We start from the raw sequence: 72,089 nt of genomic DNA, 5'->3' as shown, positions 1-72,089 counted from the left end.
ACCTGAGGGGGCTTTATCAGCGGTGAGTGAGAAGGTATCATATAATTATATCATTTCACAAGATGAATATGCATATTAGGAGTGGATTTGTCGACCAATTGCGGGATGCCAGCAGCATCTTATTTTCCCAAATGGGATGCAGAGCTTTATCACTAATTATGAAATATGCTAATGAAGTCAGGCTCAATGACAAATGTGTTGAAAATTAGACTCCCTGAGGCCTTAATTGATTATATCACACAGGAGAGTGTTTCTGTAGAGAAAGAAACTGCAGAAAAATCCCACCCTGATATCTTTTCGTGTCGAGTTTTTTATGTATATTGTGCAAATGAAACAAGTTTAGATTGCAATTTTGCAAGGAGCAAGTCATAAACTATCATTGTTGTGTCATACGTAAGGTTGCTTGAATCTGTTGTATGCACACTTTAATATTTTCAGATCATTGACTGTCATCACAATGGCGTTTGTTTGCCTGTTCAGCTTCACTTTCTGCCTAAACAGACTGTCTGGAATTAGTTTCTTGAACCATGTTGATAATATGCCAAGTTATAGACGGTGAAGATGTAAAATGTGTCAGATGTGTGTGTTTGTGAGCTCTGATAGTTCCCCTACAGCTCTATTTGACAGAACAGCTGTGTGAAACGCAGAGAGAGAGACGGTGAGAGTCTCACAGGAGCAGATGTCCCACGAGATGCAGAGACTACACAGACCTCATGAAGCGGCTTGACAAGTGCAGTTTTACTTTCCTGAGTTGACATTTCCCCCTATTGACACAGGAAGTTGGCACAGGACATATGGAAGAGCTTGTCCTTTTATTAATCGAAAGAATGCAAAAAGCTATACTTTGAATGCAGTGTAAATGCACTTAAATATGAGTCCATAATATCGCTTCCTCCAGTGAAAAATTCATTTCATTTGAATCAGGAGAAAATATGCACAGATCAAGCACCGTTTACAAACCAAAATAGCTCTAAACAAATATGTGGCTGGATTTCGATGTAAAAGAACAACAGGGGATGGACTTTATCACTGGAGGAATCGTTATGGATTATGGACTCATATTTTAGCCGGAAGCAACGGTTTGAATTTAAAAACGCATTATTGATGGATTTGTTTCTTACAAACACACAGATTTTGTGTTCTTGAGATGTTAACTGATGGACTGGAGTGGTGTGGATTACTTGTGGTCTATTCTGATGTTTATTTAAAAGCCCTTGCTCTGTGTACTGCGTTAAGCTAACTGAGACTTGTTATAGCACTTGTGTATCATTGCTCTTTTGTTGATTTTGATTGCTTCCATTGTCTTCATTTGTAAGTCACTTTGGATAAAAGCGTCTGCTAAATGACTAAATACAAATGTTTTTATCAGCTGTTTGGACTCTCATTCTGACGGCACCCATTCACTGCAGAGGATCCATTTCTGAGCAAGTGATTCAGTGCTACATTTCTCCAAATCTGATGAAGAAACAAACTCATCTACATCTAGGATAGCTTGAGGGTGAGGACATTTTCAGCACATTTTCATTTTTGGGTTTACTGTTCCCTTAAATAATTAATTCTGACCTAGTTTACATTTGCATTCAAAAGCATGTCTTATTGTGCCTGGCAATGAAGCTTTTGGTTTGCAAATAGTCAAAAAGCAGGTCAGCATGTGGCTTCACATGGTAAACGTGTGAATTTGAGCTGAAGATCCTCTGGGTTCAAGCACAGCAGGCGTGTGAGCCTCGTCATGCATGCTCCAACAGCTAATGGTCAATTAGAGCCCAGGATGCATGTGCAGTGGGTTAGTGTGCATGAGGGGAAAGACTCCAATCTAACCAGGTGCAAAATGAAAATGCTGTGTGACACACTGAAAACCAGTCAGCACGTATATATCATGTGCATTTATGTGGAGCGCGGTTTTGGTTCAGTGTTGTTGGAACAATGTGGCAGGAATATAATCTAAACAATTGTTAAAATCTCCTGCTGAAGTCTCTTCAGCTAACCCACGCTGAAAAAACCCCCACAGTAAAATCAGTAATATTGTGAAATATTATTACAATTTAAAATAAGTGCTTTCACTGTGAATATATTGTAAAATGTAACTGAGTGCTGTGATCGAAGCATCATTACTCCAGTCTTCAGTGTCACATGATCTTTCAGACACTCAACTCACTATTGTTTCCAGTTCCAGTAGAAACTAACATTAGTGTGTTATGTTAACAATACAATACCATTATATATATATAAAATGGTTGTCGTAATGCATTCTGGGATTGCTTTCTCTGTGAGGGTACATAAACCTCAAAAGAAGGCAGCATGTTCATGAGCATTTACACTTATGATGCCTTAAATGCTGTCTATGTAGGCAGCTCACTAGGGTTTGTAACAGTGATGAAGTGAAGCTGGAGTCATAGTCCTGTCACTAAATAAATAAGAAATCACAGTATTTTTAAAATAAAGTCTGCACATATCAAACTGCCTTTAGTCTCTTTGTTTCGCTGTCTTTCATCAGACTTGTTGAAGAAAAAATGGGAAAAGAAAGTTTGACTGTTGGGCCACAAATACTATTTTTTTTTTATTATTAAGGTGAGTAAGCCACATATCATTTCTGTTATGACCAACATTTCATATTGCAGTATGATGAATTTTAAATCAAAGTACATGCAAAAAAAAAAAAAAAAAAAAAAAAGTACAATTTTAAAAATAACAATTTTTTTTTAATAAATATATATATCTGCATTAGAGTTTTGACAAACAAACTAAGAAAATTAATGTTGCTTGTTCCATAGATGTCTTTATTTAACTATTTTCATAATTTTTAACTAAATGTAATTTTTTTCACAATGAACACATTTATGCGGATTTCTAAGCTATTTGAATAAATCCATCTTAAAAATATTATTTCGATAAAATCAAATAGATGCAAATAGTTTTAATTTTTTTTTTTGAGTGCAATAATTACATATATGTGCAGCTGACAAATATGCATCAAAATTAAGTTTATTAGTTTGTGATTAAAACATTGGAAACTTTGTATGCAGTTCAGATATTCTAAATATATTTTTTGAGTTTTAAGGCTTTTAGTATAATATAGCTTGATCCCAAAATGTTTTATATTTTAAATAACTATGTAATGCATATTATTTGATAATCCAGTCAATTAAATATCGATTCAGTGATTTAATATTTTTTTATTTTCTTTGAAATAAAAACACCTGGTGACATACAACAAGTTAAATGAATGAAGCGATGGACTTGCTCAGTTTCTGGATATTTATTAAATATATTTCAATCAAAGCAACTGCCGTACTCTTCTGCAATAACTTGTAAGTGAGGCTCTCTCAGACCGTTGGGTCTCCAGCTCGCTCATCAGCATGAGGAAGCCAGTGTCAGCGACTGCTGATGTGCTGGTAACTTAGCAACAGCAGGTTGAATAACATTAGACGTATATGACATCTCGGCATCAAAGTGGCATCTGCAACATGGCAAAGTTTTTGAATATCAATAGAGAAATGAAGATTTATGCGCTGACATTTGTGAAGAGCATTAACGAGGCCGACTGCCCTCTGTGGCCGCACTGCAATAATAAATCGTCCGTCTGGATGAAACCGCAGTGCACAGTGGCACATCTGAAGTGTTTCTGCATTTTAATTTACAGAGCCATGCAGATTGTGCAACAATTCACTCTGCATTATTAGAAATAACCAGAAAGTTTTATAGGCAGGAAAAACTTTAAGTTCTACAAATAACTTTTTATTCACAGTGACTTTTGTTCCAGTGTTATTTTAGTATCGAGATACTATTATAGTTTATACTAATATTTTGAATAATTTGTTTCATTTTAGTTTTAGTTGAAGTTTTAGTAATTGTTCTGTCTATACATTAATTGTTCAGTTTTAATTAATTTAAAACATCAAGCTAAGCTAAATTAAAATGGGAAGTGTTGCCTTAGCAACTATTTGAAATAAAAATAGGTTTTTATATTTTATTTATTTTAGGTTCCTAATTTGAGTTGCCTTTTTAGTTAACTATAATAACCTTGTGTTGTACTCCATGCACAAATCTATTTCTCAATAAGTTTTTCTCTAGAACTGAAATTTTTACATTAGTTCCAACACGTTTGTGGTTTAATATACTTTCTTTAAACTTGCTTTGATTTGTTCATAAAGGCACAGTACACAAGAAGTCAATGTTTTATCAGATTAGAATATTGCTATTTGTTATTGGTTTCAGTACTTTCAGTACTATCTGAAAGTATTATAATATCATCATTACATTTCAAATGTTATTATTTTATAAATAAATGATTAAATTTACTTGCATTCTGTTTTACTGTAATTAGTTTCGCTCATGTTTTTTGTCACACAACACATCCATGTTGGCATCTAATTTAACTAGGTTCAACCAAGTGACAGAACGAATTTGAGGCACAACACAGCAGATTTTGATTGGTGGTCAATTTATTCTCTAACTGTGCATGATTGTGGTTATTTGCATTTAATTGTTGGCATTAGCATTGTTTTCAGAACAGACCTGAGGCTCATTTTTGGGTCGTGACCCACCAGTTGAGATGAGCTGCTTTAAATACAGGTAGGCTACAGACTCTGAATGCATCAGAAAGTACAACACTAATCCTTTTTCCTGTGACCTCCGCTGGTTTTCCTCCTCCGTGTGCACGCTGATCTCTGCACCTCCCCCTCTTTCCCTGCAGCAGCGCGACCTGAGGGATGAAAAACAGTGAAGAACAGATCAAAGCCTCCCTCAGGGCCACAGATCCCGAACCTGAAGACAGACACACGATCATATATATCTCTCAAAACAGAGAAGCAAATATCTACTAACTGCAAAAAAAAGCCCTTCATGAGTGTTCATTTTAATATATGGTGACTTTAAAACCTTTGATAGATTTTGTCTAAACATCAATATTTCATGCTGTGTATTTATTCCTTTAAGTAGCCGTGTAATAGGAAGGATTGTTGAAGAACTGTTTATGATCTCAACCTGCAGTGGACTTTGCTGACCATTTCAATTCCTCACACATGCACTCATGCTCATGGCAAGCTTGTTGAATAGTATGTATGTATTTGTAATATTTGGGGTTTGTGTCTGACAAAATGTGTATATTGTTTGAAAACATGCTGTAAGAAACACCATTTTTATTTGTGCATGAATTTATTTTTTGGTAGAACTCTTTCACATCAGATCAATTCTGGTATTTCCAAAGAAGGTGATCCCACCTTTTATTTCTTGTAGCCCAACCAGTGCAAAAGATATAGATTGGCACCCAACGTGGGGCCATTTTTGCAAATTGAGTGTGAAAAGTCTGTTGTTTTTGAATAATTGTATCCTGATTAATGTGTGAATTGTGTTGTAGAAATGTCGATATCATCACATGGTGCAGAGGATGAGTATGAACTCCCAGCTGATTTCACTGCTGGTCCTTTTGAACATTAAAACATCTCATAAATACTTTCAGTGAAGTTTGCCTCAACTCAGATGATGACAACGAACCCGATGTGCCACCTGACATTCCTCTTCCTCCTCCCCCTCCTCCTCCAGATGACATGATTCCTGATTCCCGTCCTGCCGAGCAAGTGAGTCAAGACCTGACTGAGCGAGTCACAACTCTAGAAGGTGATGTACGTACAAACTCGCCTACAACAGTCTAACTGAAAGTCAGTGCTGTTCACAAACTGAGTTTACCAAGCAGTGTAGGTTGCTAGAAGAAAAAATGCATTACAAAATAGAATGAGAATGTGAACGAGTTAAGAAAAGCCTTGAGTTAAGCATTCAAGATTTGGGAAAGTCAATGGTGGACTGTCTGAAGAGGAGGGATGCACAAATTGAAGCTTAAAAGTCTTGCCCCTGTCATGTCCACTCCGGTGTTTACTTCAGCATACCCTGCAAGATCTCATCAAATTCCTATCTCACCAGTGCGAATGATGTTGCATATCGCCCACCCGTAAAAGTTGAATTCCCCCAATTTGATTCTGATGACAACAATGATCCTGTCTCTTTTGTAGAACGATGTGAAGAGTATTTTGCAATTAGACCTCTCACTAGCATCCCTTACTTCTCTTCTAAAGGGTACTGCTAAAGATTGGAGGTTGGCTGAAAGAAGACATGTGCTTACCTGGAAACAGTTTAAACAAGATTTTTTGAATGCTTTCCTTACTGATGACTACGAAGCCGAAGCAGATAAACATCTTTTGGAAAGGAAACAAGGTTCTAGAGAATCCATTTGTGACTTTGATTTCCTTGTAACAACTGGAATTAATTTGAATTTTTGCAACGCTCAATATATTTTACCTGCCACTTCTATCTACCAAAAAGAAACATTTTCATTCTTGTCCTCTCCTGCTACAGATGCGCGGTTGTCTCTCTTCATTGCTTTACCCATTCCAGAAGAGTCACAAGAAACACAGCAAGCTTTTTATCAACTGGTTACAAATGCTGACCCCCCCCCCCCCCATATACCAGTCACAACTTCATCAATTACTCAGATTGGCCTACTGTCTGCACAAGTGAAATAAGACACACCAGTGTAGTCAAGCATTGTATCATCACCACAAATGAGGTACCTGTCCGTAAGAAAGCCTACCGTGTATCTCAAGAGAAACAAGACTTCATTGACCAAGAGATCAAGACAATGCTGGATAAGCAAATTATCTGACCTTCATTTTCTTCTTTGGCTGCACCAGTGGTCCTAGTGCCAAAGAAGGGAGGTGGACAGAGATTTTGTATTGATTTCAGAGGTCTAAATGCAAAGACGTATCTGGATGGATATCCCATGCCACAGATACATGATATCCTCGAGTCTGTGCATGGTGCTGCAGTCTTCAGTACCCTCGACCTCAAGAGTGGTTATTGGCAAGTTGAGATAGAACCCGAAAGCATCCATAAAACTGCTTTTGTAACACAGTCAGGGCTATATGAATTCATTTGTCTACCTTTCGGCCTCAAAAACAATGCAGCCTTATTTCAATGTGTGTGTGTGTGTGTGTATATATATATATATATATATATATATATATATATATATATATATATATATAATATATAATATACATTATTTTGTGGAAGAAATAAACTGAATTGTAAGAATGAAACTCAGAATTGCGAGATAATTTTTTTCTCAGAATTTTTCTCTTAGTTCTTGCAATTGTTTTTTTTTTATGTTATTATTAATTTATTTATTACCATGGAATAAAAAAAGGTAACTGTAACTTATCTTGCAATTCTGTTGTTTTCATCTCACAATCCTGTTTTTATAAAAAAATAAATAAAAATAAGGTAATTTCTTCTGTAGTTTTCAATGATTATCTTTGTTTACAAATCAGTTTAATTGTCCCCTGATGTAGTTTAAATCTAATTCTCCAATGTGTTTTCTTATTGTAGCTTGCCTGTAGTTTAAAGGTGAAGTGTGTCATTTTTGTGACACTAATGTCATCAAACAGTAGTGGTTCAATGGATTACAAAACTCATGGTTCGGATTATGGTTTTTGAGTTCAATATAACTTTGCTTTCCATTTATTACTTAAAGCTAAGTACTTCTTCGATACCACAGCAAAAACTACTAGCCTCACTAAGAAAGATCAAACATGATTAAAGACAAGTGAACAGAAAAATTAAGAACAACTACACAAATTACAAGCATGGATAAATACAATAGAACAAAGTTACAAGATCGGTAGTATTCAGGTACAGAAGTGTAATTGTAATAACACTGCATAGTGTTCACTGTATAAATTAAATACAGATTAATCTTTGTTAAAGCTGTGTTTTGTTGTTTGATTGGCATTGATGATGGCAGCAGGTATTAATTTCTCGTATGCGTAAACATACCTGGCAATAAAACTCTTTCTTTTCTGACTCTGATTATAGGCTGCTGTCACTTTAAGACCTGATGCATGAGTACCAAATCGAGTTCTCTTTCACCTCATCTTGCGCTGGAATGAGTTAAAATCTCTTGAGTGTGTAAACACATACAAATGATAAACTTTCACGCTACTATGGTTAATTTTTGCAATTAATTTACAGTTCATGCGTGTCTAACCACGGGGCCTGATCCATGCGGATCACGGATCAACTATGATTCGTTCAACCCCTACCAAATAGATTGCAAAATTAAAGACTATGTTAAAACAAGTTTCTTGGACAGTCCTGCATTAAGATCCATTTCAGTGTTTCAGGTGAACTGACCCATAAATTGATTACTTATAATTGTCTATGTGTATTAAATTGGGATATAAGGAATTAGTTGAAAATTAAAGGGTTAGTTCACCCAAAAATTTTAAATTAGCCCATGAATTAATAATAATAATACATTTTATTTGTAATGCGCTTTTCTTAAACCCAAAGCGCAATTACTCACCCTCAAGGCATCCTAGGTGTATATGACTTTCTTCTTTCAGACGAATCCAGTCGGAGTTATATTAAAAATTGTCTTTAATGGTTTAATGGCAGTCAGCAGGTGTTGCAGTGCATCAGTCCAAAAGAAGTGAAATAAAGTGCATCCATCCATAATAAAAAAGTGCCTCACATGGCTCCAGGGGTGAACAAAGGCCTCCTGTAGCAAATCGATGCATTTTTGTAAGAAAAATTAAAAAAATTTAAACATAATAATCAATTTAATCTAGCTTGGGCTCATTGCTGTACATGGAAGCAGTTCCGGGGGAATTACGTATGAGGTCAGCTTTGCACACGCGCTGCTCAGAAGTGACGAACGTGGAAACGCAGCAGAGAGATCAAAACAAAACAACCATCATGAATTAGAAGTACAAATTGAGGATTTGTAAAGAAGAATGTCAGAGGATTTCAATATAAGCCAAGAGGAGATTGCTTTTCCTTTGCTAAAGTAAGGAAACTTTGCTTCCTTTGATCCTGTACACAAACGTTGGTTTTCACGAGACTCACCGGCGCATGCGCAGCGCTGACCTCCATACGTCATGCTCCCGGAACTGCTTCTGTGTACGACAGTTAGTATTACTATTTGAATATGGATATTTTTTCTTACAAAAATGCATCGATTCGCTACAGGAGGCCTTTGTTCACCCCCCGGAGCCATGTGAGGCACTTTTTATTATGGATTGATGCGCTTTATTTCACTCGTTTTGGACTGATGAACTGCAACACCCATTGAGTGCCATTAAACCGCTTGGAAGATCAAAGTCAATTTTTAACATAACTTTGATTGGATTCATCTGAAAGAAGGAAGTCATATACGCCTAGGATGGCTTGAGGGTGAGTAAATAATGGGCTAATTTTAATTTTTGGGTGAACTATCCCTTTAAAAACCATTAGATTGCTATAGCTGCTTTAAATTATGCAGCTAGTAGTTCTGCAAGATTCAGTTTCAAAGTGTATTCCCCAACACTGCGAATATTTTAAAGCATACCCTTAAGCATAACTCTGGTTAAAATGTTAAACTCCTATTATGGCTCTAGGTGTTTCACCTCTAGACTGCTTTAAACCGACCTTATTTTGATGCAGGATGTATCAATGTATGCTAATGAATGCTAATGTTCATGAATATGCATTCTTTTATTCATGCAGCACCTGCTGTGCATTAAAGGCTTTGGCTCGTCTCATCGGCTCCTTCAAGGTATTCACAGCACAATTACATCGTCTTGATATGTTTTGAGTTTCATGATGTCATAATGACAGTGGGTGGAGCTGTTAGAATGTTCATATGTTCATATGTTGAGAATAGCACACTATTTTATAGTATTTCTACAGTATGTATACTATGTACATTTTGAATGCAAAATGGCGGTACATATATTTTCATATATATATATATATATATATGTGTGTGTGTATATATATATATACACACACACACACACACACACACACATATATGATATTTCAAATAAATGCTGTTCAACAATTTCAACATTGATAGTAATGATGCTCAAAATTCAGCTTTGATCAGAAATAAATTACATTTTAACATATATTCACATAGAAAACAGTTATTTGAAATTGTAATATTTCACAATATTAATGTTTTTATTGAATTTTTCAATCAGATAAATGCATCCTTAAGAAGCTTCTTTTTAAAAATGAAACATTCCTAACAAAACTGTTGAAAGGTGCAAATATTGCAAATATTTATTCTTTATTCACACACATTCATTACTCTCAAAACATGCATTGATTTTAAACAATTTTTGTACTGTATTTAATGTACTTTAATGTACTTCTTACATTAGTTATTTTTAATATACTTTACAACAACAAGCATTTTGTTTTTTAAAAACACCTTATTTCAGAGCAAATACAAATAAAAGAGGAATATATATATATATATATATATATTATATATATATATATATATATATATTATATATATATATATATATTATTATAATATTCTTCTTTTTTTTTAACTATATCACTGTTTTACTGTGCTGTATGCACTTACAAATGCACTAGTATTTCATTCAGTGCTAGAATTCGCCATAGTTCAACAGGGACTCAATGCTGTGTAATTTTACTTTCATTTGTCATGTGTGTATGATATATATCGCTTTTAATAATGACATTGATCAAGTTGCAGTGACATGACAAGGTCAGGTGACCTATGAGAAAATGGGAGTCGGTTGACATTTGCACTGGAAAATCAGAGCTGATTGCATGAAAGAACGAGTGCAACATTTCAGCTGGTTTCAGAGCGTCGACCATATGTCAAAGCATCCAAATAAAAAACACAATTTATGTTCTTTGAATACAAATCTCTTGTTTAGTTTAAGTCACCCGATTGACATATTACGACATGTACATCTGTCTTCCCCAGCGTTAGTAAAGCCATCTGGTTGAGCCATTAGCCTTTGTGCCTCTGTACAGATGTTGGAGAGAGATTTCATCCAGCCTACAGGACTCGTTTCTAAAGACTCAGGGGAGAGAAATGTTTAGATAAGCATGTTAAATTGGAGCACGTCAGACGTGGCATTTGTCTGCGTTGTTGAATCAATGTGACCAACATCACATTCCAACTTCAAATGCATTGCAAAATATAAAACAAATCTCAATTTCATGCCTTAACTGTTTTTATTAATACGTAGATGTGTGTTCATAAAATAACTGATTATGGGAAAAAAATCTGTCCTTTTTTTAATGCCATGCTTTGTCCTTCTCCTGAGTTGACAACAAACCCATCAGAGCCATTTGTGTCTCCATAATGGAACCGAACATGCTGGAAAACATCTACGCCGTGGGTCTCCAACCTTATTATGAAGGACCAGCATAATCTGGTGGGCTACATGTTTGATACACTTGAATAATGTGCAGTAGCTGCTTTTTTGACTGGTGCTTCAGGCAATAACACACTCATGCCTTTTGCACTTTTAATCACTGTCACTGTTCTTTTGAACTTTCTATTCTTCAAAAAATCCTGAAAATTAAAATATATATATATACATAACGGTTTCCACAAAAGAATTAAGCAGCACAACTGTTTTCAACACTGATAATAATCAGAAATGTTTCTTGAGCAGCAAATCAGTATATTAGAATGATTTCTGAAGGATCATGTGACACTGAAGACTGGAGTATTAATATGAAAATTTGATCAGCTTTGATCTCAAGATAAATGATATTTTACAATATATTCACATGGAAAACAATTATTTTAAATCGTGGTCATATTTCATAATTTTACTGTTTATACCATGATTCTGATCAAATAAATGCAGCCTTGGTGAGCAGAAGATTAAACATTTTAATGAACCCTTACATAACTTTTGAATGGTGTGGTGTAAATATAACAAATACATATTTTTGATTTAAACACTTTTTCATTACTTTAAAATATGCCTTTATCATTCATATTTAACACATTTAATGTATTTCTTGCATTAGATATTTGAATCTATTTTGTTTAAAAGAAAATCACAATTTCAGAGTGAATGCATAAATAAAACCTGAATAATATAGTTTATTAAAGCTATTTACTCTGCTGTATATTAATATTTCATTCGATGCTAGAATTTGCCATAGTTCAGCAGAGACTGAATGCTGTGTCATCTGTTATGTGTGTATGATATATATCGCCTTTAATAACAACATTGATCAAATTCAAGGGATTGTCACAAGCATTATTAATTTTTTATACCACAGCATTGTTGAAATCTGATTGGTCAAGAGTGTTCATTTATTTCTTTAGAAATGTTCCTCAGACTGTTTTAAGTTAACATGACTTCATATAGCTGTACAGCAAACCAACCAGAAAAAGACACTGGGCAACAAAATCAGATTAAAAGGACAGTTTCTGGATTTCTGACTCTGTACCCGTGGGTGTCGTTTTGTCCTTTAATCTGCATTATTCCAGGATCAGCTTTTTTTGGGGTTGTGTTTCTTTCTTCATCCACAGCTCTCTTCCCCCCCCCTCTATTTCCTTCTGTAAATCCCTCTCTTCAGTTGGCCCTCCTCTGCTGTGCCTGATCAGAAGCGACACTTTCTGCAGCAGTTAGAGGCTCTATTAATCACACACACACACAAAAACACACACACGCGTGTGCATTAGTAAGTCAACTGGTGATTATGTAGTAACAGCAGTAGTTTATCCCCCTGGGATCTGAGGGGGTTTTGGGGCCCTGGAGAAGTTTTGACATGCCCAAATCATCTGAAAGCTGAATAAACAAGCTTTCCATTGATGTATGGTTTGTTATGATAGGACAATATTTGGTTGAGATAGAACTATTTGAAAATCTGGAATCTGAGGGTGCAAAAAAAATCTAAATACTTCAAAAATCACCTTTAAAGTTGTCCAAATGAAGTTCTTAGCAATGCATATTACTAATCAAAAATTACGTTTTAATATATTTACGGTAGGAAATTTACAAAATATCTTCATGGAACATGATCTTTACTTAATAACCTAATGATTTTTGACATAAAATAAAGATCTGTTATTCTGACCTATTAAATGTATTTTTAGCTATTGCTACAAATATACCCCAGAGACTTAAGACTGCTTTTGTGCTCCAGGGTCACATTTGTGCTTTTTCAGTATCTTAAAAACATATTAATAGCTAAAGTCTGATTACACCGTATTCAGCACAAACTGTGCTACAATAACATGTAAGCAACATGAATGTACATGTTTGTCTTTTTGAAAAAAACAATGTTAATGTGTTGTTAGTGAAAAACTAAAAGTCACCTTTGAACATACTACAATGTAATACATAGCTAACAGAGGTTGCTAGAATGATCAGAGCGGTTGCTAGGGTGATGCAAGGTGGTTCCTGTTGATCCATCAGTTGATCCCACTCCTAAATCTCACTATTTTCGTTGGCAGTGCAAAAACACCCAAACTGAACCTTATTGTGTCTCAGATGTCAGTCTGAACCTTTTCTGCTTCTTGCTTGACTGCTGAATCACTGACAGAATTCACACCTGTCTGAGATGCTGTAAGTCAGCGTTTTCATGATGTGACCATTAGATAGAGTGTATTGTAGCGTGTGCAGTGTGAGGGGAAAGCCTGTCTCCCGGCGCTGCAGCTCCATGTGATTGATTGGAGGAGATGTGCAGGTCCACCGCCAGCAGCTGCAAGCATCAACACAACGCGTGTGAACTCAAAGCGCTGTGAATGTTGCATAACATCAGTCATGATGCCTGATTCTGTGCAGCACACACAAAATAATTTAAATATTATTTTTTAAATATATTACTTTTATTTAAATGTATTTAATTATTTATATTTAAACAATAATACATTTGTATAGTTTTATGTAATTAATTTAAATAAATTTATCATTTAAATGTATTGGTTTAATTTCAATTAATTGTTGATTTAAATAATAAAATTTTATTTGAATGAATAATTATATATATAAATATTAAAATAGTACATATATATAATAAATTTAATAATTTATTCATTTATATTTAAATAATTATAAATTGTGTACTTTATATTTAAAAAATTACAGTTTAATAATATATAATATCTATATATTAAATTGCATATTATATATAACAAAATAATTTAACTAATGTATTTACATTTATTTATATTTTAAAAATACCCAAAACATATATTATATTATATTATATTATATTATATTATATTATATTATATTATATTATATTATATTATAAAACAAAACATAATAAATTATATTATATTATATTATATTATAAAACAAAACATAATAAAACAGTCGAGGTTTTGCCTTTATTTTACATCGCATGTGACCAAATATTCCCACAAGGACAGTAGAACCTGAAATGAGCTGCACTGTGTTGAGCAGCCAACGTTTCCCATGAGAAAACATCGTAATAAACATATAAATAATGCAGAAAGGTGTTAGGGCTAGATGATAAGACATATTAAAATATCATTAAATTACTATCATTAAAATACCATCAATTTAAAAACCATATCCAAGTCTCAATCATAATTGAAAAGTGTGTGTGTGTGTGTGTAAATAGGAGAAGGGAAGTGCACGCTGATGTATGTACTGTATCATTAAGATTTGCTGGAAAAATTATATTCCTTCCTGCCAATATTTACTTCATTCAAATGACTGCCTGTTTAAACAGCCACTTTTCATGAGCCACGTAAATATTTGTCCAGGTCGTCCCGACAGAAAGCCCTTATTTTCGAATATTCTGCATGCTATTTACATAATTCATGCTGGTTTTTAGCATTGCTAATGCTGCTTTTGAGTGAGGCAAATTGAAATGGATGGTAATAACAGAACTGATGTGAATCATTCTCGTTCTCTTATTTTTCCACCTTTAGAACTGATTAAATAATTAGTGTCCAGACCCAGTTCTGTCTCCACCACTCTCACTGTTTTCATAAACTGGGTCATGTAAAATAAGATTAGTGCTCTCTTTGGGTTCCCTCAACTAGTGATTCCCTATTTTTAAAGGCAGATGCTCTGGTTTGTAGTATGCAGTATGCCTACTGTGGAAAAATTTAGTATGCATGGGCTTAAGCATGTTAAGAATGTAATAGCTTAGTACTTAAGGAATACTGTGCGGTTTAGGCATTGAAAGAAATATTTCAGACAGTACAGTAGTGATGTTTTGTAGTATTTTACTCATGGTGTATGTGAATGGCATTGGGTTATCATCTCAGAAATAACAGTTTTCCAGATTTGATTCAGTATATACTGCACCATAAGCAGTACAATAGGATTCCATTTATGAATGCATCCCTGTATCAGACAATAGTTAAGGCTTAACACGAGCATGTTTACAGTAATCAATTTGTGAGTGTAATATTGCTTTTATATAATGGTGACTTTTGTTTTAGACATTGTTGAGAGTTGTGTCATGTTTTTTTTTTTTCTTTTGCTTTGATAACAAAATTAGTTCTAAATAAAGCTAAATCAGAATCAAGCCCCAAGCATACTAAGTATATAAATCAGGCTTTGAATGTGGCTAATTTAATCCTATCCACATTTGATTATTCTGTGACGATCATTTATGTAATCTGAACTGCATGTTGGGTGTATTTATCACTTTGAAACCCATTTTTGTGCTTGTGGATGAAGATATCACCAAATAGTGACACATCGTCAATTTCCCCTAATAAGACGTCACCTGCAATGTGAAGACTTGAGTTTGTTATTTCCAGGAGAGGATCTCAAACACACTGAAGGTTGACTGAATGATTTAGATCCAAGTATAAACATTGATTAAAAGTGCTGAAAAACTCCGGTGTCTTTCCCCACAGGCTATCAGAAACCCAGTCTCATTTGACTATACTTCATATCACTCCTCAAACAGGATCTGCAAATCTGCAAATCTGCAGTATCCAGTTTGTGTGCATATTATGCAAATTTTCTGTTTGATTAGGAAAATATTGTAAATATTTACTGTTTTTATTTCCTCCAGGAACATATTTGGGGAACATTGTTCTACTGAGCCAGGATGAGTCAAAAGATAAAGATTTACAGAGCAAATATATGTTTTCAAGTCATATGCATTCATCAAATAATATTGTCAGTCTACCTAGAGCATGATGGTAAACACTTGAGTTGTGCACTCTTATAAAATTGTATTTATTTTTACTTTTACTTATTTTGTTTTATTTTTTATAATATAAGGGACCATAGTGGCACGTCTGACTCAAATGGTGTCCTATGCAAGATAAAATATGAACAACAACAAAAACACGCTCCATTTAGTGGGAAATGTGTAATATGTAAATCTGCAATATATTATCTGCTTGTTAATGTCTAAGATAATTGCTCCATGATAATATAATATATATTTTTTTTAATTATCTACAAAAAAAGCACTTCTATAGAGGATCATATTGGTAAAATTTAAAATAAATGTTACATTTTTATATACAGCAATAATTTAACCCTTTTAAATAACTCAAAATGGATTAAAAACTCTATTTTTTTAATTTAGTGCATAAAATTTAAAATGTACTTCCAGGTCAAAGAAACTCAAAATAATGTAGAGAGTCATAATCATAAAATTTGTAAGTTTGCTACAAGTGTGCACTCTACATTTTCTTAAAAAGGTTACTATTTTATGATTAGTAGTGGATGCTGCAAGCCTACTTTACATTTTGAAAATGTACTTTAAATGTATATTTTATGCTAAAATTTATTATATTGAAAGTTACTTACTATATTGTAAACTTTGTTTCTCTTTCAACTTCAACTTTTTTATGTTTACACAAGCTTTAGCTTGGTTTTTAAAGCCAATTTATTATCATTTAAATAGAAATAAACCATTAAGACAATCGAGTAAATAAACACAACGTTCATAAACTTCCGGTAAAGCGTCATTATGTTGTGGTATATATAGGTAGAGACTTTTGAGACCCTCGTGGAAACCTCTCCTATACCTAGTTCTTTTCAGAAACTGAGAAACAAAACTAATTGCAACACGGTAAATGATGAAAGCGGCATTAACATACAGTTTCATGTTGTTTAACAACATGTGATTTTATATGCTGAGCCTGTAATCCCAGGAGAGCACCCCGACATGTGATTGTACATTTAAATGCTTACAACTAGCTAGCGATGCTATCTCGTAAATGACATCATAACAGTATTCTTGATAGTCGTTAACTAACCTTCATAGTCATGAATATAACTGAATATGTACACAGGTCTGGAGTGAGATTAGTTACAGTTGTTCAGTAAAATTCACTTTATAGATTCACTTTTCATTCATGAAGATGTACTTTTACTGTACTGAAGTAAAGTATAGCAACTGCAGGAAGTCACAAAGTCTCATGTTATTTGAAAATTAAATAACTAATTAAACCCAGACACCAACAGCCTAGAAGGGTTAATTATTTAAATACTTAACTAGTTAATTAATGGTATAACAATTAAATAATAATGCATTAACTATTTTTAGATTTAATTTAAAAGCAAAAAAATGTAACATTTTGTGTAGAAGCTTAGAATTAGAATTTAGTCTGAATCACTGAATGCACAGGTTTATTTTTGACATCGGCTTGTCGGATAGTTTATTCCATCCATTGCTACAGTTTTCACTGTCAGTCATAGCAATGACTAGCGGAACAATTTAGTGAATTCACTCGTGCAATTTTTTACACTCATGGATTATGTATAGTCAGGTCGTTTCTCTTATAGCACAGCTGATTTTGCAGGAAGTAACCGTGCATAGTTAGTCCCTTTAATTGTACTTAAATTTTAAGGCACCAATGGAACCTAAATTCTGAATTTGAATTGGATGGACTTTTTTATTGTGTGCTGATGAAATGAATCAGTCATGGGATGTTTGATTAAGAAAATATTGTAAATATGTACTGTTGTAGTTCCTCCAGAAACAGGTTTGGGGAACATGGCTCTACTGAATCATGATGAGTCAAAAGACAAGGGTTTACAGAGAGTTAAATTCATTCATTACCCATCTGATAATATCAGTCTTAACTAGATGATGACGGTAAAAACTTGAGTGCTGCTCTCTTATAACTGTTTATTTTTATTTAATTATTTATTGTAATGTGAGGGACCATAGTGGCACGTCTGACTCACTTGGTGTCCAATGCAAGATAAAATATGAACAACAACAAAAACACTCTCCATTTAGTGTGAAATTTGTAATATGTAAATATGCTTGTCAATGTTTAAGATAATTGCTTTTTGCTAATGGCCTTCAGTGGTTTCAAGTGTGGTGTTTTTTTCTTTTATGTGGACACATTTATATGGAAGAAAAAAAGGTTTAAAAAGCTGGCAATTGCAAGTTATAAAGTCAGAATTGCAAGAAAAAAGAACTTAAAAAGAACTTATATTTATATGTATAAACTTATATCTTGAGTTTATATCTTGCAATTCAGACTTTTTCTCGCAGTTTCAAGTTTTTTTCTCTGAATTGTGAGATATAAACTTGCAATAGTGAGTTATCAAGTCCAGTTCTTGTCTGACATTTTCAAGTCTCAAAATTCTGACTTTATGAAAAAAAAAGTATTGAAGCATAAAAATAAAAAATAAAAAAATCTCATAATTTGGAGAAAAAAAGGCAGAACTGTAAGATAAGAGAATGCAATTATCTTTAATCATCAAATATTTTTTTCCCTTTTTATTGCATGGTGGAAACAATCTTCCATAAATTTATGCACAATTTCCATTATGAGAGAATTTCTTTTCTTTTTTTTTTTTTAGAGTTTGGTTAGCTAGCCAGTCCTAATCCTCATTATATAACATATTTATTTTCTCAAAACGTAATAAAATCTTGAGCTCATAATGATATTTCAATGATAACTTTTCTCATAATGGCACTATATGAGAAATGTATTCTATTATGAACACACTGCAGCAATTTATAATGGTATCACAATTCATAAGGTAATACCAGTACATAATGTATAATGTTGACACACAGAGATGCAAATTCATGAGGTGAGACAATTACACATCAGTAGGAATTAATTGTGAAATAATCAATTATATATAATTTTATGATTTAAAGGTGTACTCAGCAAGTTTCATTTGGCTTTAAAAAAAAACTAAACTTAACTAACCCTAACTATTAGAGAAAGGTCTTTGAATAAAGAAATGTATACAATTGTATTTCAGGGTGTTTTCAAGTAAATCATAAACTGATAACACCATATAAAAATATGCAAAATAACATGAAATCACATGACACAAGATACATATTTAGATTTCACTGGTCTGTGAAGTTTTCCTGTTTTGACTGAGACTCCTGATTGGCCACTGCTGGATTTAGTCATGTTGATAAAGCATTTAAAAGAAAGCACTCAGGACGAGCACTGGTCAAAAGTGTTTGCGCAGCAACAGCTTAGATAAACACCACAAATTGCAATTGCATCCCTGAACACTATGAAGACAGTTACTCTGTTTCTGCTGCTGATTGGACTGGTGGGTCGTGCACAAGGTGAGTGACTTCACTCAGCAGCACTTGAACAGCAGCTACGCTAATTATGTCTCTATTTGCTTCTCTGTTTTGCCACGGGATTCACACAAGCTCCAGTCTGGATCCAGAACTCCTGAGAAGAGATGATGCCAACCCCTCAGAGGACCTCAGATGATGCTAACCCTAAAAAAACACACAGAACTACCAAATTTTGCTATAAGTTTCATTGCATCATATAATAATTGCTGTTAATAGTGCTCATTGTCTGTCTTTTTAATTACGTCTTTAATTGATTTTTCCGTACATTTCTGCCATATGCACATAAACTGACAGTCACCACTGATAAGCTACCACTAAATATTGTAGAAACTTAATTTTCTGTAAAGTTGCTTTGCAAACTTCACTAGAATTTCCTATTGATCTTTTTGAACTGCCTCACCTGCAGCATTTCTTTTTGTGTATGCATTTAAATATACTGTATTACAAGCTGAATTTGGGTTGATATCTCTCTCTACACAGGCTGGCGGAACAGTTATGATGGGGTTCTAAATTTTCAATGTCCTGCTGGCCAGTCAATATCCTCCATAACCAGGTGAGTACCGCTTATTATTGAGCGATTATAAACATATAATAAACTATCAGACTTTTTAAGACAAAATTGTTAAATTATTGTAAACATTATATTGAATTGACTGAGTGATGAAAATTGAATTGTTTTTGCCATGAATATGACCATTGTGGCTGACATAGCATTAAATAAAAAATAAATAATTATAATAAACTATCAAGGTTTCCTTGAAACATGCTGCATTAGCTGGTTTGAATTCACATTCAGTTTTCATATGAATTACCGCAAAAGTGATTTAGTGTGACAAATTACGAACAGTAGCTGTCAAAGGGGAAGCATTCAAAACACATGTATATCAACTTCTAACGGAATGACCAATAATGCTGTTTAATACTCTATAAACAGGGCTTTCCTCCCACCTTGCTCGATTTCCAGAGTATTTTATATAATTTGCAGGCATCTGTCAGTATGAGGAGATTTGGTATCTCTAAAAATCACATTTATATCTTAAATGGAAGAAACATAACAACATAATAAATTTTTCATAAAAACTCCTTATGATTTCAAATTTAAATGTAAATATCAATGCAATTTTGCATTTAAAAAAAAAAAGAAAAATATAATAATGATAAATGAAAATTTCTCCTTCCCAACTTATGTTAAAGCGAAAACAACAATAACTATGAGGACCGGGTTTGGGACTTTGGCTGTCAAGCCACCAAGAGTGAAAGCTGTTTCTGGACAAGTTACGTCAATGACTTCGACCAAGTGATCTTATTTGAGTGTCCAGCACAACACGTGATTGCAGGAATGAGCAGCTACCACAGCAACAGCCATGAGGACAGACGGTGAGCTCTGATGTTTGACCTATTCTCATCTTTAAACTTTGACTCTCTTTAACTCCTCTGAGCTGATGCCAATACCATGTTTTCACACAGCTGGAAGTTTCTTTGCTGTAGAAGTAGTTGTGTTTCTGCAAACTGTCATTGGACCTCGTACGTGAACTCCTTTGATGAGTACTTCCACTGGATTGTGCCTTCCCAGAACTTTCTGGTGGGCACTGGAAGCTACCATCAAAATCGTGAAGAGTGGGTAGAATTTATGTTATTTCTAATGACTATAATAGCAAAGCTATTTTAAGTCGAACATGTCAGATTGTGGGCTCTGTTGTTCACTAATGTATTGTACTTCTTTCAGAGATCGACGATTTAGGTTCAAGGTCTGTTCCCAGCGCAGATGTTGATTCCAAGATTCAATATTCTCTCACAATTCATGATGAATGTTCTCTCATGATCCTCTGAAATAAATGCAAGTTGAAAACAAACACTGCGACTGATCTCGTGTTTAATTTAAAAAGATAGGCTTATGTGTGTGTGTGTGTGTGTGTGTGTGTGTGTGTGTGTGTGCATGTCTCAATAGGCTGAAATCATTGGTTTAAATAATAAATCAGGAATAAAATCATAATTAAACTCTAAACATGTGCCAAATCCAGACAATGTCCAAAGAAAAAAAAAAAAAAAATGTTTTTCACAATATTGACACTCATTCCAGCACACTGGGGGTGTAAAAATGATTGTGTGGTGAAATAAATACTACTACTACTACTACTACAAAAAAAAAAAAAAAAAAAAAAAAAAAAAAAACAAAAAAAAAAAAAAAATATATATATAATATATAATAATAATATATAGTAAAATATAATATATAATATAGATAATAATTAATTACATGTACAAATAAATTATATGTTAGTAAAAAAAAAAAAAAAAAAAAAAAAAAAAAAGAAATATATGTTAGTACTCCATTTAAGCTTGTAGAAATTAAAACGTTAAAATACTCAACTACTTAACTTTCTGATCATGCACTGGGGCATGAATAAATCATTTAGTTTTTCCAGCTGTATGAACACTGTTTTATCATTGCTTTTCTTGTTAGGTTTAGTAACTTGCTGTTTTGTGACATCTGGAGTTCATTTTCTACTCAAAAGGACACATTCATACTCCGAAATGATCCATCGAATGTTAGTGTAATTGTGTATTTTGTACCAAGTATTGAGTATTTGTTGTCTACACAATATCTACAGTTTATTATTTACATAGAGGTTTCTAAGTAAAGCATACACTTTAAAAGCTTGGCTTAATTTAGTGTCATGTTGTTTGAATAAAATGTACTTGAAACAGAGTATTTAAAGTAGAAATACTCAACATACTTTAACTGGCCATGTACTTATTTTCTTTGTTAATTTCACTTAACTAAGACAAGTATATTATACCTTATTCCATATGTGACATTTACTTAAAACATCTGTGCTCAAAAAACTTGCAAAAGAAAAATGAAGTAAATTTAACTTACTGTTTTTGTTATTAATGTATCAGCTCATAATGTCAAAACTACACATAATGTAATAAGTATTAACATTAATGTAATAAAATCTTCATAATGTAACAACAATTTTTAATAAAAACCATTGGTATTCCCTTACAGTACATTTTTAAAAATCTAAATCTAGTCTTAAAATGCCTGTAATTTAAATTAATGCAATTATTATTATTATTTTAAACATAATGTAGTTTATTTTTTGTTGTTTACACCATTTATACAGTTGTTGTTTTTTTCTGTGAAATGTGTCACTTTTGTTTTCAGTGACATTGCATAGCCCAATAATGTCTTTAGTTTGTTATTTTTATTTAGTTAATTATCTACAAAAATGGAAAGCACCTCTATAGAGGATCATTATCTCCGCTAACATTTTAAAATAAATTTCAACAGTTTTATAGGCTCAAAGTGACTAAAAATAATTAAAAAATTAAAATCTCACTAAAATCAAAAAAAAATTAAAAATTTTTAATTTGTATTTTTTTTTTTTTAGTGCATAAAACTTTAAAATGTACTTCTGGGTCAAAGTGACTCAAAATAATGGAAAATGTCATAATCATAAAATTAGTAAGTTTAGATTGTAGCAAGCCTACTTTAGATTTTTAAAATGCGCTCTATATTTACATATTTGGTAAACTTTGTTTCACTTATTACTTATAACTTAATTCTTTTTGTCATAATGACACTAGTCATGATTTGTTGACACATTACTGTGACTAATTGCAACACCTGGACACGATATGTGTTTTTAGCCCTTTACATTTAAATTAGTAATATTTTGACAGTATCTCTACAAAACTTGTTTGGACACGATATGTGTTTTTAGCCCTTTACATTTAAATTAGTAATATTTTGACAGTATCTCTACCGTTACTGAAGTACAGTCTGCGTTCACCTCACCTTTTTTAGATATAGGGTATGACTGTCCCCTGAGGGGCACTTAAAATCTAGAGGCTCATCGTAGGTGTTCTCCCAGCGTAACTCTGTCAGATTTGATTCAGATTGAACACTTAACCAGCACATCTACTGATTAATAAAAGGAAACAGTCTGTTAATTAACAAGTGGGTTTTAGTCAGGTGGGACTGATTTCAAGGCCATTTGCTGTGCTTAAAAAAAAAAAAACATTTAGTGGAAATGTAGTTGCCAACAATTGACATCCTTGAGAGGAAGTATAAAAAGACTTTTACATATATAAAGCACAAACATCTCTGGCATTTCTGCCTGAAATATCTTATTGTCTGTGCCAGGTCAAATTAAACTTGTTTTATTGATGCTTTTGGAGAATCTTTCACACAGTCCAGCCAGTCTGACCTGCTTTACTGTGTAGCTATGTTCATTTTTATCAGGGAATCATGGATTTTTGTCTGTGGGAAAACAGTATGTGTACCTTTAACAGTAAACATAGATAAGCAGTGCTGTAAATTAAATAAAAAACTATGTTAGTTCGACGTGATCTCATGAGAATTCGTATGTATTTTACGTAAAATGTGATTCTAGAAAACGTATATTTATTTAAGTTCTTACAGACTAAAACATATAATATAGCAGACATTTTTACACCATTTAAACGTACAGTACTGACGTATTGATAAAAAGTGAAGTGACATGACCCATACTCAGAATTCATGTTCTGCATTTAACCCATCCAAAGTGCACACACACACCGTGAACACACACCCGGAGCACTGGGAAGCCATTTATAATGCGGCTCCGGGGAGCAGTTGGGGGTTTGGTGCCTTGCTCAAGGGCACCTCAGTCGTGGTATTGCCGGCCCCAAACTCAAACCCACAACCTTAGGGTTAGGAGTCAAACTCTCTAACCACTAGGCCACGACTTCCCCCCACTATTGTTATATTGATGACACCCAAAATGTAAATTATTTATGTATGAACAACTTTACAGACTTACAAATGAATCCTTATGAATAGTGAAATCATGGCATTAACATGTTGTATTGTAGTCAGTTGTCTTATCAATGGCATTATGTTCATTATTATCCATTGCAAATCCTTTGTGAAAAAAATTTAAATCTTGCACAGATGTCAGATGTCATATTAAAAAGTCGTCTGAGAGTTTTTGTATCTACAGTCTCTAACTGAAAAAAGATATGGTTCAAACACTAATTATTTTATGTATTGGAAAAAGTTATTATTTATTCAGAGCACCTCAAACCCAGTTTTATTGATAAGTGCAAAAATGACTTTACAGACATTCATATACATTTACAGTCTTAGACCTATCAGCATTTTTTTTTCTTAAAATCTTAGGTCAATAATGACAATATGTTTCCATCTTGTCTTTTTTTTTTTTTTGAATTTGGATTTGAATTTGAGTGTTTTTGTCTCAGCATTGCACTTTGGTACAATACTTGTACTTCCAGCGCCGGTCTCTGAAAAAGATGTAAAAAGACATCATATTAGTATGCTGTTATGATTCCAGTATCATATTTGCGCCATCCGTTTTCACTGTCTCATGAAAACGTTTATCACTATTCAAATGAACCAAATAAATCAAGACAGGAAAAAACAGATACATTTTTTCCCCTGAAAATACTACAAATATGCTATTGCTATATAAACTATTCATCTTAATTATGCAGCTCTCTGTAATACTTAATTCTGATTGGTTATTTGTGGCATTCTGCACTCAGATATTACTGAATAATTGACCATGTCTGTATATTTTTTTCCTAAGCAGCCTTGTAATAAGCAAGCAGCCAATCGCTATCTCAAAACAATCCCTTCAGGCTCATATGAAGCCTGTTTACGAGTATGTTGAATTATTGTGAGGAGCTGTACTTACTCGTGTTTGTTTTCATGGTAGCTTTCAGCACCCACCAGGTAGTTATGGTTTGGCACTGTCCAGTGGAAATACTCATCAAAGTAGTTCACATAAGTAGTCCACTCACAGTCAGTAGTACAGTGGTCATTACTTCTACAGCAGTAAAACTGCCACCTGTGTGAAAACACAGTAATGACATCGGCTCGGGCAAACTCGTGCAAAATCAGTGCAAAATAAGAGCTCACCGTCGGTCCTCGTGCTTGTTGTTGTGGTAGCTGCTCATTCCGGTAATGATGTGGTGTGGCGGACACTCAAAGGTGAATTTTTGGTCAAAATCATTGGCATTAGGTGACAAGAAACAGTCTGAACTAGAGTCAAAGGTGTCTTTACAGCCGAACTCCCACATTCGGTCCTCGTGATGATTGTGATGTTGGCTTTGGTTTCATTAGGCAGGGAAACAGTGTAATAATTCAGCTGAATTATCATAACATGACATTCTGATTATATGTACGTACTTATGTATCATTAATAATTCAAAAGCATTGTTTTTTAGAATTCATACTTTACTCAAGTATATCGAAATGGAATTTTTGCTAATTTCCAAACCAAATATGATACTTTTCCTCCTTACAGTTGAATTTTTTGCTCACTTTTCAAGGGTTGCAAGCTAAATTTATTATATTTTATGACAAATGACGTGCATTTCAGTGTAAATTTGTCTGGACAAGATATGTGTTTTTGGCCCTTTACATTTCAATTAGTAATATTTTGACAGTATCGCTACCGTTACTGAAGTACAGTCTGCGTTCAACTCACCTTTTTATATAGGATATTGACTGTCCTGAGGGGCACTTAAAATCTAGAGGCTCATCGTAGGTGTTCTCCCAGCGTAACTCTGTTAGATTTGATTCAGATTGAACACTTAACATGCACATCTACTGATTAATAAAAGGAAACAGTTTTTTCATAAAGTGTCCCACCTTGTCCATTGGCCAAGAGACCCGTCAGCAGTAGAAATGAAGCAGCTCTCCTCATTGTGTGCTGGAGTGAAGATACAAGACAACTTGAGACAACACTTCTGCTTTTATAAGGACTTCAGGACTTAAGGTCACCTATATGTAACGTAAGGTCAGTCTGTTAATTAACAATTGGCTTCTAGTCATGTTTGAACAGGTGGGACTGATTTCAAGGCCATTTACTGTGCTTCTCTGGCATTTCTCCCTGAAATATCTTATTGTCTGTGCAAGGTCAAATTAAACTTGTTTTATTGATGCTTTTGGAGAATCTTTCACACAGTCCAGCCAGTCTGACCTGCTTTACTGTGTAGCTATGTTCATTTTTATCAGGGAATCATGGATTTTTGTCTGTGGGAAAACAGTATGTGTACCTTTAACAGTAAACATAGATAAGCAGTGCTGTAAATTAAACAAAAATCTATGTTAGTTCAACGTAATCTCATGAAGATAACAAGGCTACACTTCAAATCCTTAAAAATGAATAACATATCTGCAATCGCTTAACCATTACTTATCATGTAATAGTTACTTTGTTTGCCATGGGACAGAAAAGGCATTTTCTCTGACATGCTGTGACTGACAATCGAACCATAAAAAGAATACACCAAAAATATGCAACATAATTACAAAAGGAATCAATTCTATATCCAAACCTTAAACCAAATATTCAAAATTAACAAAACCCAAACCAACACAACCAAAACCAAAAATTTCAGCCTTTATTCTAAATTTTATCTTTATCTCCATCCTCAGCAGTGACCACTGTACTTCTGTCAATGGAAAGAAGCTAAAGCCCGCTTGAAAAGTTGATAGATGACGTCATACGCAAATTTTGTTGCTTTTACATTGGTTTGCCTCTCTGTGCTGACATACTGTATTTTAATACAGCCAAATTCTCATTAAAACTGTTTTCATTTATATATTTTTCTGTTTCTGTCATCAGACAATAGGATGAATATGAAATAATGACTGTGGCCCATTAAGGCTACATTTACACTAGTGCATTTTCATTTTAAAGCACCAAACTGTTGCTGTGGTTACGCATGTCATTTACACTTCTCCAGCGTTTTTGACCCTCGAAAACAGAGACTTTCGAAAGTCTGGGCTTGCATTTCAGTGTAAACTGTCCAAAATGGAGTCTTTTAAAAAATGATGGTGTGGCTGCCTTGTTCTTGACGACCGTGTAAACAATAACATAGAGACTGAACTGCACTCTTTCCTGGCTTTGTTGTCATTTTTAGCAGCCATTGTGCAGCTAAATTCAGTATTTTATAATACAGCAGCTGCCTACATGCACAAGAGGCAAGCTGCGCTTAGTACAATCGGCAACAAAAACGTCCTTGCTTTTCCTTTTGTGTAGTGTGGACGGAGATCGTTTCTGAAATGCAGTAAAAACACCAGTGTAGATGAGGAAATTAACCATTTAAAAACGAACTTGTACCGTACAAACACACACAAAATAAATAAAATCATTAAAAAAGATTAATTAATGAACTTGTTAAGGAAGCTAAATCATTAAGTGCAATCAGATCCTGAATCATTAAAATCCTCACAATTAATAATTCAGAATTATCACACACCAGAAACCTGAAAGCACACATATTAATAACATAGAAAAAAACAACACAAAATAAGATAAAATAAAAAAACAAAAAACAAAACAACCACACACCACACGGCACACCTCTACTGACCTCACTCCTCACAGTGTGTGTGTGTGTGTGTGTGTGTGTGTGTGATCCAGTTTTGATTAATTACATGGGCTGGTGTGGTGCCTCTGCGGGAAACTCACTGCAATACAAACCACCAAAACTGCAGTACACACATAAGTGCCCTTTTGCTGCTCTCTCATACACGCACACACACACATGTTCATTATATAGAACAGCGTTTCTTCTCTGCTTGGCTCTCAATGTGCAAAAGAAGAGAGTAGATGTGGAACAGTGTGCAGTTATTACCTGGGGGCTTCACATTAGTGCTGCTGGAGCCTGACGCCTCATTATAGAGTGAACCGAGTCTCAAGAGCCCTGGCTCTATGACCATATCTTCTGTGTGTGTGGATTCACAGGAATCGACTGCTGTGTTAGGCCTCAAACATGCTCTGTGCTCATACTGTGTATGAATGCAGATGCAAATATCTAAGCAATCAAAAAATCTCTAAATTCCTCACTCATATTTGAAATACCTATGTATAGGCTGCATATATTTATCTTGGCACCATAAAAGTGTGCTGCAATATTTGTCTGTTTTCTTTTCTTATGCGTAGCTATCTGAATATCACATCTGGTTTAAAGGAATAGTTCACCCGAAAATTACAGTTTAATGAAAATTTACTCACCATCAGGCCATCCAAGATGTAGATGAGTTTGTCTCTTTATCAGAACAGAATTGGAGAAATTGAGCATCACATCAGTTGCTCAGCAATGGATGCTCTGCAGTGAATGGGTGCCGTCAGAATGAGAGTCCAAACAGCTGATAAAAACATCATGGAAATCCACACCACTCCAGTCCATCAGTTAATGTCTTGTGAAGAGAAAAGTTGCATATTTGTAAGAATTAAATCCATCATTAGACATTTTTAACTACAAACCGTTGCTTCTGAAAAAAAAAAAAAAAAAAAAAAAAACAAGTTCATAATCATAATATTGCTTTCTCCAGTGAAAAAGTCATCTTGTCTGAATCAGGAGAGAAATCTGCACAGATCAAGTACCGTTTACAAGCCAAAACAGCTCTAAACAAATATATGGCTGGATTTTGATATTAAAAAAAACTTTAAAAATACCAATATAATCATATAATATCATAAAAAATAATTACAATTCAAAATAGATCTTTTATATGTAAATAATATAAATATGATAAAAAAATAAAAAATAATTTCAAAAACATAAAAAAATATTAATTATTTCAAACTTTTGATCTGTATTGTAGCTTTATATGTAAACAATATAAATCTGAAGTACTCATTTAGATCACTAGAACACTATATATTGTTTATATGAACAAAATCATCCGCCTCCAGCAAAACCCATAGAAAATAAAAGAATCCAGACAAAAAACCCATCCTCCAGTAATAGAAATCAGTCCAGCAAAACCCATAGAAGGTCCCGGAATCCAAAGCAACCAATGTTGTGATGTTATGTTGGCTCATAAGAAAATCATATTCACACTTCCAATAAAACCACAGCATAAAATCCCCAGTGGAACGGCGCTCTGAAGGCTCCATTAAAGGCCTCGGTTTCAATGTGTTCGTTCTGCATGTGCCGCCTGAAGCTTTTATCTTCAGGACTAACTTGAGATGAGGATGTGGTGTACTTTTCATTTAGATGTGTTCTGGGGCTTCAGGGTTCTAGACATCTACCTTTGGCTGGAAAATTCCTTCTTCCAACCTGATCGCTTTGATGAACAGATAGAGCGGGTTTGGCATAGTTGATTCATTTACAGCTGCTTAACCAAAGCTTCAGATCCCTGGGTTTTGAATTATAAGTTGTATTAAAACTACATTGGTTAACTTCAACCTATAAGAAAAAACTTCTAAAAAAAAAAATGGTAAAAAATTGTAAATGTTGTTTTAAATGTTTAAATGTTGCTGTTTTTAAGGGTTTGTTCACCAAGAATTGAACATTTTCATCATTTACACCACCTCATATCATTTCTTTTTTTACTATAAAACATAAAAGGAGATACTTATAGTGAGATTTTCATGCTAGCGACCAGGTGGTATTTAGTGATTAAGTGATAAAAAGCATCATAAAAGACCCTGAAAGTAGCTTTATTTCTACATTTTCAACAACCAAAAGTTGACATTCACAACACTGAAAAAAAAAAAAAAAAATCAATGTTGTAAATCATACATGTAAACATAAAAAAAAAAAAAAAATACAATTGAAAAAGATTTTTGGAGTATATTTTTACAAGAAAATACTTTTTCACTCTTTCTATAAAAAAAAAAAAAAATATAAAATATATATATATATATATATATAGTATATATATAGATATATATATATATATATATATATTCACATTTCTATTAAAAAAATGTATTTCAGTGTGTTACTCACCATTTCTTTGTAAATATTTGTGAAATGTACTATTAATTTCCCATTGAAATTTGCTACTACACAGTTTTTTGTTCATTGCATAATACTAAATGAATTCATGAATGCTATTGGTTCTTTTTGTGTCACGTGGCCAACTGTAATGTTATATCATAGAATAACAACTTAAATTTGTTCAAACAAAGTAATCATATGACTTGACAGACTTGTAAAACAAGTTATACAGACTACTTTTATAGTAATACAATGATGAAATGATTATTTCTTCCCTCTTCTATAATGGCTCACAGTGAAAGATCATTAAAGTAGAAGTAATTAAGGGTGTTTGTATATGGCACACTGTGGCTCTGATTGTGGTGTCTGTATTCGGGCAACACTCTTTCTTGTCTTTTCTCATCCTGAATCCCCCAGTGGCCCATTATAGTCCTCTTCTTCCATCATCATCATCATCATCATCATCTCTCCTCCTCTCTGTCTGCAGTGTAATGGTGCTGGTTTATGAAGAGCGATCAGTGTGTTTGTGTGTCACATTTTTGATTGCAGAAGGATGATTCTTCTTGAGTTACTCCCCAGTTTCTCATCACAGATTCACAGTGGGCCTCGGTGATTGACATCTACATACTGTGATATTAATTTTGGATATTTGGATAATGTTTTGAAGTCTTTTAATGAACCCTGGAGAGAAGCAAATTGTTTATTAATTTGATTGTTGATGCAGTTGCTAAAAGCAGCTTGTCTTTTAATCTGCTGCAGTGACTGTTTTATCTTATTATAATTTTAATTAGCTCTATTAGTCTTTCATGTGAATACCGTCTAGATGGTACCAGAGTTATTATAGTTCACTAAAACTAAAATTAAAACCCTTTAAAAAAACACAAACACATTTTGTTACTTGAAATAAAATAAATGTTAACTGAAATAAAATATGAAAAGTTTTTTAATTTCAGCTAGTTTCCAAAGCAACATTTTAACATGATGTACTATATAATAAGTTTATATGTATATGTATATGTATATATATATATATATATATATATATATATATATATATACACACACACACACACACACACACACACACACATGTAACAAAAACTACTAGAATAAAAAAACAATTAAAATTAAAATAAAATTTAAATAAAAACTGAACATATAAAAATGTAAAAAATGATTCAAAATAAAATAAAATAACTTTAGTATAAAATAACACTTGATGGTACAAACATCACTATTCTGAGCTCAAAAACGTTTTACTTGCTCTATCAACAATTTTCATCGGTGACCAATATTTATTTTCAGCAATGCATTTTTATATTTGTTTGAAGTATTTGTATTTTTCATAAAATTTTAAGTTGTCTATACAAAATTATATTTTCTTTTAGTATTTGTTTAGTTTTTTTTTTTTTTTAACAGTCTGAAAAGTTTGAACCATTGATCTTCCTTTAAATCTTTTTTCTTTTCTGTTGTTTTTTTTTTCCTCTGCTGATAAAGCAGGTGCGAGACCTTCACTGAAGAACATTGTGAATCTCTAGTGCTTTGATATCATGAGACTCAGTAAACTTCAGCTGTGTGATAAGAATAATAATGACTGTGTGTGTTTCTCGTGCTGATTTCACTTCAAAGCTCTGCACAGTCGAGTTTCTGTATTGTTTGGCATCAGTAGCCCAGGCTGTGAAGGGGAGTAAATTATGACTGAATTATTTTGGGGTGAACTATTGGGTAAACCTGCACTTTAAATATTTCTAACTTTAATTCACAATAAGGTCTCAGTTATTAATAATACTAATTTGTAGGTTCATGTTAAATAATGTTGTTAACTATACTAGCCAACAAAACACTGTTGTAAATTGTTATATTATATATCATTATTTAATTTAATTTATATTTATATATATAATATCTATATATATTATATATAATATATATATATATATATATATATATATATATATATATATATACATACATACATACAGTATATTTATTATATATTTTATTTTCTATATGTATTAGTAATACATTTATTGCAACGTTGATATATACATATTTATATTCAGCATTTATCAGTCTTTGTTCATTTTACTTCATAAAAATGCAATTTTTAATTTTTTCATATTTTTGTTTAGCTCACAGTTCATTAACAAATTTTAGTGGATAGAAATTTTGACTTTAAAAGTCAAAAATTAATAACTGTTAAAATTTAACTGTTAACTAAATTCATGTTAACTAATGTAGTTATATAGTGTTAACAAACAACACCTACTGTAAAGCGTTAACAATATTTCTGACTCAGTATGAAGAAGTTGAGTTAATCGCTTTTCTTTGAGTTTTGGGTTCCATATTAATTATTAATCAGGTAAGTATATTAATTAGGTTTCATGATGGTAGTCTGCTTCTGATAACCATTTTATGTCAATCTTGCAAGTAAAAACTCAATGTAGTAACAGAAATCAGAAATCATCTGTATAGCATTAAAGGTTGGTTATGAAGCAAAAATGCAGTTACAGTGCTCGTTGAAACGAGCTTAAATCTAAAAGCAGATTTAAACGTATTGCCATGAGACGTTCAGGGGTGCTTTTCATCCAAAAATATATTTTGGGAGGAAAGCACAGTTTATTTCAGGAGTGTCAGAAGTCTTTAACAGGTAAAAGGATTTCTTCTGCACATTGTGTGTGGGGAAGCCCTTACATGTTTGGGTTTCGGTCATTCAGAGCGTCTCCTTTGGGGTTTCGGGAGAGCTGCATTCAGAGCAGAAAGAGCCCAGGTGTCCGTATCGCTGGCAGCAGGAGAGCAGAGTCTTGTTAGACACACTCCTCTCTGACACGCTTCCTGCACCTCTAGGGAGGCCCGTATCAATCCCATCATGCTCTCTGAGGCGTGACCAGGTGCTGCTGACATTCGGAAGGATGAAGCCTTGCCACGGAATACTAATCACACGCACACAAACACACACACACACACACACACACACACACACACACACACACACACACACACACACACACACACACACACACACACACACATCTCATGCCCTTTTGCCATCTTTCTTTCTTTCTTTAAGACATTTAAGTAGGAAAGTATTTTCCAGTAAGATAAAGTACAAATGCAATTACAAAAGCACAGGTTTTTCTGTGTTTTTAAAATTGTGTTTGTGGGGTTGTAGAGGGGCTTCTGAATGATGTTGTGTTTGGTCGATAGAAAGGATTTGCATTGTTTTATTTAATAAATAACCATGTTTTTTCCATGCTATGTGTCTATGTACATTTATTTACAAGAGTAGCCTATTTTTCTGACCGTTTTAAGCAAAAACTCGCTTTATTTTGATACTTTGTCAGAAAACGAGACTAATATTTTGTCATTTTACTGCTTAAGTAAATGTATCCATTTAAGAATATTTACTATGTATTTTTATGTATATTTATTTACACCGCATCCAAAAAAAACAAAAAAAAAACTTTATAATTTAAAAATATAAAATAAAAACATAAAAATACAAAAAAAAAAAATAAAAAGATCTGCCAAATTTGCAAAAAGGCCTTTTATTATCTACTTTGACGATGCTGAGTTCAGAAATGTAAATAAAACTTTCCATCATGTACAGTTGAAGGTTTTTAAAATTTTATATACTTATCAAAATAACAAAAGCAGCCAAATGTCAAAAGTGTTGGTTTTTGATGATAAAAAGAAGCTTTTAAAATGTATAATTTAACTTATAATCTGCAAAGGAGTGAAAAAAGTGGAAATCAGCATTGGGCATAAAATAATGTGTTTTGAATCATTCATACATGAGCAGAGAAAGAACCAAAAAAAAAGTAGTAAACAACCTAAACAAAATAATATAAATAAACATTTAAACAAAAATGCACATCAAAAGAGAGAAAACCACCTCCTAAGACTAAGAGTACTGTGGTATAATTATGGTTTCAGATCATAATATCATGGTAATTTGATTTACAATACTATATCATGGTATTTACATGATACTTCCAAGAATACCATGTTATTACCACGCATAATGTCCAAAACAACCTAATAGTACCTTGGTACTTTTTGCTACGAGGAAACATTCTCATTCTGGCCAGGTTGTTTTTTGTCTGAATATAAAGGTAAATTGGCGTTCTGAGAGGTTGTTCCACTTTTGCAAAGACAGAGAGAGTTCTAGTCCTGATGCGGTGACAAACCTCTTCTTCTAAAGAGACACTGACAAACCAAATTAGTGGAAGGAGCCAGACTGGGCTGGAGGTTTGATTATTGTTGAGTGATGGTGAAATTACACTGACCATCCTGAAGTGAGACAGAAGTTTAAATGAAGAAATGGGATCATTTGGTGGAGGAGAGCAGAGTGACACGGAACCAATGAACTATTTACTTTTTCATTCCCCTTTTCTCTGATGTGTACTATAGCTTTAAAAGAATAGTTTGCCCAAAAATGAAAATTTGTTGAAAATGTCCACAGGCCATCCAAGATCCAGACGAGTTTGTTTCTTTATCAGAACAGATTTGGAGAAATGAAGCATCACTTGCTTACCAAAGAATCCTCTGCAGTAAATGGGTGCCGTCAGAATGAGAGATAAGCAGGTTTGATCTAATCCAATATTTATTATCCAAATTTTTCATTTAAGTTTTAGTGGTGTTGCATCAATTTATTTTAATAAATCAGTGAATAAACCTCTTATCTGAGATTAATTCTGTTTCATTAAACAGCCATGTTTCCGTTTCTCTTCCACTTTGAGTAAGAACCAGAAACAGTCTTTGTCATAGCTTGTGCAGGAAATTGAGTTTAATTTAATATTTTACTGTTATTAGTAACTGCTGCCTGTCATAATATGATATGTTCAAAAGCTTTTAAAGTCCTTTATGCTCATCAATGCTGCATTTAGTATATATAATATTATTACTGTTTAAAATAACTGTTTCTATTTGAATATGTTTAATGTAATTTATTGCTGTGATATAAAGCTTAATTAGTCTTCAGTGTCACACGATCTTCAGAAATCATTCTAATATGCTGATTTGCTGCTCAAGAAACATTTATGATTATTATCAATGTTGAATATAGTTGTGCTGCTTCATATTTTTGTGGAAACCATCATACATTTTGTTTCAGTATTTTCTGATGAATAGAAAGTTCAAAATAACAGCATTTCTATGAAATATAAAATATTTGTAACACTATACATGTCTTTACTGTCAATTTAATGCATCCTTGCTGAATTAAAGTGTTCATTTTTTTTTTATTTTTATAATTTGAGCAATAGTGTAGGTCATATTGCATTGCATTAAACTCAAAATAGGGCATTTTATTTTATTCAGACAGCTATTATTGTCCCCAAGCCATCAATAAGTGCTGCCATTTTGGAGAATTAAACCTCTCTTAAACCATGTAAAATTAAATAAGGTCTGAAGTAAAAACGAATAAATTAACCTAGGCCTACTGAACCAAAATGATGGGTTAAATGTAGCCTGATTGTATTTTAAATACGTTTTAAAATGTGAATGAGTTGGACAGAATTAATAGATAAACATTGATTTAGTGTAAGCTTATTGCATGGTGCAACCAACTCTTTAATTTAAAGTTTAGTAGTTCAATCGAGATTCTGTGAGATGGTCGTTTAATTAATCTAATTTGTTTCTGCCTCTGATTTAACATTTGTAATTATTCTCTTTGTATCTCAATGAGAGCTGCGTCATTCGCTTTAGTACCTGCAGATGTCATTTCTTTATTGTCTTTATTGTGTCTGTTTCTTTCATCTTACTGATGCCCGCATACTCTTTCTCTCTCTCTCTCCCTCCCTCTTCCTCCTCCTCTAGTGAGCTCAGGAGGTTCATCTCTTCATCCTGAAGCCGGTGCTGCTGAATATGCACCTGTACTCAAGCCTTTCTTGTGTGATGACTGGGAGAATCTCGAATCCTCCAGGTTTCTTGTGGAGCTTAGGCAGATCCCTCCTGTCAGCTCCGCTTCTCTTATTCCAGTTTTCCTCCTCTTCTCTTAGTGCTTTTCCCAGGATAAAAGTGTGAAGCTCTCAGGTGTCTCATGTTTATCTCTAAAAGAATTAGAAATGTCTGTCTGTTTCTGTCTTGCTCTCAAACAGCTGTATTCAAACAGCTCCTGACCTGGTGAATAAACCGTTACTCTGCAAGGCATTAGTTTGCACATGTTGGAATAATATTAAAGTGATGCAAACTCTGAAGTAACACAAATGGAAGCATGTGAAATCTTCCTCATATCTGGGATTTTGTCTGGATGTTAGCTGTGCTTTGGACATTCATCAACCAACGTCATCCTGGGATGCTTTTGAACATTATTGGAAGGGGAGCATGCTTTTCCTTTAGTATCTGGTAGGACTTGTTTATGCAAAAACTTCCTCCCGCTGTCTCAGCTCAGAGAGTTTTCCTTTAGTGTGATTGATAGCGAGAGGAACACACTCCTCTAGAGTCACTGACCTCTACAGGACGAATCCCTAGAGATGGCCTGGACTGAGGAAGGACACACACACTCATTTATTTACACATAAACACTTTTACACACACATATGCTCCAGACAGCACCTACTGGAGTCAGTAAATGAATTTTGGATACATGCATTGGTCTTTTTCACACATTGTCGCCTGAGGCCTGTTGTATAATGCATACGTAAGCATTATGTATGTATTTTAGCCCTCATATTGACATTGTACCATTGCAGTATTAACACCCAAATGTCCTGTAGCAATGCTCTGTTCCTGGAGTGAATTTAACTCAGCCAAAAACACATTGAAAGATAATATTTTAAAGTATATAAGCTTTTATGAAGTAACATAAAATAATAACGGAGTGAACTACTCACATATTGTTTGCTGGAGACTTTTTATGACTTGATGCAAGTTAATAACACTTACAGTTAGTAAGTAAATGTGACTGGTTTGGTGTTTGGGTTGCATTCGGTGCAGATTAATTATCATTTGGATGTGTGAAGCCTGTTATTTAAATTTGATTTCGAGACCACCAAGTTTAGTTTACACACAGTAAAAAATTATATGATTAGTAAGTCATGGCAACACTTTTTTTTTTATCTTGACTCATCAAAATAAGTTGAGCAATTTCTGCTTTTTAAATAAGTTATATGAAATTCATCTTGATTAGTTTAATGTAATTTAAGTTTAAATTATTTATAAAACCAAGTTGATTAAACTTAAAATTTAAGGCAGCAACTGAATTTAAGTTTTTAAGTTGAAATAGGCGGAAGTTTTTAACCCTCATGTTCTGTTAAGATTTTACTATAAGGTTAGAGAACCACTGGTTAAAAAATAACCATTATAAATAAATTATATATAAATTTGTTATAAAAATAAAAATATGTGATTTACATTTTGAAATTAACCTCTATTTGCTTTTCTCTTTAATCATTTTAATAATATGTATTTTCATAAAAAAAATAAACCTTTTAAATACAAATATATATATATTTAAAAAATTTAAATATTAATTTTACATTTTATTTACAACAAATTAGGTCATGAAGTCAATGTATTTTCATCCTATTAATATTTCTTGTGGCTTCATGTGTTAATAACCCACACCTGAAATAATATATGCCCATTATTAAATGGAATATTAATTGAAGTAACTCAATATATATATATATATATCTATATATATATATATATATATATATATATATATATATATATATATATATATATACATATATTTTAACACCACTGTTGTAATTAGGCTGTTGCAGGTCTCATGCATTGCCTCTGTGAGTGATGTGAAACAGGCCTAAATCTTTTCCATGCCAATCTTTTCCCACTGAAGCCATTCATGGACATATATTTTCTACAGTGAGTCCCGGAGGACCAGATGCACAATCGCACACACTCACAGGCTAAAGTTACTGCATGAATTACATCCTAATTCAGTCTATTCCAATCATTTATGTCCACACCGCTCCTGTTCTCATTCCCCACACATTGATTTGCTGCCAAAATGGGCCGTTGTAATATTCGATGGGGAATTGGGAACGTCAGACTCAGTCGTTTAGTCTCTCACCCCTCGTTCATCCTTAATCTGTCAGTGTGTCAGATCCCCAACAGAACAGATTTCAGTCTACCGAAATTAAATTGATCACTTGTAAAGTACCAGCACACCTGTTCTCAACAAGACACGTGATTGAGGAATCATTATGCTTGGAGCAGCTTATGTATATAGCTGTCTGGTCATATATAACATCAAATACTACATACATCAGCTTTAATGCTTGCTTTTATCCCAGTGCATGTCTTTTAAACTGCTAGATTATAAAGTCATGCTCAAACGTGTGGCATGGATGTGCATTAACCTCTTCTGTCCCAGAGGGGAGCAGATTAACGTTATCATCCATCTCACAGGCTGCACATCAACATGCATTATACACTATATTCTGATGCTGACTGTAGAAATACTGTGCATTTCCCTTCATTTAGTGCAATGGGTGCAGTCTTTGCTCTGGCAGGTGAACGGGTCCAGCGGGTGATAAGGAAATTATGGATGCTGTCAAGTGTGTGTAAGCGATTGAGCATATGCATGAATGGTTTGCATGTATTTTCATGCCTCTATGTGATACTGTGTGTGTGCGTGTGTGTGTGTGTGTGTGTGTGTGCAGCTCCATATGCTGCAGCTCCATATGCTCTCTGCTTGCCTCTGTGTGTGTGTGTGTGTGTGTGCGTGTGTGTGTGTGCAGCTCCATATGCTCTCGGCTTGCCTTGGCTGTTTTGGTTTCCTGTTTTTGTATTTCTCTCTCTCTCTCTTTCTCTCTCGTCGAGATCTGTGAGATTCCCATCAACCAGAGGTATTTTCAAACTGCAGTTTCCCTATGGACAAACTAATAGCTTGAAGTAGTTAGTTCAGTTACAGTAAAGCTGCACGTCTTAGAAGTACAGTAGCTCACTTCAATACAGTACACGCTACTAACAACAAATATCTTACTGATAATTGAAGCAGTTCATAGAGGCAAGTTTTTTTTTTTTTTTTTCTGAACAGTATTTATACTGTATATATACCACAATTCAGAATTTTTAGGTTGGTAAGTTTTTTTTAATATAATATTTTAAAAGATATTATTACTTTTATTAAGCAAGGATGCATTAAATTGCTCAAAAGTGAAAGTAAAGACATTATTTTTTTTCTGTTTCAAATAAATATTGTTTTCTAAATTAATGAACTTTAAATCCATAAAAAAAAAATAAAAAAAAAAAAAACCATATCCCACAAAAAAAAAAAAGCATCAACCATCAACAATAATCAATAATAATTAGAAATGTTTCTTTATCAGCAGATCAGAATATTAGAATGATTTCTGAAGATCATGTGACACTGAAGACTGGAGTAATGATGCTGAAAATTCAGCTTTGATCACAGAAATAAATTACATTTTAAGACATATTCACATAGACAACATTTATTTAAGAAATAATAATAATAATATTTCACCGTATTTTGCTGTATTTTTGATCAAATAAATGCAACCTTGGTGAGCATCAGTGACTCAAAGACATGAAAAAATCTTATCAAGCCCAATTGTTCCATTTGTAAATACAATATACAAATATTTCCAATGCACAATATTTAATAAAGTTATTTCACTATAAAAATGTTATGCAGTGTGATAATGTGTTCACCTTGTTTGCTCACCTGTGATTGCAATTCATTATGACATGAACAACAGTAATGTAGTATATTGTCACACTACACTGCTAGTAATTGGAAAATAGCATGTTATTGTTTTGAAAACAGCTGCGCTACTGTCACGCTACAGAAAAATGCTGCATCTTTTAGCTAGTCGCCTCTAAGCATTGCCATTAAAAGGATTTTTGTAGATGTAAGGGTGTTGCATTTTACTGACATTACTCATGTGACTTTTTCTCATTTGTGTGTCCTTCAGCCCCGTTGATCAGGAACCTGTAGATGATCATATGAAACGCTGTGAGCCCCATGCATCCACGTCTTGAATGGCACGGTGGGAGTTTTCATGCATTGTTTACTGCTGGAGCCCTGCGGCGCCAGAGACGTTATTGTTTCCTGGTGCTTTCATATGTTCAGTCAACACACCAGTTATTCCCTCATCCATGAAACCAAATTTATATGTCAGCATCTCTGCTCAAGGTCAGTAGCGTGGGTTTCTTCTTCATATACAAACACTCATACATCTGCATATCTCACCTTTATCTGTCTGGAGATCCTGAAAATTATGTTTGCAGTGTAAATCTGTCTAAATCACATCAGGAGTTGTCAGATGAGTCCTGGGTTTGTGTGTGTTTGCATATGTGTTATGTGTTTTATGTATGTGTGTGTGTATGTAAAGACTGATCTGACATGTAAAGCCTCAGGTGGTGTCTCATGTTTCCAGAACACTTTTTTTAAGTCTCGGGTTAAGAATAGTATTTTGCATATCACTAATCACCATGGCCTGAACACTTGCTTACTTTTCACAAATAACTGATTTCAGTAGCAAAGACAATCTGAAATGATCTGAAATGTTTCTTGAGCAGCAAATCAGAATATTAGAATGATTTCTGAAGGATCATGTGACACTGAAGACTGGAGTAATGATGCTGAAAATACAGCTTTGATCACAAGACTAGATTACATTTTACAATATATTCACATAGAAAACAATTATTTTAAATTTTAATAATATTTCACAATATTACTGTTTTTAATCAAATTAATGCAGCCTTGGTGAGCAGACGAGACTTCTTTCAAAAACATGAAAAAATCTTACCAACTCCAAACAATTTTTAAACAATCTTTAATTTTGATTAAATAATAAATAAATCATAGAATAATAAATAATAGAAAAAAATACAATATGCGTTTATGAAAGTACATTTTGATTTAGATTTTTCCTACTTTAAATCATTCTGACATACATTGCATACAAACAATTTTAATTCCTTGTTTTTATTCACTGCAGACATACGACATCTACTCTAAGCGGAGAGAATTAAGACACTGTAATTAATTAGTTTCATTGTTTTTGGAGCATTATTTGAGCTGCACATGCAGATTGTCTGTTGAGCAATGCTCTCATCAAAAACTTTGATTCAGCGGCTCGTGCCCTGATCGCCTCAGCCACGGTAAAGACCATCATTAATCAGTGTAAAGGCTTTAATCAACATCAATACATCGACCACTCGTGCAGAATTCAATTAGAAAAGGGCTTTTTGTTTATTAGACGCATGTCTGTGCTGCTCCACCGTTAATCCTGAGAGCCTGCTGAGTGTTGCCACAACTCCCGTTATTATTCTTATTTTATGAATAAAAACATTTGATTTGTTCTGTAAGGAGGATGTTTATAAGAAGGGCACGATGCATTAGATTGGGAGGCATCAACCCAAATATTAGACCGTGCATGAATGTAAATAATGCACAAAGCAAATGCACTATGTCTATATTACACATTTACTCTGCATCTCAAAAAGGAAAAAAGTCACTTTTTATGTAGTAAACGTTTATCCTGGATGAGCAAAACTTTCTGACATTCTTCCTACATTTTGCAGGAGAGATAGAGCATATGAAAGCAAACCAAAGGGTTGAAGAAAACAAAGGATGATAACAATGATCTACAAACATGCTGACATGTTGCAAACAAATACAGACACGCTCAAACAAACAACCAGTGTGTTTCTTTCCAGACCAATTCTTTCCATCAGCATTTATTTGGTGTCTGTTTCCATCAATGAATCAGTCTGGGAGCGATCAATGATGCCGGCTGACAGATATGTTTGCCCATACTGCATCATCGGACAACATCATGTTTTTACTGCAGTCAAGACCAGAAGATCTAGTGTGAATACTGCCTGAAAAACACACCCAGAACCAGATCGAGAAGTTTTTGCCATGTCATATAAGTGCATTTTGTAGCATTTTTGCTTTTGATATCCTTTTTTAAGGTGAAAAAGTCTTTTAGTCCATTAATCAGCAGAAAAACACCACAAACACATGATTCCTGTCTGAATCGGAGTCAGATTACAAATATTCTCAGCCCATTTTAATGTAGATGTAAGTTAAATTATATTTTTTTGAATATTTATTTTTGTCATTTAAACTTAATATTTTTATTTGTTTAATTTCTTTGTCATAGAATGAAATATTTGAATATATTTTACCACTCTTGTGCAAATTGTAATCTTAAATTATTAATTTTGAATGACTCATATGGGCATTTGTATATAAATGATTATTTATTAAGTTCTTTGTCATTAAATTGAGTATTTGAACATATTTTCCAAGTCCTTTGAAGATAGTATACATTTTTAATCCTTTTTTGTTATAAAAGCAAAAATCTTGACATTTAATTGCTTTAATTTGGATTATTGATTATTGACACTTGATTATTTTTAAGGGCATTAAAGCTGTACATACACTGTATATATATATATATATATATATATATATATATATATATATATATATATATATATATATATATATATTATATATATATATATATATATACAGTTGGTGGCCATCCAAAACGTTGGTTCTACCGCCGCTCGTACCGCCGCCGCGGCGTCTGCAAAGTGCATTTGCAGGTTTTGACCGCTGAGTGGCGCTTTAATCACAAGTTTTCAAACAAGCGCATCAAAGCACATTTTCGCAAATAGACGTCAGCTTTGCCTCACCAAAGTGTTATATTTGTCTGCAGTCGGGGAAAATGAAAGAAAAACACTGTAGGCTAGTTAAAATATTTAATATTCACAGATGAAAGTTTAGTCCTTATGAAGATATGTGCGTTTTTAGAACGAATTCAAGCAGGATAAATATCAAGACTATGAGCCTGTACTTATATTTTCTCTACACCATATTTTAGATTTGACACATTTAAATAGTGTGCAGTATTATTTATATAATATTAATTATGTGTTATATTATTAAAAAGAAACTGTGGTTTATTTTGCATCGGAGCATTAAAAGTGGTAGCCTATTGTGAGCTAGGCTTGCGTGTTTTATAAATTATTTTCTTTATTTTAGTAAAACGTGTATAATTTCGCTCCCATTATTTAGGCCTAATTAAAACAAGAAACGAATAAATTAAACCTGCACGATTTAACTAAATCATTGAAACTCTAAAGAATGGATGGATTAATAAAACATCTCCACGTATAGACTCAAGTTCTCTCATTATAATCAACAAAATGCACACGATGTAAAAAAGAGCTTCATTAATTGACAACTTCAGTGATTTTAAATGGAGTCTTCTTTACTTGCTTTCATATAATTTTAGTAAAGTAAAAATAGATAAATATATAAAATAAATAAATTGCAGCCGCATTTAAATGCAGGTTTGTATAATATTCCGTAAAATATCAGTGCAAGATTTGCTCGGCAAATTATTCATATTCAAGTGTTTGTGCGAAAATTATTAATGCGCATGCATGACGGAGGCGCCCTCTCGGTCACGTGATTTTTTTCCTAATAATGAAATAACTGAAAATTGGGGTGTCTCACAAATATGAGAAATATATCTACAGAAAGCTTGAAATGTCTTTTAAACGAATCAATTCAAAACGAAAGTATTATGTAATCTGTGAAGGTTGTATTTCTCTCTAAAGGCGAGTCCATGTATATATATATATATATATATATATATATATATATATATATATATATATATATATATATATATATATATATATATATATATATATATATATATATTCTTACACTTATTCTTATTTTGAGAAAAAAAACCTACATGATGTTTTTATTGTATTGTGATGTACGTTATTTGTACATTTATTGTATTACATGATGTATTTTATGAGTTTTTATTGATATTTTTGAACTCATATTTTTATTCTCACATTCTTGAGCATTATCAAATTAGCTAATAAAAGGGCTTTTTTGCAAATATTATTATTTTTTTTTCAAGATGCAGTATTGTAAAACAGAATTGGTGATGAAAGCTCATGAGACGGATGGAAAGATACAGGGTGTCTCGTCCTGATGATTGGGGAAGCACATCAGGCCACATGAAAATGAGAGGAAAACAAAAGAGACGAGGTGAAAGTCACACAGAGGTAAAGCTTGTGTGAGCTGAACCATTTACAATTGATTATGGAAATGTTATCATTGTGTTTGTGTGTACAGTGACTACCAGATCACGCTGGCTCAGAATACGGGAAGTGTTGTGGCATAAGGTCACAAGTCTGATTATAAAAGCTTTTAACAGGGCTTTGTGGTCGTCTGAAGCTTTTTCTTCAGACTACTGGATGTCAGTAAGAGGATTTTGTTATTGTACACGACAAAAAATTACTTTCTTTGTCTTGTTTTCCACATTTACAGAAGAAGCAAAATAATATTTAATTTTCTGAAAATATATATATATGACAGATGTTTATTATGTTATGTTTATTTTTACGACTCCATTGACAGATTTTTATTTATTTATTTTTTTAAGCTTAAACTTGCTTGATTTTGATACCTTTTTCAGTAAACAAGACTTTACATCTTCAGGGATCTTGTTTCTCAATTAATGTATTTTAATTTAAGAATGAACAAGACAAGTAAGAAAATCATTTTTTGCAATGCAGTGCTTGATCCACACACTCACACCATTAAAAACATTCATTATTAACATTTTCCTCCTTTTTCATCGTTAGAAAATGTAGTTATACAAATGTAGTTATACAAATGATACCTGTCATAACATATTGGCTAACATATGAGATAATACGGTGGTAATTGCAGTGATAATAGACAGTAATATTTCTCATTATTAGCAGGTGCTGAACTCATGATTCATTCTCATCATCATCATCATCATCATCTGACAGCTCATCCCGCACGTCTGCACTGGGGTCACAGAGTGAAAAAGAATTGATTTGTTTGATTCTGAAAGCCATTATTTAACATTGAACATGAGGCTCATTTCCTTCCTGTAACCCTAGACGCCCGACTGAGATGAGAGAGAGAGAGACAGAAACAGAAACAGGAAATGTGAGCATCTTCCTCTTCCTCCAGAACACTTAAAATGCTCATCTGTGTTTCCTCATTGGTAAGCAGGTCATAATTGTTTAATTTACTTGATTTCACGGTAATTGATTTTTTATATTTTTTTATATTAGATTATTTTTATTAAATAAATATCAATTTTAATAAAAAAATTATGATTTAGACTGCAAAAGTGCAAATTATGATTTGGTGATGTATTATGACCAGAAATACATACAGTAAAAATACAGTAAAAACAGTTAAATATTATTACAATTCCAAATAGCTGTTTTCTGTTCAATATATTGTAAAATGTAATTTATTCCTGTGATGCGCAGCTGTATTTTCAGCATCATTACTGCAGTCTTCAGTGTCACATGATCTTCAGAAATCATTCTGATATGATGATTTGCTGCTCAAGAAACATTTCTGATTATTAACATTGTTGAAAACAGTTACTGAATATTTTAGTGGAAACCAGGATGCATTTGTTTTTCAGGATTCTTTGATGAATAAAAAGTTCTAAAGAACAGCATTTATTTGAAATAGAAATCTTTTGTAACATTATGTGTCTTTACTGCCACTTTTAGACAATTTAATGCATCCTTTGTCAATACAATTTTTTACATTTATTAAACATTATTTATTCTTTATTTTATTTTATTTGTTTTTTAAACAAAAATATTTATTGACAGAAAAATAAGTCTACTTCTTTTATGCAGATATCCCTTCCACTCAAAATGATATAAAATATGATTACTATTAGTAGTATTTCAATGTTTAAATGGAATTATTTTCTCAAATGAAATGTAACCGTCATTAGTGTTCTGATAAAAGTGTTTCAGTGTCCTCATGTTGTTCTCTTCTGGTCATATGCATCTCTGACAGTGTGGGTGTGTGTTTATGTGACTATTTGTAATGTAATGTAAACATGACATGTTCATTTATATCATGTGTGTTTATGTAACTGTCTCATGGCTCTGTGGGGAAGCAGGGCACATAACATCTCAGCATCATAACAATTCCTGCAACAACATGCCACCACACATTATATAATAACAATATATATATATACCACAGAACAGTTTCTCAAATGCTTTACAATATTACACTTTATTTGAATGCATTAATTATGCATTGAATGCTCTCATGAATAATTGCACCACAGTTATAATCTATAACGTATTGTTACACCTTTAGAAAGAATAATGTATTAAAACACATGACAAACAACACATTTTAGATGTAAATATCGAAATTATTGTAATGCATTTAACTTTGATTACAGTTACAGTTTATGAATAGATTTAATGCATTACAATGTGCATTATGAATTCCCTTATAATGCACTACACATAAAGGTTTCAATTAATTTCAGTTAATTTTCACCCAGATTGTTTTGCATATAAAGACAACAACATTTGAGATTAAATATATCATGCTTATTTCACATGATGTGTGTGTCATGTTATGTGTGCACAGTGCAGTGATGGCATGCATAATCAGCGTTCCTGATGTCATACGGTGTCAGAGAGGGTTTGAACCGCGGGCGTCTCTCTCTGATGAAGATGTGATGGGATGTTCTTCCCCGCCGAGACTCGTGCAATGCTGTCAGATCCTCCTCGGGCTCCATTTGGGAGTTTCTGCAGGTGCGTTCAGATGAAAACGTGTAGAAACACAGTCAGCTTTGAATACAGGCTTAAAGATTTTCATTCACTGATGTATTTCCTTCTGAATCATTTGACCTGTCTGATTCAGGAGCACTTTGACACTCCATATATATATATGGGAGTTTTTTCTGCAGGTGCGTTTGTGTGATGTGTGGTGTGTGTGTGTTGTTAGAAACACAGTCAGCTTGTGTGTGTGTGTGTGTGTGTGTGTGTAACCCTTTCAGGTCACTATGTTGACATCTGAATTTTAAATACAAGCCTTAAGCAGAAATGTGTTTGCCTGTGTTTTTCAGTTAAATGTGCAGAGAAAACTACTACTGTATAAGTAAGTCATTTGTAGGCAGATTTCCTGGATACTGTAAGGGTAGAAGCATGCTCTAAGCTAGTATGCAAATGCATGAATGCTTGGCTAACACAAGGTCCTGCTGTACATACTTAATGTGCATTCTAGTGTTACACTGACGCTATAGAAAATCCTTATGCTGGATGTGTTGTTACTGAGTTACAATGTAAAAAAAAATAAAAATTCTAATTAGTAAAAACTGGCTGCATTGGTTGCCAGAACTTTACCGTAAATATTACAATTGCAGCATTTTAGCTGTTAAATTTACAGTACATTTAGTAATTCATTAACTGAAATTTTGTTAATATACCAAATTATAATGTACTGACAACCATCTTAAAAACACTGGTGGTAAAAAAAAAAATTGTGAATCAATACAAGTAGCATTTCTACAAGCAGAAATAAATATTAAAATATAGAGGGCGAACAGTTTCATGCACAAAAATAATAAACATGGTAACAAACATGACTCTAAAATAATGAAATAAATATTAATTTAACAATATAAGATATATTATAAATGTACATAGAAACATCATGTAAATAAAATAATTAGTTTTTATTTTCAGTTTACATTTCAGATTGTTTTAGTAATTTTGTCATCTTCACCTTCAATTTTTCATCTGATTTTTTTCAGCTTTATTTCAATTGACAGAAGCTTTTTACACCTTAAACTTATTTGTTGTGAAGGCAAAAATTTATATCTTTTTTTTCAGCTTTATTTCAATTGACAGAAGCTATTTTCAATACTTTTTTTTAGTTAACAATAACACTGATGAACAAATTTATACAATAGTATATAATACTTATACAATTTAATTAATTTATACAATGATACACACAATGCAATGCAAGTCACGTTCAATAAAATCATCTGCCAAATGCATAAATATACAATAAATGAGTTTGTTTCTGGACTACTTGTTTATCCGATCAGAGGCAGGCAGGAAGCACGAGGAGTGTTTTGCCAACCTGTTTGAAGACAGTCATTGTTTGTGCAGTTCCGTTTGGTGCCACTAGTTGTGCAGAAGTTACATCCTTCACCTTGAAAGTCTTTAAGCAACAGCCATGTGATGCAGATGTGGAGATTCCTCAAGTCCTCTGAGAGAATCCTTCATCCTGCTGGTCATTTGCATATTAAATATAGATTGTTAGAATGCTAAACAACCTTGAATGTACAAAAGGATTATTGCGAACACAAAGACGAGAGGCTCTTTGACTTTCATGATCACCAGAGGACAAACAAACAGTAGTTCTGTGGGCAGATGTGTCTTCTGTATTTTTGTAGGTTTAGTGCATCTCTCAAATCATATGCTTTAAAGGACAGGTGTTTCTACTTTACAAAGTGATCAGATGCACATATTTCATTAAAATGGCTGAAATTATCAAAAGGAGGGATCCGAGTCAGATGTAACTATTTTTGTACATAGGGTCAAAGGTCACAGGCAGTGACCCCTCTCTGACCTCTTTTTCCCGCCAGCTGCAGGTTAACCGAAGGTGTTTAATATCCACTGGCACAGGAGGCAGAGACACTCACGGCTCATCAGATGGAAGCTTGATTAAAGCCAAGTGTGTGTGTGTGTGTGTGTGTGTGTGTGTGTGTGTGTGTGTGTGTGTGTGTGTGTTTTATTGCATTGCATTTGTAAAATAACCCTAGACAGTTGCATAGATGCCGCTCATTTAGTTTGCTATGGAAATCTCACAGGCCATTCAGAGCTCGCGTTGCAATTTTATAAGAACATTATAAAGAGCTTTTCTGTCGCCACGGCACGATCAGCGGATAAAGTACAGGAGTAAATCTGATTTCTGTTACAGACAGCAATATTCCCTCAATCTATAGGTCCGTACAGGTCTTCATAACCCTCACAGAAAAACAGCAGGAGATTAATGTCCCTCCTGCCTCATTTGTCCTCTGCTTTCACTAGATTTAATGCACAGAGTCCTTGTCCATTCTGTAAAGTACATTGTTGTTTTCATTTACAGTATAGATTTAAGCTTAGGCAGTATTTGAAAAGATAAAATCCTCATTTTTACAAATGAAAAATAATAATGAATATTTCTTCAGCTGTTTTTATTGACAGTTCATGTGAAAGAGACAGTGAATTATAATTATTGTGTTTGTTTTGCAGCTTCTAAAAACGTGGGGAAACTTTACTGTTATCATTCACACACTATCTGATCGAGGTATTTCCATTAATTTTCCATGAGCTTTTCATTTGCTTGCAGTCTCAGGATAAGGGTTTTTTACATACATTTTGATACAGATGAATTTGATAATTAATTACTCTGAATCAGTTTGATTGATTTATTGAAATGGACTGATTCAAACAAAGATTTGTTGACAAATCACTATGTCTGAAAGACATGGTTTTTTAAAAAATTGATTGATTGATTGATTTTTAAGCCATTTTAATGAGTAAATGGGAAGACTTTATTTTTGAAATACACAACTTTAATTCGGAGAAGAGAAATGGTTTAAATTATTTCAGTAGTTTTTGAATTTTATTTTTTAACTTTTTATTTTATTATTTAAAATGTGTGTTTTTTTTTGTTTTTTTTTGCCATAATATGGAAATAATTACAGTATGTTCTTGTCATTGATGAGGCCAAAATAGTAATATTTTTATATACATTATATATACTGTGCATTATAATGCTGTGGTCATTCAAAAATAGAAAAAGAAAAAAAACATTGAAATTTAATAACCTATTTTATTTTATTTTATTTTATTTTATTTTATTTTATTTTATTTTATTTTAGACTAAGCTTTCAGAAAGATTTAGCATAATTAAACACGATAATGGTTTAGAGTTTCTCTGTGCCCTATATGTGAAATCCTCGGCCACCTTTACTGTTTGATTCATTATGAATGCTCCTTCAGGCTCCACAGAGCAGAAAAGTTCATTTGTCTTGGGCTTGTAATGGCTATGACAGTTTAAAAAAAAAATAGACTTGGTGCTCGGCCAAGATAAATTTGTGGAGGTGTTGCCTCCTCCTTAGGTCCTTCCAAAAAAAGCCTTTTCCACCTCTCAAGAGAAAGAAAGACGTATAAGAATGGTAGAGGATGGATATGGAGGCAGAGAATGAGAGAGAGAGCATTTGTATTGACCCTGTTTCATGCTTTTGTCTGGCCCCAGACAGCCTGATCCATCTTATGGACCTGTTCCCCAGCGGGCCCCTGGCACCCAACCTGATACCTGGACCATCTGTGTGCCATCGTCCGCCAGTGATACCATCTGCCACTGATAATGCCCACGTACACAGCTCTCCTCGCCGCCCACGTGCCGGGATCGTCCTATACACATTAGTCTCCTTCAGAACTGTCATCAATATAAAGGCTTTTACTCTTGCAATAGCTTATCCAGGGTCATTTTTAACTCTGGATTCATTATATCATTCTGTTTCACACTGATCCTGGGTCACGTTTAAAGATTTAATCATGTATATTTTTTTTATTATATGCAGGGTTATTATAGTTAACTAAAGCTCAGATTAAAAGTGGAACCAAAAGAAATATTTTTGTTGCTCAAAATAAAATATAAATTAGGCGAAAAAATAAGAAAACTTAAAAAACTAATTTAAAAAAACCATAAACTTATTTTATTTCAGCTAGTTCACAAGATAAGAACTATTTCTCATTTATATATATATATATATATATATACACACATACATAATAAAAGCAAATACAATGACAAAACAAACCAAAATCACATAAAAATTACTAAACCTTTAACTAAAATAAAAACAGAAGATATATAAAAAATAAAATTCAGAATATTATATAAATGAGGCTTTACAAATTCACTAATTTCAAACACTACATGACCTTCAAGATACTTTCATAGTTAACATAAAAAAATAGTTTTAAAATAATTCTTAAAAAAAATCTTTAAAAAAATAATTAGTTGTATTTTTACATTTTCAATTTTAATTAAATAAGGTTAGTGATTTTGTTGTTTTTGTCATTTTTTTTATACTTTTTTATAGATGTCTGTATAGTTTTTATTAATTTTTATTTCAGATTTCTTGTAATTATTTGTGAAATTTACAAGCAAATTCTCCACTTTTTTTAGTGTTTCTGATCATCTGTGAAAAAAAATGCAGATATTGTAGGATAACAAGCAGGACGGATTTGTTTAATATTAAAACTGCTGTGGGTGATGAAGGTTGTGTTTGGACGTATCCGAGTCATTCATGATATAGATGTTTAGCTGCGGGTGAAAGGAGAGAAAGAGACGGAGAGGTGTGAGAAGAAACAGCATGCTGGCATTAATGAAAGCGGATGAAAGAGGAGACAGAGATGAGAAACAGTGAAGTGTGTGTGTGTGTGTGTGTGTGTGTGTGTGTGTGTGTGTGTGTGTGTGTGTGTGTGTGTGTGTGTGTGTGTGTGTGTGTGTGTGTGTGTGAAGGTGCCATTGATCACAGAACCCAAAGAGAAATATTTGTTGAGCATGATCAAACAGGAAGGTCATAATTTTCTCATCGTCAGCACAAAAACCTCTTTTCCTTTTAAACAATGCAGAACTAAAGTTCATGTGCCCTACAGGAGCCATTATATGAACACTGAGAGTGACTTTGCATGTGTGTAAGGATTTACTTATTATTGTTGTGTATATATAAAACACTGGGACATTAAGCTTTCTAGTGTTAAATTACTGCACTTACAGTGCCAACCACGAATATTGGCACCCTTGGTAAATATGAACAAAGGGGGATGTGAAAATAAATCTGCAACATTTATCTTTTTGAACTTTCATTCAAAAAATTCACAAAATTCCAACCTATCATTGAAGTAAAACAATGGAAAGTGGGGGGGAAATATTATTATGAAATAAACTGTTTTTTTTTTAATTCCAGTTCACATTAGCCACAATTATTGGCGCCCAATTATTGCATCGTCCTTTTCCCAAGATAACAGTTTTCTCCTATAATGCCTGATGAGTTTGTAGAACACCTGACAAGAGATCAGAGAACATTCCTTCAGATTCACAGCTCCATATTGGTGCTTCTTCTCTTTAGTTCACCACACTCATTTTCTACAGGGTTCAGGTCAAAGAACTGAGACAGTCATGGCAGAAGCTTCATTTTGTGCTCAGTGACACATTTTCCTGTTGATTTTGATCTTTGTTTTGGAGCATTGTCATGATGGAAGTTCCAACCACAGCGTATTATTAGATTTCTAACAGAAGCAGTCAGGTTTAGATTTTTTTTAATCTGTTGGTATTTGATTAAATCCATGATGCCATGCATCTGAGCAAGACATCCAGGACCTCTGGCAGAAAACCAGGCCCACAACATTAAAGATCCAGCAGTATATTTAACTGTGGGCATGAGCTACTTTTATCCCTGGTTGCACCAAACCCATCCAAAAGCTCTTTTTTTTTTTTTTTTTTGGGGGGGTGAGTAAAGGGGATTTTTCTTGAAACCTTACCGAACATCATGTGGTGATGTAGGGGCTGTTTGAATTTTTTTTTTTTTTTTTGGGCTTTCTGACCCCAAGAGACAACTAATCTCTATGATTCTCCAGCTGTGATCCTCGGAGAGTCTTTAGCCCCTCTAACTCTTCTCCTCAGCGTGCATTAGGACGATATAGACACACGTCCTCTTCCAGGCAGACTTGTAATATCTTCAGTTGACTGGAAACTCTTAATTAAAGCCCTGATGTTGGAAATGGGGATTTTCAATGCTTTAGCTATTTTCTTACAGCCACTTTCTCTTTTGTGAAGATCAACAATCTTGTTCTGCACATCAGAACTATACTCTTTGGTTTTTCTCTTTGTGATGATTAAGTGCCTTTGTGTCCTTCTATTTATAATCCTGTGGAACAGGAAGTCATGGCTGGAGAATTTCATGCTCCTAGTTACCCTGGTGTGCAAAAAAAAAAAAAAAAAGTAAAATATGAATGGGAATATACTTCAGAGATATTTCACACATAAGAATTTCTAGGGGTGCCAATAATTGTGGCCAAAAACATTGGAGAAAAACATTTATTTCATAATATGAGTTTCCCCCCAGATTCAATTGTGTTACTTCAATGATAGGTTAGAATTTTGTGATTGTTTTTAATGAAAGATCAAAAAGATAAACGATGCAGATTTGTTTTCACAGCCACCTTTGCTCATATTTACCAAGGGTGCCATATTAGTGGTTGGCACTGTAAATATGAAATAATAATATAAAGATTTCTATTTTATATATTCTATATATATACAGCGTGATATTTCTATTTAAATGTAATTAATTTTATTTTAATTTTAATTTTAATAATTTTAGTGCTTCAACTTAAACCTGAACTGAAATAAATTATATGTATATATATATATATATATTATATATATTATTAATTTTTTTTTCAGTTAGTTGCTGAATTTTCTAATTTGTCAAATGTACTTTTTTCCCCTTTTATTTTAAGTTTTTCATAAAGCAAATCATTTTGTAATGGCTTTACTTTTATTTAACAATAACAACAATGATCTAGCTTTATATAAAAACAGTGAAAGTGTAGGGTGTATCCTCATTTAAGGAAGTGTGTGTGTGTGTGTGTGTGTGTGTGTGTGTGTGTGTGTGCGTGTGCGTGTGTGTGTGTGTGTGTGTGTGTGTCTGTGTGTGTGTGTGTGTGTCTGTGTGTGTGTGTGTGTTTCTGAAGAACAACAAAACTTTCCAAAGCTATATCTTGCTGAGATGATCCCACAAGAAACAGCTTTCACAGAGGGATTAATGGACTTCAGTCTGAATAGATGGAATATTTTATATACAAGGCTATGAGGGACAGAAATGCAGTTCAATACATTTTAAGATTGTGCACCTTCTAGTCAGTTGAAAATGTCTTAAAGAAAAATTCCAGTGGGTTAAAAACTGGTGAAAATGTGGATTTAGATGCTGGAATTTTCATTGTTCTATACAGTATCTTTTTACACATTTGCCTTATTCTGTTTCATTATACATGCTGCATTCTGCAGAAAGAGTCAGTATGCTAGAATGCTGCTCAATGTTCCCTGGATGGAGAGCGAAATGAAATGAAGGGCTGCTATTAGGGAGCAGTTAATTTCCGGTGTGGTGTGTGTCAGAGGAGAGATGGAGGTGAAATGAAGTATCGCCGGCTCTGATATGACTCGGTTTGATCTGTCACTGCTGCAATACAACAGCTAAAACAAAACCAGCAGTGTGTGTGTGTGTTTGCATTTGTGTTCATGAGATAAAAGCTCTCTGGATTGATCACTCAATTATATTTGCATTTCATTTGCTCTGATTATACCGTTACAATTGAGTCGTCTCGTGTTTGTTTGTTTCAGTCGGTTTAGAGAGCAGCACAGATAATGCCAGGAGCCAATTTACTAGTGAGTGTTTCTTAAATAAGTTACTCGTTTTCATGACAGAAAAATGATTTTGTGTGACAAATATGACAACGGCAATTTATTTTGGTTAGTGATAATTATTACAGATAATTCTGTAATTTCATAGTGTTTGCATGCTTCACTGAGTTTAATCAAAACAACAAAACCTGCTTCCATCGTTAACCATGTTTAATTAGCACTGTTGCTTGTTTTGATTGTTTGATGAATGAATGTTAGTTCCCAGTGCTGAGGAAGACCATGAAGCAGATGATGAAGATCATTCTCCTAAATGCTGAGCATCTCTATCGATATTTTAGTTTTATTATGTATATTTTTATGGACATTTTACTTTGTCACATTGTGATTGGTCACAAGACTCATGAGAGCCAACAATGTTTAAAGGAATATTCTAGGCTCACTAAAAGTAAGTTTTAATAATTTTATGTTATTTTGCCATTTTTAATAGTTTATTAGATTTAGTTTATTGGTTTCATTAGTTTTTATTTTAGTACTTCAACTTCAACTTATTTCAGTTTGTTGCCAAGACAGCATTTCATTTCATTTACGTTTTTCATATAATATTTATGTTTTATTTCAGCTCTATGACCAAAAAGATTTTAATAGTTTTAGTTTAAGTTATTTTCTTGTTTTAAATTGTTGTTTTCTTAAATAAATAAATGATAAACTGACAGTGAAATTTAAATGCTCCATTTTTTCCCCATTTAAATTCAGTTTTTTTAAATGCTCCAATTGTGGTGGTTTTTAAAAACAGAAATGTGAAGCATATAATTTTGTTAATACAGTTTTGTTTTTTGGTTAAAATTTATGTATATGTAGTATTTTACTCAGAAGAACTAAAAGATTCATTTAGTTGAGTTTTAATATTGTTTTTCTGTGTTGTTAGGACAAACCTCCCCATTGCCTGTGGTGTTAGCACCAGTGTCTGTCATTAACACCCTGTGTACCGCAGTAATTATGACTTTACTGTGTATTATACTGTATAGGTGGACACCAGGGCTTCCTGAGGGATGTTGGCTTTGTTGGCTCTATAGGCAAATAATGATAGGTCACATTTATCACTGTCACACTGCAAAGTCTTAATTAAGTTGTCGCACTTTTGCAAAGGAGCACTAACAATTTCTGCTCAGAGTTAACTGGAAGTTAAATCTCGCAAACACCACAGCAGGTTTTGAGATTTTAAGGTTATGCATATTAATATAACAAACTAATTTAGCCTTCTAATAAGTAAATATAATTAATATATCAAACTAATTTAGCCTTTTAAAGGAAGCTTAGCTAGGATTCTTTGATGAAAAGAAAGTTGAAAAGACTGAATATATGAAGAATTAATATAATGATGAATAATGAATATTTATATAGTTAAAACATTGATCGATTATTAGATTTAAATGATTAAATATGCTTTTTATTATTTTTGATTATATTATATATTTAAATATGAAGAATTATATATTATAATACATAATTTATATCACAATATCTTCATATATATATATATATATATATATATATATATATATATATATATATATATAAGTATAATTTTCATATTTAAGTGTAATAATGTAACACTATATGTTCCAGTGTTTTATGCATTTCTCTGTGTGTCATTGATACTGTGAGCAGGACTGTAGCGATTCTTGTCCGGAAACAATTTAGCTCTTTCCCTTGACATTTCCCTCGCTGTCCATGCTAACAGCCGGAACAAAGTCTTTTTGTCCTCGCCCGCCTCCAGTGTTTTGTTTCAGACGCGGGTCGTTTTTTAATCTGCCCAAAGATTAGAAAGCACACGTCGAGAATGAAGAACCAGCTCAGCTCATTTCGGTTCGGCCGCAGGAGTGCGATTAGCGCAGCGGTTCAATACCCAGGGGTGTTGCCTAGTTTGACAGGGCCATCCAGAGCCGGGAATTCACAGCACAATTGCATCACAGTGCTGTGGGAAATGTTCATGATCTGAGCAGCAGCTAGTCTTCAATTTATTCACAGGCTTCCCTATGAATGAACAAGCACGACCGATCCTCTGGGCTCTGCGCTGCTGAGCATCAAGAAATAATTCACACAAATTGAGAAATAAATCATCATTTGCTCAGCTTCAAACCTGCAGGAATAATGTCGAAGCTGCTCTTTTCCAGTAAACAAAATAGGATTTTGAATTAAAACTGTGAAACTCCAAAAAAGCACCATCAGCAATGATCATATAAGTATAAATTTTCACTACCATTCAATTTTTTTTTTTATTATTCAGCAATGATGCATAAAATTGGTCAAAATTGACAGTAAAGAGTATTTTATTTCATATTTTTATTAATTAAATTTTATTTCAAATAAATGTTTTTTTTTTAATGAATCAAATGAATCAGTAAAAAAAAATCTAACTTTAAAAGGTAATAATTCTATTAAATATATATAAATATAACAATATAAATAATATATTATTATTTAAATATTATTTAAATAAAATAATATAAATATTAAATTATATGCATAAAACGTAATATTTACATTGATTATTTAATACTTAATTTAACACTTGCAACTTGAAACATTGTAACAAAAGGTCCACCTTATCGACAAGTTTAAGAACCCATGTGCAGTTTATTAAATCCAACATGAAAAAAAAACAAAACAAAGACTTGACTCAAATATTAACATACTTGACCATGAGCATGAACAGTCTAGACAAACTAACATGGCAAACAAGAGGACTTAAATACTTAGACAAGGGGAACACATGACAAAACCAACCGATGAGCAAACAGAACTAATGAACACACAGAACTGATAACCACGTGACAGGACAATGAACCAAAGAGAACATGACACATGGACTAAAGGAACACATGAGGGCAAGGAAGAAACATGGCTACAACAAAATACAAAATAAAGGTGGAAAAGATGGAGGGATGGAGGGCCAGGCCCATGAAACAGAACAGGACCTGTATCATGGCCTGGGCCGTGGAGCAATGGAGGATCTGGAAACTTTTTTTTACTATTTCTGATCAAATAAATGCAGCCTTGGTGAGCAGAAGAAACTTTATTCAAAAACATTAAAAGATTTTACTGATATAAAGTGACCAAGCACACTCAGCTCATGTTTTATTCAGTTTTAGACTGTTTTTAGGTGGACTGGTGTATCCAGATTAGAAGAGACGATTTCAGCAGCTCTTGGCAGTTTGTGCACAGTATGCATCAGACAATCAGTGAAAGTACTCTGGGTTTGAAGTTTGAAGGCTTGAGGCTTTAAAACAGTCAAAAGTTAATTACTGCTGGGTTTGTCCAACTCCCAAACCCCTGTGTGTGTGTGTGTGTGTGTGTGTGTGTGTGTGTGTGTGTGTGTGTGTGCGCATGAGGGTGAATGTGTGTTTTCAAACGAAAGGAAAGAGCAGAGCTCCATATATAATGGTAGTATAAATAACAAGTGCATTGCGTGTGTTTGCTCTAACATGCATTTGCTCTAAATTTATATGAAGAGATTAGTGCCAAAGCTGAGCTCTCTCTCTCACTCTTTCATGAGGCAGATTAGATTTAGCTGACAGCGCTGACATGCTAAAACATCCCATGTAAACTAGTCGTGGATCACATGAGTTCAGATGAGCTTGTTCTATACATGGCGACAACGAGTGGAAAATTCCTCTGTCCACAAGCTGAGTAGTACACAGTCCTGTTAGACTGTGAGTTTAACAAGAGAACATCCTGAGGTTAAACAGATCTTAAGAATAACTATTCACGTGAAGGTTTGTGGTATTTGCACTCATTCCTTGAAGATAGCGGTCAGATAGGGCCATATTTCCCTGGAGGTCAGTGGAAATGTTATGCTGGTATTTTCACTGCAGTTTATGTGGCGGTATGTTTATTGTTACTGCATGCAGTTCAGCACAGTACGCATTGTGTCTCTCTGCACAGTGTCTAAACTGGAAGGCTTAGAATATTTAGTAATAACCGACCAATCAGTTGTGAGCTGGAGAAGAAGAGTTTTTTTTTAAGTACAAAGATATTGTTAATGAAAATCTTTTCAAAAATGAAACTTTATATATATATATATATATATATATATATAATTATATATATATATATATATATATATATATATATATATATATATATATATATATATATATGAAAATGCAACACTAATATCTTTCTATTTACAGTATTTATCTAATAATCTATTCATGTATCTATATGATTTATTACATTTAAATATGAAATTGTATTTTCTCACATTAATAAATTAAAAATTTTTTAATTATTAATAAAAAAGTTTTAATATATATATATATATATATACACATTAATAATTTAACATTTTAATTTGACATTTTTTAATTATTAATAAAAAAGTTTTACAAATGTAACAAATAATGTTCCTACCATCAATTATTTTAAATGATGATGACGATGATGATTAAAAGATTTTAATAATAATAATTAATTATAATAATTTAATTTCAGACTGTTTTGTTGATTATGATGGGAGTGATCTAGTTTTTTCGTGTCACAAGAGCTGCACATGTCTGATGTTGATATTTTCTCTAGTGGTTTCTATAAATGTCTCTTTAAGACGAGCTTTGTGTTCCTGCTTTCATTCTGAAGAGATCTGAGTGATGAGGTGGAGATGATGCTGTGAGGGGAAGCATACTGTGTGTGTGTGTGTGTGTGTGTGCAGCTGCTTATAGCGGCCAGGTAAAACACAGGGGGTTTCTCAGCTCTGCTGTCCAGCATTTCTGCCTGTGGTTATGCACTGTTGCATGCAAGAACGACACAGCGTGTGTTGTTTGGAAGGAAGAGATATTCTTTTTACATTTGCTCGAGATTTGAATTAATAGTTCATTTAAAAATTCCAATACAATCATTCAGTCCCCTGCATGTTGTTGACTGATTTTGTTCTAAGAAATGTTTGCAGTTATCCGTGCAGTGAATGTGAACGAGGACTGACTCTGCTGAGCTCCAAAAAATAGTAGTCTATGACTTATAAGTAGCATTTCATTGTATTTCAAGTCTTCTTATGCTTTATGAAAGTCTTTTGTGAGAAACAGACTCACATTTAATAGTTCTATGAATGATTTTCTAATCCCATACATATAATGATATGCATAATATAATGTAGTTATGTTTTGTGACACAACAAGGAATCAACCCGCTGAGACTGTAGTATATCGCCATATGAAAGTTATATTTATTGCAGTATATATGCATAAAGTTGGACTTACTTATACATCCAACTTATGGATATATAAATAAGAAAAAAATTGTATTTTGTATCTGAATTTGTCATTTAAACAGAACTGTGAGATATAAACTAAAAATTGCAAGAAAAAAGTCAAAACTGTGAGATATAACCTCAGAATTGCAATAGGCCTATATAAATTAAAAATTGTGAGAAAAAATGTGAATTTGTAACAAACTCAGAATTGTGAGGAAAAAAACTTAGAATGTGAGATAAAAAGTATAAGCAATGGATAGTAGCCCTCCAATGCCCTACATGAGTATGTATGCGGATAAAGTTGGACATATTTATATATCCAACTTTATATAAAGTACCGAGTGCTTTCACGTCTCACATTGGTAGTCTGAACTGAATCCATCTTCCTACTCTTAGACTATTTTTCCCACAATTCTGTTTCTTTTCTCCACTCTAGAGAGTTTTGGAGTCTGTACGGCTGTGTGAGATTGAGAAAACAGCCATATAAGAATGAGCACTTTTGTGTTTGAGGGAATTTGTGAGCACTGGTGCATCTTGGGGGCTGTTCATCTGCCACATTGAGTCTGATGCAAATGTAAATACAGGCTGTAGGCTGGATCCACCTACTCTGTGTCTCGGCCCACACACAATAACAACACTCTGGTGGATCTCTGGATGAGGATGAAACCCAGAACACACGAGATGAGCCGTGCAAACACGGTGGAATGCTTCATTAAGTGATTTGCACAAACCCCTAACCCTAATTTACCCTGAGTGAAACACAAAGCAGTATATATTTCTAAATATCTTTGGATTGCATGGGAAATGCAAGCCGTGTCTCCAAAAGCTGACAGAAACATTGATCCTGATCACTAATCAGTGTACCATCATCCCGGAATACTGTGCCAGTCGGATCAATAGTGGCTTAAAGCAGCGGTCAGTGCGTCTGCTGTCGGGTAACAGACGGATGACGGCAGCCGCGGGAATGAAACGCTTGTATCTGTCCCATTTGATGGATTGCTGACAAGCAGCGTCTTGTTACGGGGAAAATTGCCGCTTAAATGTGAAAAATCGCCTTTAATTCCAGTGTGACAACAAATCAAAGGTACTCGTGGCGTAAATTACAATTTGAGGTAGTTGAAAGAATTAAGCTTTTCACTGGCAATTACTCAAGCACTGTCTCAAGACCATGATGCATCTGTGAGACAGACGCTCAAACATCATATTTGTCAAAATAAAGGGACAGGGTTAAATAACTTCACTGCTGTCAAGCGGAAACATTATTTTATTGTGTATTTTATGGTTTAGGAAATCAGAAACTAAAGTTGCGTATAGTGTTGATGTCTTTCTGGCTGTGTTTGGGATTGATAACCATATTTTTTACGGATTAATAGACAGTAAAATATTGTGCTAAAAATAAACGCTGTAACTTTTTTACACACAAATACTGTCAAAATGCTACAGTAAAAACCTGTTCAACCAGTTACCTTACTGAATACATGATGATTTTTTATTTATTAAAAGTATTAACACTTTATTATATCTAATTTTCTTTACTGTAAAATGTATTGTTTTTGCAAATAAAAACAATGAGTTAAAAACAATGTTTTACTATTCATCACAATCACCAGCTGTGCCCCGGCTGTCCACTACAGGACTACAAGACTGTTTCTGCCTCATGAACTACATATACCATAATCCTTTGCCCAGTCTCATCAGCACTCATTGTTTTCACCTGTGTCTGGTTAGCCTTGTTAGCTCACCCTATAAAAGCCCAGTTCTCTGTTAAGTCTCTTTTGAGCCTTGTTTCCTGGTTTTGTTTCATTGCCTGGTTTTTTGACCTGTTATTATTGTTTGGAGTGATGACCTTTGCCTGTTTTTGGATTTTAGTTGTGGATTATTTAATAAATACTGCATCCGGACTCTCAACAGTGTAGCCAGTTTAGCTACATTGTAGCTAGAATTAGCAGCCTCCCCTCCCCTTTTGATAGCAGCCTCCCCTCCCCCCAAAGTTTATGGACAAATATAGCAACTTCTTGGACAAACCTTATCTAAGTTCTCATCTTGTCCACTGATCTACATTCATCTTTATGTAGATCAGTGAATTTGCCATTATGATGTCATCTAGTGACATTTAACTACCAGTTTTAGCTACTTTCAATTGAAAGCAGTTGGCAACACTGATCCTCAACCTTTGTGCCCCCATGCAGTTTTTTGACACTATAATAATTTATAGATTATTATTAAAAAATATATCTTTTAAATTTTAGTACATTTTCGGTTTTTATTTTAGTAGTTTTTTTAAACATTTGTATATACAGGTCCTTCTCAAAAAATTAGCATATTGTGATAAAAGTTCATTATTTTCCATAATGTAATGATAAAAAATTAAACTTTCATATTTTTAGATTCATTGCACACCAACTGAAATATTTCAGGTCTTTTATTGTTTTAATTCTGATGATTTTGGCATACAGCTCATGAAAACCCAAAATTCCTGTCTCACAAAATTAGCATATTTCAATCCGACCAATAAAAGAAAAGTGTTTTTAATACAAAAAAGTCAACCTTCAAAATAATTATGTTCAGTTATGCACTCAATACTTGGTCGGGAAATCCTTTTGCAGAAATGACTGCTTCAATGCGGCGTGGCATGGAGGCAATCAGCCTGTGGCACTGCTGAGGTGTTATGGAGGCCCAGGATGCTTCGATAGCGGCCTTAAGCTCATCCAGAGTGTTGGGTCTTGCGTCTCTCAACTTTCTCTTCACAAATATCCCACGGATTCTCTATGGGGTTCAGGTCAGGAGAGTTGGAAGGCCAATTGAGCACAGTAATACCATGGTCAGTAAACCATTTACCAGTGGTTTTGGCACTGTGAGCAGCAAATCTTCATCTCCATAAAGCTTTTCAGCAGATGGAAGCATGAAGTGCTCCAAAATCTCCTGATAGCTAGCTGCATTGACCCTGCCCTTGATAAAACACAGTGGACCAACACCAGCACCCAGACCATCACTGACTGTGGGTACTTGACACTGGACTTCAGGCATTTTGGCATTTCCTTCTCCCCAGTCTTCCTCCAGACTCTGGGATCCTTGATTTCCGAATAACATGCAAAATTTGCTTTCATCCGAAAAAAAAGTACTTTGGACCACTGAGCAACAGTCCAGTGCTGCTTCTCTGTAGCCAGGTCAGGCGCTTCTGCCGCTGTTTCTGGTTCAAAAGCACCACGCCTGTGCACGGTGGCTCTGGATGTTTCTACTCCAGACTCAGTCCACTGCTTCCGCAGGTCCCCCCAAGGTCTGGAATCGGTCCTTCTCCACAATCTTCCTCAGGGTCCGGTCACCTCTTCTCGTTGTGCAGCGTTTTTTGCCACACTTTTTCCTTCCCACAGACTTCCCACTGAGGTGCCTTGATACAGCACTCTGGGAACAGCCTATTCGTTCAGAAATCTTCTTTCTGTGTCTTTACCCTCTCGCTTGAGGGGTGTCAATGATGGCCTTCTGGACAGCAGTCAGGTCGGCAGTCTTACCCATGATTGCGGTTTTTGAGTAATGAACCAGGCTGGGAGTTTTTAAAAGCCTCAGGAATCTTTTGCAGGTGTTTAGAGTTAATTAGTTGATTCAGATGATTAGGTTAATAGCTCGTTTAGAGAACCTTTTCATGATATGCTAATTTTTTGAGATAGGAATTTTGGGTTTTTCATGAGCTGTATGCCAAAATCATCAGTATTAAAACAATAAAAGACCTGAAATATTTCAGTTTGGTGTGCAATGAATTTATTTTAGTAGTTTTTTTTAAACATTTGTATATATATAATTTATTAATTCAGTAATAGTTATTTTATTACATCAAGTTGAATTAAATTGTATATAATTTATTAATTCAGTAATAGTTATTTTATTACATCAAGTTGAATTAAATTGAAATTATAAATTTTATTTGTCTTATTTTGTTTCAGTTAGCTTTTTATTTTAAGAAACAGTTTTAGTAGTTTTATTTTTAGTATTATTTTTAGTTTCAGTTAACAACAAAAAAAGTTTATTAACCCATAACAGTGAAACAGTAAAAGGCATTTCCAGAAGCCCCTGTTTGACATCAATTAAATCATTCACCTGCTTTAACCCATAAAAAAATGCCTGTAACCAAAGTGAATATCAAAACTTTATATAGAGTCTTTTTACTTTTCCAATTTTGAGTTATTAAGCTACTTCTGCAAATGTAATCCTCTCTGAGATGTAGTCAAAACTCTCAGGTTCTGTTTTTCCCCTACTATTCGGTATTCACCATGAGATAAACTTATACCAGCAGCACGTCCAGCTTACTTTCTGTTCTGGGTTTCACTGATTTTCTTTCTTCTCAGGTTTTTGCTGTGAGTGTGTGAAGAACTGAATGCTGGAGTAATTACGCTCTGCTGGCTTGCTGAATTTCACAGGCTTTCAGGAACAAACCACTCAAACACAAATCCACAGACGTTCTTCCTGAACTCGCCAGACAATTGTGCTGCTGAAGGTCTCAGCGGCCCAGAAAGAAGCCTGCTGTCTACGGAGAGTTGAGGATATTGTCAGCGCTGAGCCAGGAGAGCTGCGTCTGAGTTTGTCATGAGGATCTTTAGAGAGTCTTCTGGCGTTGTTACAGATGAGAGCTGCCATGTGTGCTAAAATCGTTAAAGAATTAGTGTTTGCTCACTGTTACTCTCTAGGGGCCCTAATAGGGGAACTAGAGCACAATGACTGAGGTACGTGTTTGTGTGTGCATGAGACTGCATGCTAATAGGTGTCCTAAATGTCATGATGGTTAATGAATGGCTCGTTCACAGACCGTCACATATTGCACACTGATGCATACTGTATTATAAGATAGTAAGCTGAAATCACCTGCTCCAATCTGATTGGCTTTATGCACTTTTCCAGAGTCATGGAACACAGGTTTATTTCAGTCTGCTGTTAGATGTGTTTAACGGTTAACTGACTGCTATAGCTACATCTTTTCCTAACTTTTATTTTTATTTTTTATACAATACTTTGCAAGGTTTTGTAGCATCAAGATATTCAAGATTTATGAGTGATATAGTTGAACAAATCTTAAAATGTGCAAGTAACATCATTTTTGTTATTATTATATTAATGATTTTAACTATAATATATAAATATAGAAAGAAAAATCTATATTACACATATTTTTTTCATGACTGATTCTTATTACCATAAAATGTTTGGATTTATTTTGTGATTTTGTCTGTTTTTTTTTAGAATAGAATTATTTATCAATAATTATAATTTCTGTAAATAGTTTTTTTTAAATATATATATATATATATATATATATATATATATATATATATATATATATATATTATATATATATATATATATATATATATATATATAGTGTATTTTTGGCCATCTGTGCTTAGGTGTTTGTGTTTTATTTCACGGTAGCCACTCTTAGAACTATCTTTGGCCATGCATGATGCTGTAGATTTCATTACAGGTTGGTGGATGAATGCCTGTGTTTTCACTGTCTTACAGAAATAAGGATGCAGGAGCTTTGTGTTTACTGATGTAAAAAACAGCTTTGCACAGTCTTATGACAAAAAACAAAATCATTATTGGGTTGGTCATATTATGACATGTATATAAATTATACATTTTTAAAAAGGGGACTCATTACAGGGTAGGGCTGTCATATTATGACAAAAAACAAAATCATTTATGGGGTGGGGGGTGAATGTAACGTTAGTCTATTTTACCGCAAGTTATGCAAAAACCGCACTCAACAAAACTCCAGCATTTTCAGTGCTGACTAATTGAAATGCTTCTGTTTGGCCGTTGCGTTCATGAGCTCAACAGAGACGTGTGTGATTGGTTATAATGCTCACCGCTGCACAAAACAACACGTAAACAGCATTCTGATGTGACGTGCTAAGATCTAAACGTAATTCCGCAAAATGTACACTTTTAATTCATTTTCACATTTAATTTTAATTGCGATGGCCTCAATAGAGTAAGTGTAATTGTTCAGGGGCAGTTTACCCCTTTATCTTGAATTTGAGGGGCATTTTTGTTCATTAAGCCCCTGTTAATTTCTGACCCTGATGGTGATGCGGTTTCTTTCTCTTTCTCTGTGTTATAGATTCAGGGCTCAGTGGGCTCTAGTACATCATCTCTCAACTGCAATGCAGCAGATCCAGACCTGCCTGATGTACCGACCGCTGTGACTGACTCAAGACATCCCCAAAATCCCATTACCCTCATCCGTCTTCTGCTTCTGCAACAGCCTGCTGGTGATCACGCAGGTCTTCAAAGATGCAAGCATTTGGTGAAACAAAACAGCTGCTTATTTAAATGTTTTAAAGGAGTAGTTTGCCCCAAAAATTGACATGTCGATCCAAACCCGTGTGATTTTCTTTCTTTCATGAAAATAAATGCAGTGATGGTGTATAATAGCTTTGTGTGATGAGTAAACTTGTTTTGACTGATAATCTTTCCCCTTCATCGAAGCTCTGAAATGGACTACAAAAATGAGACAACAGCATCATTTGATGTTCATTTGACTGATTCAAAATACCTTTGCTTCTCTCTTGTCCCATAAGCAAATGTAATTTCAAACCTGATGCAGCACATTGAAAAACACTTCATATTTGTTTTAGCTACAGATTTTCAGTATACAATGTCTTATATATATAGTATTTATGCCTACGCACACAAATTGTTCAAAAGTTTGGGGTTGGTAAGATTTTTTTAAAAGCTTTCGATAGACGACTCTTATGCTCACAAAGGCTGCATTTATTTAAAGAAAAACGCAGTAAAAACAGTAATATTGTAAAAAATGATCATAATTCAAAATATTCTATTTACTAATTTAATATATTTTAAAATACAGTTTATTTCTGTGATTCAAAACTGAATTTTTTAGCATCATTACTTCAGTCTTCAGTGTCACATGATCTTCAGAAATCATTCTAATATGCTAATTTGCTGCTCAAGAAACATTTCTGATTATTATCAATGTTGGAAACAGTTGTGCTGCTTTATATTTTTCTGTGAACTGTGATCAGTTTTATTTTCAGGATTCTTTGATAAATAGAAAGTTCAAAAGAAAATCTTTTATTTGAGATAAAAATTTTATAAATGTCACTTTTGGTCAATTTAATGTATCCTTTCTGAATAAAAGTAATGCATTCTTTCAAACAAACAGGCCGGTCTCTATTCACTTTACATATACAAAAATTTTAGTATATGCTTTCAACATTCACCTTTTCTGTTTCTCAGACAAGATAAAATGAGGAATAATAAATAATAAGAGAATTTTCATTTCTTGTTGAAATATTCCTATATTCAACGACACCTGTGTCTCATTCAAACACTTCAATTGTCTGAATGCACATTTCTTGCATTTTTTATATTGTTTCCTCTTCTGCGGTAATGTGCGGTAACCATACTGAATGACGTCTCAGGTGTTTCATCTCATTCTGCTCTTCTGTGACCTTTAAAACAACAATCTTCTCAAATGCCAAAGAGATGCATTTCTCCGTTTCATACCAGGCATGTCAATGCAGTCATGAAACAACATAATGCAAAACATTACATTAACATGTAATCTAAATATTTATTTCAAGTTATTAAAATATGAATATGATGCCATTTACAGTCTTTGTAACCCCCAAACCGCAGTTTGGTTCATGCTCATACAGTACGTTTGGCAAGTAAGTGTGTTTACTGAAAAATTACAGAATGAAATGAGACATAACAGCCTTTAATGAAACCTGCATTCGCTGGAGGAGGAAAGACAAGAAATGATCTTAAACTATTGTCATTTACTGTCAAACAATGCACTCAAGCGAATATTTCCATGGTGGCGAGCTTCTATTATGTTGTTAAGAATATTATAATATTTCTGAGCATCACAGCACTCGTGATGATTTACCTCCAGTTACTTTCAACTTCCCACAGTTGTGAAGATACTACAGGCCTGTATCAAACGTACCGCATGATCGATGAGAGCTACACGTGTGTGTGTGTGTGTGTGTGTGTGTGTGTGTGTGTGTGTGTGTGTGTGTGTGTGTGTGTGTGTGTGTGTGATAAAGCCCTGCGGTCATACAGCATGCAGTGAGGATTTTCCTGTGTGTCGTGTATGTAGGTCATGAAGGGACTTACTGTGAACCAGGATTGATGCCTAAATGTCTCTGACTCTTATAGAGCAAAGATGTATGACCAGACGAGAGGCACAGGATGATTGATGGCTTATATCACAGCAGAGAGAGAGAGAGAGAGAGAGAGAGAGAGAGAGAGAGAGAGAGAGAGAGAGAGAGAGAGAGAGAGAGAGAGAGAGAGAGGAGAGAGAGAGAGAGGAGAGAGAGATGAGAGAGGAGAGAGAGAGAGAGAGAGAGCTGTATAGGTAAGTTCCACTTCACAGATAAACAGCTGTGAGAACAAATGTTTGTTTTAATTGGTTCAAAACACTTTGACATGGTTTTTGTTGTGGAAAAGTTGTCAAACTTTCTCTTTCCTTGAGGTCTGTGCAAAACTAAATAAATCGCAGACAAAGGTTTATTCACATGTAGAGCAAAAGCAGTTCTTCAAGTGCTGGATATAGGAACAATTTACCCAAAAATACCACTTTGTCCTTCCAAAGCAATTTTATTCTTCTGTGGAAACACAAACGCATAAATCAGGGTTGCCAGGTACCAGAAAAAATTCTAATCCAAATCCAAAACTCAAAAATTAATCAAAACTAGGCTAATTTTTTTATCTTATCCAATCACAGTTGACAACAGCTGTTTTTTTATTATTCCGTTTTAAATTTTATTTGTATGATTTTAGCTAGAATTGTCTATATGTCACATGTGCATATTGAATAATTTAATCAAAATAATTCAAAAAACCCAGTTGTGTTTTGAAACTTGTGAACTTGGCAACATGCACTTTTCAGTACGATTAGAATTAAAGATGACAACCAAAAAAACAAAAGCTAGAACTAAAGATGTCAAGCTTCAAAAAAGACATAAAGATGGTCTTAATAATGGTCCATATGAAATCCGTTTTATATTCCAAATCATCTAAAGTCATGTAGTAGCTGTGTGTGAGGAACAGGCCAAAAACGTGGCTATTGGCTGCCATTATAGAATAGAAAAATTTACTATTATTCCAAATAAAATATTTTCTAATTGAATATATACTTAAAAATGCAATTTATTTTTGTGATTTAAAGCTGAATTTTCTGCATCATTATCTTCAGTGTCACATGATCCTTCAGAAATCATTCTAATATGCTGATCTTGCTGCTCAAGAAACATTTTCTGATTATTATTCACAGTGTTGAAAAAACAGTTGTGCTGCTTCATGTTTTTCTGTAAAGTGTGATCAGTTTTTATTTTCAGGATTGCCTGATGAATAGAATGTTCAAAAGAACAGCATTTATTCAAAATAAATATCTTATAAATGTCTTTATAAAAGTCACTTTTGGTCAGATTAATGCACCCTTGCTGAATAAAAGTAATACATTCTTTAAAACAAACAAATAAACATCTCACTGACCCCAAACTTGTGATTTTAATTTTTTTTGCTGAACTATTTCTTTATTGCAATGCCAATTTGCTTGTGAAATACAACCTGTTTGATAAATACAATATTAATTTGCATTAAAATAACATGAGAAAAATGCATTATTCTGTACAGGTCATTGCTTTAATCGAGGTGTACAGTAACCGTACAGCTGATGTAATGAAATGATGTTTAGCTCAGTGCCGTAAAAGGCTATTAAAAACATTTCTGTCAGCAGTTGATTTTAATATAATTTCTTTAATTTAATTCTATAATTTCTGGTTTTCTTACTGCTTTGGTTTTTTTTTTTTTTTTTTTTTTTTTTTTACAGTCCTTGTATTTGGAGGCCAACAATGTGAAAAGCTGTCAGATCCTACACCACATATGGAGACATGACCCACAAGACCACAAAAGAACCTGTCGAATGATTTTGTTCATGTGGATTCTTTTTTGATTTTAAAAAGTCTTGTTTGTTGAGGCTTGTCCATCATTTCTTTTTATTTGTCAACCACCTATTAGAAAGATGTGTAACACTTTACAGTAAGAATTTATTAGTTTACGTTAGTGCATTAGGTAACATTAACTAGCAAGGACAATACATTTGTTACAAGATTTATTAATCTTTTTTTATGTTTATAAAATTACAACTATTGTTTTTTTATGACAACCTGGCAAAATAAAATGTATGGATAAATATACTGGTTAATACTACTACTACTACTACTAATAAAACTTTTTTAAAGGGATAATCACAAAAATTCATGTTAGCATTTTAACAGTACACCTCTGTTGTGCAGCACTTTTGTTTGCCAAAAAATAAAATTGTTACATTTTCTTTTGATTACATTTTAAAATATTAAATTGTGAATGTTTTATGCATTAATTTCACCACCGTTTTTGATAATACATTTTAAAAAATAAAAAAAATCTAGGAAAAACAATAAACAGCACAGCATTGTGATAAATGAAATTAAATCGATTTTAGGGCTCTATTATGGTAAAAAAAATTAAATAAATTCGTTACATAAAATCATGAAATCAGTTGATACAGACATTGCGTTTTGATTATTAAACTTGAATTAAAACCATTAAAATGTAATCCAGAAAATTAAAAAAGAAAAAACACTAATTTTGGAACAAACAATAAAACAGAATTTGAGAAAAATAAGATGGGCCCTAAAAAATGACATTTTTGTTGAAATTTTAATAAAGTTAACAACCCATTTTACAACACACTCCATTTTCTAACCCATTTACGTTTTTTGGCAGTAACTATGGGTTTTCAAATGGTCATTTCATGTGACTTTAAGCCAGTTATAATACAGGATATGGAAAATGTGTTAGAGTTTTAACGGTATGTCATATGTCACAGAGATTATAACTGAGCACACATCACCTTTTTTGGTGAATCAGAGAATTAGCCTGAAATATTAAGTTATATTTCTCACCTCTCATAGAATGAACAGCTGTGGATTATTTGTGCAGGTATTTGACGGTGTAGGCTGTCGTTTTATTCGTGTCTAGTCTAGGGGGCGACCAAGAGCCGTGTTCTGCATTAACATCCCAATTCATGCTCCCTCTGGCTCTAGTTGATTTTTTTTCCTCTCTCTCTCTATCTCCCTCTCTGCTCTCTCTCTCTCACTCTCTTTTTCACTCACACGACCCTTTTTCTGTTGTAACAGAGGCAAAAAAAGACATGGAAGAAGGCAGTTTTAGCTGGGAGGGCGAGACAATTAGTGGCAAGTTTGTGGGATTACATGACACAATCCCCTGTTTCCTGAGTGATACAGAAAATAATAGTAATAATAAAAAGCTTTGGAAATAGCACAGAAACTAAATTAGCTCTCAGCTCTCAGCTCTTTTATAAACCAATCACAATTGATAATCATACTCTGCAGGGCACAGAGACTGTAAAAAATCGTGCTAAGGCCATCTAAGACTTCCGTACAGACAGAGAGCTTTTTTTATATTGTGTTGATTATCAGTGTTTGATTACATTCATTTTTCTCATGCAAACTGCAGAGCAAAAAGAAGTGCAATCATATGCTATAATGCAGTATAATGAGATGTTTGTCTTCTGCAGAAAATGTGAGTGCTGGTTTTGCCTGCACAAGGACTCATGTCCATTATAGATAGTTGCTTTGGTTGTTTGGGTGGGTGCTAGAGTGTTGCAATGCAGTTTGCAAAGTGTGTATTGGGTGGTTGCTAGGGGTGTTTGGAAATGGTTGTTATGGCACCAGTGTTAGTTTTAGTATACTTTATATTAATGTGTTCAGTTTATTATTAATATCATTTTAAATTCCCTCTTTTTAAAAAAAAATATAATTTCCCTTTTTATTAGATTTCTTTTTAAATGTAGGGCCTAAATGATTTTTATGGTAGGCTAATTTAATTTGCTGTTGTTCAATTGTATTGAATTTTTTATTGTATTTATTTTAAATTTTATTGGTTTGTAATTCTACATTAAATTCTCAAGTTTTTTAGTGCTTCACACATTTCAGTTGGTTGCCTAAGTGCAATATTTATATTTTTTTCTTTTTAATTTTAAATGAATTCTTTTGTAATTTTTATGTTTTGAATTTTGATGATTATTATTTTATTATTCAAATATGTGAATATTTTAGGTCTTTCATGTACTTTTTAGTTCAGTTTTTAATTTCCCAGTTTTTTAGTGCTTATCAAACCAGAAACTTAGGTCACTGATTATTTTCCAAGGCCTTGCTTGAATATGGTGCTATTTTTTTTTACTTTGATTTAACTTTCCTAGTAAGTTCATGTGCGTTTATGTCATTTATTAGTTTATTTTCATTAATTTTTTCTATTACTTTACTATGTAAGTTTTCCTTTATTTTCCTATTTCAGTTTTAAAATTCTCGTCTCCTCTGTTTTTCTCTCTCTCTGATCGATAGATATATT

The 72,089-nt window shown here is 33.4% G+C and overlaps 2 protein-coding genes across 2 annotated transcripts; one reads left to right on the top strand and one right to left on the bottom strand.

Annotated features, from left to right (window-relative positions):
- The first annotated feature begins 19,189 nt into the window (after positions 1–19,189).
- Positions 19,190–21,206, top strand: LOC109060982 (hemagglutinin/amebocyte aggregation factor-like). Its single transcript, XM_019078129.2, has 5 exons — positions 19,190–19,335; positions 19,834–19,906; positions 20,548–20,730; positions 20,821–20,970; positions 21,080–21,206. Exons 1-5 carry the CDS (start codon positions 19,281–19,283, stop codon positions 21,123–21,125), a joined length of 507 nt encoding a protein of 168 aa, XP_018933674.1. The 5' UTR covers positions 19,190–19,280; the 3' UTR covers positions 21,126–21,206.
- Positions 21,207–24,414: 3,208 nt separating this feature from the next.
- Positions 24,415–26,125, bottom strand: LOC109060979 (hemagglutinin/amebocyte aggregation factor-like). The gene is made up of 5 exons (XM_019078126.2): positions 26,021–26,125; positions 25,857–25,935; positions 25,286–25,474; positions 25,062–25,214; positions 24,415–24,648 (listed from the first exon to the last, which is right to left on the bottom strand). Exons 1-5 carry the CDS (start codon positions 26,073–26,075, stop codon positions 24,603–24,605), a joined length of 522 nt encoding a protein of 173 aa, XP_018933671.1. The 5' UTR covers positions 26,076–26,125; the 3' UTR covers positions 24,415–24,602.
- Between the last annotated feature and the right edge of the window lie 45,964 nt (positions 26,126–72,089).

The sequence above is a fragment of the Cyprinus carpio genome, chromosome A18 (genome assembly GCF_018340385.1).
Source record: "Cyprinus carpio isolate SPL01 chromosome A18, ASM1834038v1, whole genome shotgun sequence".
NCBI lineage: Eukaryota > Metazoa > Chordata > Actinopteri > Cypriniformes > Cyprinidae > Cyprinus > Cyprinus carpio.
The sequence above is the reverse complement of the archived record's forward strand: the minus strand, read 5'-3'. Positions and strand labels throughout refer to the sequence as shown.

Bases quoted from the DNA above. Each gene is read 5' to 3' on its own strand.
- LOC109060982 (XM_019078129.2), top strand. From the start codon at position 19,281: ATGAAGACAGTTACTCTGTTTCTGCTGCTGATTGGACTGGTGGGTCGT. The intron at 19,907-20,547 runs GTGAGTACCGCT...CTTATGTTAAAG, and splicing joins TCAATATCCTCCATAACCAG to CGAAAACAACAATAACTATG. The intron at 20,971-21,079 runs GTGGGTAGAATT...TACTTCTTTCAG, and splicing joins TACCATCAAAATCGTGAAGA to AGATCGACGATTTAGGTTCA.
- LOC109060979 (XM_019078126.2), bottom strand. From the start codon at position 26,075: ATGAGGAGAGCTGCTTCATTTCTACTGCTGACGGGTCTCTTGGCCAAT. The intron at 25,215-25,285 runs GTGAGCTCTTAT...GTTTTCACACAG, and splicing joins AACAAGCACGAGGACCGACG to GTGGCAGTTTTACTGCTGTA. The intron at 24,649-25,061 runs GTAAGTACAGCT...CATCTTTTTCAG, and splicing joins TACCATGAAAACAAACACGA to AGACCGGCGCTGGAAGTACA.